Source organism: Struthio camelus, chromosome Z (assembly GCF_040807025.1).
Source record: "Struthio camelus isolate bStrCam1 chromosome Z, bStrCam1.hap1, whole genome shotgun sequence".
In the NCBI taxonomy this organism is placed as follows: Eukaryota; Metazoa; Chordata; class Aves; order Struthioniformes; family Struthionidae; genus Struthio; species Struthio camelus.
Genome location: NC_090982.1, coordinates 21,494,222 through 21,566,310, shown reverse-complemented (window position 1 = coordinate 21,566,310; position 72,089 = coordinate 21,494,222). Strand labels below are relative to the sequence as shown.

The following is a 72,089-nucleotide window of genomic DNA, read 5'->3' as shown; positions in this document are numbered from 1 at the left end:
GGGGCGCGGCGCGGCCCGCCTACCGTAATGCCTGGTGAAGAGGCGCGGCCGCCGCCCCGCCCCGCCCCGCCGCCGCCGCGCCCGGGAGGCCGGCGGGGGCTTTCCCGCTCAGAAACTGGGCTTTCCTAGGGGAAAAAGGAGCGGGGGGGGGGGGGGGGGGAGGAAGAGCCTCCAAAACTCCCTGACTGCACATCCCCCGCAGACAGCCATATGAGCGTATGCCTAGCATGTCTGTTATTCCCACGCGTGCCACAGGCAGGCAGCTCCCCCCGCCTCCCCTCCCCCCCTTTAATATTATTTTTACACCCCTTCCCCAAATAACAGCAAAATTTGCTAGCCGAGCAGGCAGGTCCAGGCTGTGCGGTCGGCAGCGCAGGACGTACCTCGTTGTGCCTTAGCCCGGGGTGTAGCAGCACGTGGCGTGGTGATAAAACACCCGTTAGGCAGAAAACTGTAGGTATGAGCAGTCCCACGCCTGGAGGTACCGCTGGCACATTTTGGGGGCAAGGGGATGTCAGAGCAAGGCCAGCCCCTCCGCTCTGGTGTAATGTCCCGCGGAGCAACCAGAAGCACGAAAGCGGTGAGCTTGGGAAAATGAAATACTTTGTTATAGCAAAGTGGATGCACGCCCTCAAATTATTTCATCAGTACATATAACAGCTATTGATTGGAGAGCTTTGAGAGGGTTTAGTCCAGTCTCAAGCAAGCATCTCACAGACATGGGTGAGAATTTTATAGTGCCTTGGTTTGAGTCCAGGACTTTCATTGTGTCAATATAAAATCAGACCGATTTCATGGGTCAAGCTTAATAAAACCAGTCTGGAAATGCTTTGCTTGAGACATACACAAGCATCATATTGGAGTACTTCCTGTGTGAACTATGAACATACTGTTAAATAGAAGCTTTAGGTTTATTTCACCTTTGCTACAATATATATAGTTATAAAAAAAAATCTTATAAAAGAGGTCAGACTCTGTTTGAACTTTCTTTTGGAAGAGATTTTTTAAAAACAAAATATGAAAGAATACTTCTTTAAGATGTCAGGTTACCTTTTTTTTTTTTTTAATAGCAGAGTAAATGGTCCAAAATTTCAAAACTGAGTTTTATAAAAATGTTCCTATAAATAAAAAGTTTACCAAATTCTACTGAAAACAATCTGAAAATAATGAAAAAAAGTTCTTTGCTAAAGTGGTGCAACATTCAGAAAGTGAACTACATAATGTACCCTGTACATTCATGAATTTACGGTTTGTTAATCTGATGGTCTGATTCTCATCACCCACAGACTTTGCATCAGTATAGTGGCATGCAAATCAATGGCATTGCTCTTGAACTGCAAAGATAAAAATGATATGTCTCTGTTAAATCCACCCTCAAATCCTCAGAGTTACCAGATTTAGAAGACTAATCTGTTTCAAGGAAATAGGTTTCTCTTTAAATAAACAAAAAAGCATGTACAACAAAGAGTATCTAAATTGTAGTTTCATCCTGCAGGACAGATCCTCTACCTTCATTTTAATACAATTGTTCTCTTCTGACCTGTGCTGTCCACAGTTTGGGTCAGATTCAAAGCCTGCTGTGAACCTCTTACAGTTTGAGTTAGGCCATTTAGACCAGTCTTTGCCAGTCCTGTCCTTCCTTCCTTCCGTTCTTCCTTCTTCATCCTTCCTTCCTTTCTTTCCTTTCTTTTTCCTTTTCTTTTTCTTCTTTTCTTTTTCCTTTTTTCTTTTCTTTTCCTTTTTTCTTTTTTCTTTTCTTTTTCTTTCCCCTTTTTCCCTTTTTCTTTTTCCTTTTTCTTTTTTCCTTTTCTTCCTTCATCTTATTTTCATTCTTCCTTTCTTTCTTCCTTTCCCTTTCTTCTTTTTTCTTTTTCTTTTTTCTCTTTTTCCTATTTTTTTTTCTTTTTCTTTCCTCTCTCTGTTTCTTTCTATTCTCTTTCTCCAGCTAGACATTTTCAGTGGTTTTAGCTCCCTGTTAAATTCTTCTCCTAACCAGGGCCAACTTCCTCTATCAAGAAATCTTGATAGTTCAGTCCAGCATGGTGTGGATACTGATGAGGACAAAAAATGAGGGCACGCAGCCTCTCGCTGGACAGGCATTCAACGCCACTCCATTTCTTCTGTGTCTCCTGCTGAGCATAAGGGCTGGGGACCAGAAGTTTTTTACATGTGGCTATACAGAGCATTACCTTAGATAGGTGGAATCATGATTATACGCTTCCTAAAATTAGAAACTGGAGAATAGATCTCATGTTAAAACATTTGACAGTAAATTGGTAAGGCTTAAATTATTGTCATCTGTAGTTTTTCTTGACACCTTAGAAATTTATGAGGTCTGCAACATGATACTGTCTTTGTCAGGAAGGGTGAAAACGTTATAAGCAAAAGCCTAGTGCCATCATGCAACACACCTGTGTCTTCCAAGGATCACATCGTGAGCTAGATTTTAGGGGCTTCAGGCACATAGGTTAGCCAAGTCACAGCTCTTCAGCCTGTAAGGTAAGATCCTAATTTAAATGGTAGTTCTTTGCAGTTTTAGCTGTTGAATGATTGCTGAGGCTAATTACAGAGGAGATACAAGGACACAGGTCATTAAACAGGACAAAAGTGGGTGGCTTAAGGAGGAAGAGACTTTTTCTCTGTTTATATAAGCCTTCCTTTGCCTTCGATAGAAAGTGGAGCTTGTCACCACCACTGGTAGGAGTCAATATGGAAAGGAACAGCACAAAAAAAAAAAATTGTTTACAGGGATGCTGTATTTTAAGGACGAGATGCAGGAGCTCAGGTTATTTGTACCATCAATTTTAATAGTAAAATATGTCTTTATAATGAAGTCTCCAGGTTGTCTTAGAGGTCAAAAGTATTAGAGTATGATCCTGCAAAGTGGCAGTCTCACTGAAGCTGTATCCAAAGCGTGGGCATGTGTAGTCAGGCCCTTCTTCGGTTGGAGCGCTGTCCAAGATGAGCATGACTCACTGTTGTAGTGACTGTAGGCCCAACCCAGTCATTGTTCAGAGCTCCCAGTTCACTCAGGGGGCTTTCAATCAGATGGATCTGGACCCTAGATTATATAAAAAGCTTAGCCATACTGGGCCAAGTGCTCAGCTGAGATTATCGTCGGATTTCCTGTACGCAAATTATGCTGGAAGAATATCTTGGGAAGTAGCCAGAAGTACCTAGCTGCACACAGGTTTTCTATTTCCTTAATCTGTTGACAGTGGCAGTGCAGTGCAGTCAAAGTCTGGTTGATATTTAACCTGGAGTTACGTCATACCAAACTCTGGATGAGTAAGGATTGGAGGAAAAAAAAAAAAAGTTTAGTGGAGGACAGCCGGTTTTCTGGAGTTTATATTTCATGATGTAAGAAAACAGCCTTTTTTATGAGGAAACTATTTCTGATAATAAAGCACATCTTTGTTATATGTTAGAAAATTGCAATACTATATATAATGAGGGCAAGATAGTCTTAGCATTGTTTATACCAAGTAGCTTTAGGCTGTGGACTCTGACAAGTGCACTCTCACAGATAAGGTTTTAACAATCTGGGCCCCGAATGAATCCCACAGTCCCACTGAAGGAAGTAGGCCTGGCGTAAATAATTGCGGTAAACGGACCTTCCCTTGGAAGCGAGGGCCACAGAAGTGGGACGTTAGTCCTCCCTTCAGAGGTTGCAGAAGTGTTAGAAGAGTTCCAGATGCATGACAACACAGGTGTGGTACCACACAGGTGTGGTAGGCAGGCGTCTGGCCTTACCTGCTTTCAAGTAGCTACCTCAGAAATGCTGAAATCCTTTGTCATAAGCTTCGAGGAAGCAATCCTATTTGTTTATTCAAACCAACACCCCGAGCAGGGTGAGGCACCTGGTGCTGGATGTTCATTGGCCATGTTTTGGTGTCATGTTGCGTGACTCCTGCTCGGGCAGGGTAACGCTGAACTTCGGAGGTAGGTCCATGGGAAGGCATGAAGATACTCTAGAACGGAGGAAAGGCTACACAGGAGCGAGGGCGGGTAGGCAGAAAGAGGTCATTAATAATCATCACCAAGGCAACTGTTACTCATGTCCATCAACAAAATAAAACCTGAGGCTTGCTTATGGGGTGGGAGAAGGAGTGCTATTCAAATCTGGAGTCACATCAATGGCACAACTTTTATTGGGGTGGGAAGAGGTGTGTAAGTAGTTCAGCCCAAAACAGGCTTTCTCTCAGTCTAAGATATTTCCAGGTTTATATACATACATGTATATAAAAGGAACTGTGAAAGTCTTAAATGGTCATTAAAAGGCATCTTGTACTCACAGTTGTCATCTCAGCAGCGCAGTAATGTGTTTTTCTACACTGGTGCATTTCTTTGCAACACACCAGTGCAATGCATTTGTCTGTGCCCAAAGGCCTGAGAACAGGGGAACACAAACATGGAGGTGGAGTTTCAGTGAGAAACGGTGTTTCCTTCTGGAAGTGGTTGCTCCCTTTTCCTGAGCTGCTTGCCATAGCTTAGAAAAAGAGAACACCACCACTCCATCTCCCTCTGCCACCCTAAAAAAAGGACATTTGGCAACATAGATTGGTGTTTTGTTGGCTTTGTGCTCTGGGAAGGTGGGACTACTGCCCGGGCTATTGGGCAGCTTTTTCCAAAAGTCAGATGATTCAGAAGTGAAGGCACCTGGAAAAGGCCCAGTTCTGTGGTGCTATCATAGCAACTGGCTTCAGAGGTGTTATTCGTTGCACAGAGAGAATACAGAAGCATATGTAATGCATCATTATTTTCTCTCTGCTGCTTTGTCCAGGTATACGCATGATTTTGTTAGCCATAAGTCATTGAGAAAGATTGGAGATGCCAGCTTATAGTCCAGCCTTTGCCTTAAAAAATATATTGAACAATGAACTTCACCTATGGGTCAAGCTTAATAAAAATGCCTTAAAGGTTATGGCACACATCTATCTGAGCATTGCAGTGGTAACTACACTGATTTATATAAGCCTCTAAGCAACACTTAAGTCTGTCTGTAGAATTTTGGGCAACACCCAGGAGTGTGCAGCTATCCCAGTGACCTCCCAATGCAGTGGTCTAATCTTTTCATCCAATGGCAAGCTACGTAACATTTTCCTGCAGAGGCATCGATCACTGTACTAGCGCTTTAAATCTATTGACAATACTTTTTGTGGTCTCCTTAGCAAAACAACCCTAATGAAGAAACAGTCCAAAGATTCCCCAGGGTTCATGAACTGCAGATTGAAAAACTACTGCAATAAGCTGTGTTCCCACTGTATCAACAAAAGAGTCCTTTGGCGGGCATGCACTTCATTATTTGTACCAGTTTTACAAATAAAATAAACAACAAAACTCTAGTCAATGCAACCATCTAAATTAAAGCCCCCTCCTCCTTTTTTTCCAGGAACAGAACAAAACAAAACAAAAACTTACCCTAGGATTGTGCCAAAAATCTCATATGGATGCATTAGGCCCAAGCATTGGGCATTACATTACGTTACATCTAGAGCAGAAAGCAAACTCAATTTCTAGGAGCAGTCAGGAAACAATGATACATAAGGAAAGAGTGGAATAACAACATCCTATGAATCATGCTCATCCTTTGCTGTTTTGACATGTTACAGGAGGAAATGTGAGAATTGCCTAGGGGAATTTCTAGCTTCTTCAGTTCTCTTCCCTTCTAATATCAGAGTCTTCAGTTCTCTTCCCTTCTAATATCAGAGAGGTATCATAATGCAAAGCTTGAGCGTGAGGGTTGCTTCTGCTATGAAATTGAATGTTACCATTTTATTGCAATGCCATTTCAAGACACTATCAATTTGGAACCATTTTCATTTTTACTTTTCACTGAGTTGGACACACATAGAAGCACCAGTAGTTTTACTTTGTTAAAAGTCCCAGCCTGCGGGGTGTGTTGAGAGAACAGCATTCAGGGTCCACAGCGGAGCCATCAGGTGAAACATACCTAACACACAAGCTGGAAGAAATCTGTGGGGTCAGTTTTCGTTCTGGGCCATACTACGATAGAAACGTTACCTGAAGATCTCCCCTTCTTCTGAAGAGGCAAAAACCCGGGGGAACAACCTAAGTGCATCAGCATAGCTCAGTCAGCCTCAAAATACTGAATAACGTTCAAAAGATGTTAGTTCAGTGTTCAGGCCTTGTGAGGACTTTCGAAAAAGCCCTTCAGGCCTGTGTGACCCACATCTATGTCTGAAAAGTGAATTAAACAGGGCCTTACAATTAGAAACTTTTCAAATAAAATAGTGAAAGTTAAGGACATAAATAAAGCCTCCACAAGAAAGAAGTGTTTCCAGCAAGCTTTATTCTAGTTATGACAAACACATCTTGTTTATCCAGATGTGGAATAATAAAGTATCCATCAGAAATCATCACAGCTTCAGTTTCTGGTGTTTCACTTCCAAAACATAATGGGACTTTTCTGCTTCTGTCGAAAAATAGAAGGCAACTCTTCCTTCCCTGTTACTGAAAACTCAGCCACCTTTGAGAAACTCAGAACTCTAAGGTCTTTCCTCACATATGCTCATGTATCCTCACCAGAAGCATCAGGTATTTCTCATCCAGGTACCAAGACTACACTTCTATACAGCAAGAAGTTTTCTTTTTTCTTCCTCTTCTCTTCTTCTTCTTCTTCTTCTTCTTCTTCTTCTTCTTCTTCTTCTTTTTTTAAATATATGTATACAATGTGAGTGCAACTTTCAAAACATGAAGCTGATTTTCCAGTGTTTACCACTTCTGGTAAGTTTTACTGAAGGAATAAATTCCATCAGGATCTCATAAATCTTGTTAGCAGCATACAAAGAAGAGAAATAGCTGAGAGGGCTGACAGTAGACTAGGATAGTCTCAGAAACCATACGTTTTTTCATTTAGTGCTTATTCTAAAACCCAAAACAGCCAAAGCAAAAAGGGTATTGGGAGAACTTGCCCTGAGCACTTAGCATTTATGCTGCTTATGTTACCTTTTTGTCGCTTTTAGCCCTTTTCTTGCTTCCCCTCTTGATAGAGATGCATCAGCAACATTGCACACCCATAAGCAGTCTTGGCCATGTTTGAGTGTATGCCACATGCAGTATGTCACAGTGCTTTAACATATTGTGAAGAATAGCCGCTTAGCTTTAACTTCAGTTTCTACTTTATCTATTTTATCATGGCCCACAAAATACTACAATCACATCTGTTCCTAGTATATGAGAAATATTTTTGTATAATAAGACTTGGCAAGGTAAGTCATAGGATAAACATATTCTTGCAATGAATCCTTCAAGCTATGTATTGGCATTTCTGTTACTCACTGTCTCCAGGACTGAAACACTTGACCCTAACAGCACATGACAAAAGCATTCAAACCACCCATATTGTACAACTGGAACTCAGTGACTTTAAATCTTATTTCAAGTTTTTTGGAGAAAACATACGTATTCTGCTATAACAACTGCAGTTAAAGGGCAGTGACTAGACAGCATGAGCTTTCAGTCAAGATTTAGCCTTGCTCTTTATTTTGCTACTGAAAATTGTATGTTCCATCACACAGCATGCAAGCACTCCCGTAGTGATCCCAGAAATCAAGCACTCAGAAGTTTGAAAAGCATTGTGAAAATTCATATAATTCTACTCTTCCTATATACTCTCAATATCATCTTTAATTATGGGATTATTTTCACCCACATCTAACTGTTTCCCATTCAACTACTTCTTGACTCAGCCTCATTTCTCTCACTTATATCTTTAAGTTCCTGGCTGCTTCTCAGCTCTCCTATTCCAGTCTTACTCTTCCTATGCTGTTAGTCCTAAACTCACTGCTGAATATCTAATCCTTTTGCATACCAGGTCCGAGGTCAAATCCAGCAATACCCCATTTTTCCTTCTTCATCCTCTTGCAGTTACAGCTCAGACAGCTGATGTCTTCCCCATTATTCCTCCCTACCATTAACAACCAATTATAGAAGATCAGGGACCCCTTCTTCATTTTCTATCTTCTTTTCTTTTTGCTCCAGCTCCTTGTCAGATCAATTTCCAGCACTTGTTTTCTTTAGAATCTCCTTCACTTTTCTTCTGATTGATAACGTTTTTTCTGACTTTTCCACTCACCTGCTTCCCGTCCACTCAGTCTCTCCCAGTTCTTAATCCACACCTGACTTCTAGGTTTTCACTGCTTCTGCAGCATGCAACATATTTTTTGTTTCCACACTCCCTGAAGGTCTGCATGATCAGCTAAGTAAAAATGCAGGCGAGAGTAATTTTCTACTTTCAAAACTGGCGACTGACTTTCAGACTAGCTGAAAGCAAGAGTCCCAGCAGCCAGGGACTGACCCGTTCACCACATAATGCGGTATGCATCTTCAGTTGCACATGGCTGCAAGGGGATAGGAAAAGCCCATTTGCTCAGTGATGGGGCATGCTTATATGAGAGAACATAAGTCATGGAGGATTTTAGATGTTTAGGAGTGGAGAAAACCTACTGAGCATACGTGAGCTACGCTTTCCAAAGATTTCCAAAGCTTATGGGGATGTTGTGCCCATGTTAATTGGAAAGTACTGAGTTACTAAAAGATGAGAAATGAAGGGGAAAAATTAATGCACTTTTCCCAAACTTAAAAAAAGGACTTTTTTTTCCCCCTACTCCTCCCCTAATTTATTTTGCCTGGTGCAAAGTGTTGGATTGTTTCTTACATCTTTAGATTCAGTTCCCCACTTACTTTTCCCTCTCCCCCACCAGACAAGGAGAAAAAAGTGTCTTCCGGTATCTCATTTCAGTAGTGGCCATGAAAATCTACCCTTTTACTGGATGACAAACTACACAAGCTTGCCTGAGGCTGCTGCAGGTGGAATGTGCTAAGCAGGCCAAAATGGCATTTTAATGCCATGACCGACTCAGCGTGGCCAGCCTAGAAGACCCATCCTACTACATCCTTGCAGCATGCCTCCTCTTTTATGCCAGCTCTCAGCTTTGCTCTTGGAAATTGCCAGACTGTCTGGTGAGCTCATTGTTTTAGTACTGTGAAACAGTTTAGTGTTTATAATAGGTTTATAGAATCAAGAACCCAGCTGTGGCTTTAGAATTCATGGTTTGACCCTGGAAAGTATTAAGAAAAAGACTGAAATTATGCCTCTGAGATATAGACCATTACTGTTTCCAGCTGGCCCAGTCGATCTTCTTAAGAATCGACCGTTTTGGCCAAATTAAAGTGTTTTCAGGTTTATATTGGATGTTGCAGATCACGTGCAGATATTTGTCCAAGATGCAGGGGGGTTAAAAGGAAAGGCTGTATTTTAAGAAAGAGGCATCACTATTCTTAGGCACAAGACTGGATCACAGACAATGCAAAGCTCCTCAAGGCTTCCCAAATTGCTAAAAGGGGCTCATACGCTCACTGAGCTGCTCCTGGAAGGACAGCCATTTATATAGCTGTGTGAGATGCTAAAAGACCAGAGTCAGGTTCAAGCAGAGGTCAGTTAGAAACAACTCAATAGGTAAGGTATAAAAAACACACTCTGCTTTCCACCTGAAATGGAAGCATCTGTTCATATTATATTGAAATGAAGCATCTTTACTTGAAAAACGGTAGCCAAATAGTTAAATCCTGCCTGGAGCGAGAGATGAATAGAGAAAGCATGGGAAACAAGATCATTAATGCAAAGAATGACCACAATAATAGCACATACAGTTGTGCTGGTCCAACCAATAAACAGAGTAATGTATGATTCTCTTTATTAGACTGATTCATAAAGAATGCATGATTTACTTGCAAAGCTATTCAAATTTTGGTTCAGCTTGGCCTTGACAGAGAAAATGATATGGCTTTGAAAGCCAGTCGTGGTGTTTTACTACTCTTTGGCACCACAAGGATATCCAGCATTCTTGAAACTTTTGTATCACATGAAACTGAGTCATGGGAAAGTGCATATTTTCAGTTCCAGTTAAAGCACAGGGAACAAACTGCTCATTCTCTATTTTTGTTGTCCCAGAGGTATTCCACAGGTTTGTCATGTTAAGAAGCAGAAGACAGGCTTATTCTTGTTCATAATATCACCAGCATTGTACTCATTTCTAGATTTCTAACTAAGAAGATTCAAACAACCTACATAAGAGGAGGAGGTTGCCAGATCTTTAAGGGAAAAATGTCTCTCAATGCCTCCATTCAAAAACAAAACAAAACAAAACAACAACAACAGGGATACTGGACAAAACTTTTTCACCAGAGAGAGCTTACATGGTCTCAACCGTTAAGGTGTGTTATTCCCAGCTTACATCAGCTCAATTTCTAGAGAAGTTCAATTTCTCAAGAAAACAATGTATCTTATGTTGTTTTAATATTCAGGTACTGTTGAGGTCCACATAGCAAGATTCCTCTTTGCATAGAAAATCTTAGTGCAGAGAAACCAAGAGAATGCAGCTTGTCACCTAGATGCTAATTATGACTGTCTACATACTTACAGCGTTGTTTCCCATCATGCAAAAATCCAGGCTACTATCTGCTGAGATTATGCCCCAAACAGACCAGTTCATCACTGAATCAGTATCTCCTTATTCCCTTTGCCTCTCCCTTTTCCCCAGGAAACTGCTGACCACCTGCAATACTATTTCCCTCTCATGGCTCAGACCTCCCTCCATAATGCCTATCTGCAGTTCAATAGGTCTCCATGTTCTTGGTTGTTTTTCTGCCTTCAGAAACTTTTATTGCTTTTTCAGGGCCAGTTCTCCTAGATAATACCTGAAGAACTTAAAAGATTGTTCTGTTTCTTGTTTCATTTAATTTAAAATGAATATTAGTTTATACTTGGCCATCAGCAAGAAACAGTTTTGCAGGTCAAATCTGCAAAAAGAACATTCTTGCATCCATCCACTGTTGGGGGTGGGATGGGGGGGGAGGGAGACTCACAAGGCACAACATGCTTTTCATGGTATCAGAATTTGTACGGCTCTTAAAGGTGTGTTTATTTTCTTGTCTGTCTCCATAAATTTAAATGCAAGTACAAAAGATTCCTCCCGCCTCCTTACATTAGAAATAAAAGTGAGTGAAGCTGTTTAATTTTTGGGACACTGAATTGGGGACTTCTTTGTTTAAAACCTCTGGATTCTGATATTATTTAAATTCACTTTAGTGGATATTGGTATTGGCCAGTAAGCTAAAATAGTCTCTTGAATTTACAGGATTTAATAATTTCTATTAACCTACGTGGCTGTCTGCTATACAAATCTACATTCCTTAGGAGTTTCAAGATGGTAGCAGGAGACTTGTCTTCTGAATTAGGAAAGCAGTAATCTTACTGAGAGCACATTACTAGCTCTTCTGCCAGCTCTGAGTTTTGCAAAGATGCAAGTCCTTTAGGGTCCCCCAGCCAGATGACAGCAATGTAAACCTCCTAGCATGATCCCCAGGCAAGGCACAAATCTTCTGGGCTTTCCTAGCAAAGATACCACAGTCAGCATTCAAAGTATAATGATTTTCACTCTCCCCAAGCAGACAGTGGAAAAGCATGGGAAGTTAGGAAGTGCATGCAAAGGAGGTCATGGATGCTGTCCTACTTTTTATCTTGATGTTGAAAGATGCACTTTTGACGTTTTGTTAAAGAGGATCTTCATGCAACTGCTCCCTTTCTTCCTTTGCTCACCACTCGATGTCAGCTAATCTTTATTTACTAGATAAAGTGGGCAAAAATGAGATGTTTGTTCACTACAGTAGCAGCTGTGCAGACAGGTTCAAGACCTGTCATAAACACAGTAAGGTCTATGTTTAGCCTTGCACTGATAGGACACATAGCATTACAAGATAAATGTCAGTAAAAGTAGGGCTGAACGCTGATACTATTTATTATAGGAGGTGAACAGTGTTATCAAAGCTGCCAGGTGTAGAAGACTCATTTATTACAGACAGCTTCAATATCTTTGAAAGGAATAAAATAAAGAAAACCCATTCAATTATTGCCAGGAATGGCTCTTCAACCTCCCCCGAGACAATTATTTTAAGTGCTGGAAGGAGAGGAAATACCTCATTATTTTAAGTGCCTTGAATTGCTTTCCATCCTTCCCTGTTCTACTGGGAAAATATTACACATGGAACAAATACTGTGGAATCAATACTCTTCCTGTTGTCAGCTTTTAAGAGTACCTTCACTAACATTTATGGACAGGGATCAAGGGGAACCAAATCCCTAGGCTGATTTATTTCCTGCATCTCTGGATAAAGAACATCAAAACTCTGGCACATTCCTAACTTGGTTACCCACAATTTTCAGCTGAATATTTTCACTTTATACCCTTGTTAAGTATATGCGAACTAACAGCACACACCAGTGCCCATTGACATTAACTAAAATGTTCTTCTTTGTCAGTGGAGTTGTTGTTTAGAAGTGCAGATTTATTGCAACTATATGAAATATGCATTGCACCTCCAGCTTCGTTTCAAGCCTTAGCTCAATGGCTGCATGCCACCATCCAGCCACAAAGTTCACTCGGCCTCAACTGTAGGTCTGTCCCAGTGGTCCCATCCCCTTAGCCTTACCTGTTGGTCTGAACCTCAGGCTTTGATTGATTCCTAGCCCCAAAAGTCATCCTAATCCTGCCATAGCTATTCATTTTGTACCCAGGCCTGACAGGCTTATTTGCCCCAAACTCAAACCCACCTAAGATGCAGATTTATCCTGTGGAATTCTACAGCTGCTCACCTAGATTCTGCTAATCTAGATTCTGGTTGTCAAGTCAGCAGATCAGTCCTCGCTGGTTTGAACCCTAATCTCATGATAAACCAGTGGTGCCTGTCAGTTCCTATGGCCTCTCTCCTGTTAATACTTTCTTTAACCTAGTGTACACTTTCCTGTCCAAATTTCTTTACCTCAGCTAGTGACACTTGCATGACCTAGACCTAGAATTGTCTAATTAACACAAGCCACTGTCAGCAACAAACTTATCTGGGCAGTCTCTACAAAACCTAACTGTACTATATAAAAAAATATACGTGTGTGTGTGTGTGTGCACGCGTGTGCGCGTGTACGTGTGTACAGGTATGTATACACACACACACACACACACACACACTTATATACACAAAGCTATTTAGTCCTCTTCTGCTGGCTTGAACTCTAATCTAAAGCCTGCCCTAGGCATATATGAAGCCCCATAGCTCCTGATGGCAGCAGTCGCCTAGTACAGACCATAGCATAAGTCATGTCTGATGTTCCCTGGTCATAATTAAACTTACCTCCCTCAGGAATAGAATAAGCTCATAGCCTGACTGGGTGACTAAGCAAAAGGATCAAGTTTAGGTTTGGTTTTAGGCTAAGGCTAATTGCAGCCCACTGATTGTCAGCACTGCAGATCTAAATTTTGCAATGTGGCCCTGGGTGGATCCATGATAGTCCTAAATACAGTCAAACATCTGCCAGAACAATCCTCAAGCCTACTTTTAAGACCTTTTTTCGTGAACCCCAAACTCTGCTCTCAGAGGTCTAGCGTTTCCTGGCACTAGCCTTTCTCCTAGCTGATCAGTGTGCTCTCTCATAAGCTTGGTCTTCTGGCAGCCTCAGTCTAGCAAGGTGACGTCTGAAAGCACCAGTTTTGAACAGCTATAGTTGAAGAATGCGCTAGCCCAAATTCTCGTCCTCAAGTTAAGAGTTTGTTTAAATTCTCTTCCAGCTTTCAATGGAATTTACCCTCTGTGCTTCATGAAAAGGGATCCAGAATGAGTTAATGAATGAGCTAATCAGTCTGCAGTACAGAGATGTGGAAGGTTTACAGGATGTCTCTATGAGCTGTCTGTACATCAAGTTTCTTCAACCAGGCATTCTTCATTTCTTGGTAAATTCATTCAAAACTCTAAAGCATTGCTGAAGAATCCCTTCACTTAAAAATACGTGGTGTTGTCAAGTCAATAGTCATGTAAACATTTGGTTTGCTGGACCACAAAGTGTTATTCTGAATTTCTGTTTTATTTTTAAAACACAGTCTTCCACCTACAAATTCTTTTCTCGGAAGTAAGTATAAATCCAGAAGGAAATACAATACTTCATTGACTGGTTTTATGGGGTCAAAGATATCCTTTCAGACCCTTGTACCTATGAAGGAAGTAAGGCTGAAGTCAAAATGCAGTCATAATCTCTCCTTTTTCCTAACATCTTGATTTCACTCCCCAGGTATCAAAGGAGTCATCTATATACACATGGTGTATAATGTACCCATCTCTCAGGGACTATCAGCGGGGTATCCCCAACATAGGATTAAAGGAAAATTCAACCAGCATCTGGTTGCAGACAATAAAAATTTCCCATTTTCTCTTCCAGACTGTGCATACCTAGGACAGCAACATGATTTTCTTTATTTAAGAGATATTGGACTCCGCTTGCTTCTCTGGAGTGGAAACACAATGTTAAGTTAATTGAGAAACCAGAACTTGTGCCTAGAAGTGCCTGAGCATAGAAGCTGGACTCAAATATCCTGTTAAAAGTAGCACATAAAATATGCTAGAGAAAGGACTGGAGAGCTGGAGTGGAGAAAGGACAGGCTCATGTATTTACAAAAAGTGATATGTAACATAAATAAAACAAAGCCGTTCCCCAAGATATCACAGAGTGCAAGTTGAGAGCGCCTTCACATCCTGCAGTAATGCTCTGAAATATTGCCATCTTGTGGCAAGCCGGGGACAAGGCATTGGCGCTGGCCCTGGTCTTGGGCCCCTTCAGCACCAACTGGAGCCCAGGAGGCACCATCGCTTGGGTGCTGGTGAATCAAAAGTCCTAACCTAAAAGGTAGCTACTCTAACTGCTAAATCCAGCTTCTAGTGAAGGTCGTGAAAAACCAGTGTCACACCGTTTTTCTTCTGAGATTTTAGAAGAGGCTGTTTTCTGTAGAAAGGGACTACAAGGAGAGGCTGTTTACAGTTTGGGCTTGGAGATTTTGGGAAAGTTTTTCATGCAAAACACATAGCAGTAAAACAATAAACAAGTCTCTTTGCTCTCCTAAAATGAAGACTGTGTTAGAGTTATAGAGAAATAGCTACTTGAACAGAAAGGCAGATATAGGAGGGAAACTACAGCTGTGTAAATATAGGCAAATGTTTCCATGATGGAATACTCATTACTCCTTTTTGAAACTTTTCCCCAAATCTTGATTAAAGCAAACAGAACTTCTTTAAATTTTAGCTCTCTTTTCTGCTCCTTCTCTCCATCCCCTCAATCTTCTTTTTCTTCTTTTTCTTCTTCTTCTTTTTTTTTAATTTCTTAGACTTCTTAGCTAATCCTACTTTAGATGGAATTTTTGAAGTGAAAATGTACCTTCAGATGAAAATATTTTTCCAAAAGACAAAGTTTTCCATCAAGTAAGTGAAGGTCACCCATGTCAAGAGGGCCTGCTTTCAGCAAGGCATGATGCAGGTCATCATAAGTCCTTTGAAAACTCAGGTTGTGAACAGAAGTTACATACACAGATGAATTTATCCCTAAATGAGCCACCAATAGTTACTTAACGTTCCTCTTGCTCACTGAGCGCTCCTGTCCTGTCCAGCTCTCCAAGGTTTATTCAGGCACAGCCAGTATCTCATCATAACTTTCCAAACTATAGGTTGATGTCATATCTGAAGAGCAAACTCACCTTTTACCTGTGGTCTGATATATTAGCCTCAGAACTACTGGGCTACATCTGATATAAGGGTTGAGAGAGGAGCCAGAGCAAGAGGGGTCTTGTTACATCAAGGAAGGCAGATCTCAGGACACCAAACAATCTTGGTGCACTCACATGACACAAGCAAATATCAGAGGAAAGTTATGTTGTGATCCTTGACTTTTCTTGTCATTAGGGAACCAGGCAGCCTCAGCAGGTGCTGCTGAGGTACTGAGGCTGCTACTCCGTGGGAACTCCAGGATGCAGAAAGCAACCCACGAAAACGATACAGGACACAATCTTGAGATGTCAGGCTTCACAGCCTTTATGCTAGATATCTACCAGGATTACCAAGAACAGGGTTAGAACTTTGCTTTCTATGCCATTATCATTCATTGACCTGCATTTTACCTCATCCCATCTTCCATAACGAAGAGGACAGGCTTTATAGTTCTTACCACTAACATCTAAAGGGTAAGAGCTATAATTAACATTCATGGCTATTGGCCTCTAGTTCAGAAACAGTTATGAGGTCATTTTGTGCAGAAACAGTGCTTGGTGGCTACGATAAAACTAAAATGTGAAGTACTTTACTGTCTGCCCCTAAATCTTCACTCCCTTAAAAGACATTTTTAAGAACCCATTAAACATAGCTCTGACAGGCCTCAGACTGATGGCAAAACACATGGAAAAGTTTTTTGGATGGAAAGACCATCAGTGAAATAGTGTTCCTGGCTCTTTTCTGTAGTTCATGGCCTAATTTAACTTCTTTCCAAAACTTTGCTGATTAGCAGTTACCATACAGTTGCCATGCTCTCTGCTGCAGCGTAACTAAGAATGGGGTAACAGGTCTCCCAAGCTGGGAGATGGCAATCCCTTTTGCTCACCCTTGCAGAGAGCACTGCAATGGGAAAGACATGTGGCAACAAAGCTGCATCGTGTGCTGCAGGGAGCCTCAGGGAGCATTGAGGGTGCTCTGGGTTACCTCCAGCACTGTCCATACCCAGCTGGGAGAAAAATCCAGACTGGGGCTGCCTCTGAGTGGTGGTCTACAGTTGAGAAATATAACAGGCCACTCTGATGTCAGTCTGACCTACATCAACATTACTTATCTGAATTCTTTCTGGAAGAAAGGATTCTCTTTCTTGAAGGCCTTGCTGCTGTCACTGCAGATTTGTCTTCCAAGACTGCCAGAAGAAGAGCATCAGAAGTTGTAAAAAGACAAATTCAAATAATAAATTGCTAATAAGTGTGTTTGGCAGACCCACATTTTCTTCTTGCTTGTAAATGCAAGGATAAAAAGGAAAATATTGCAGTTTTTTTCCCTACTTCTGTTAAAAAGGATTAAAAAATCAAATTTACTTTCCCGATAGATCATGTTTGCTTCCTGTGCTGGAACATTAATTGCAGGACTGTGAAAGTATCTATCATGAGATAGCTGAGCATATATTATTTCCATTAAGGATTGTTTTTAAAATAGTGAGCCAAGAACAATTTAAATAGAAAAGGAAGATCGAATCCTCTTGGAGTGGAAAGCTGGGGGACACAAGTTACAATAACTTATTAGAAAGTTGTATTTAGAGTTTGAAGTGATTTTTAGTTGGCTAGGAGAGGAGATTTCAGTTCTATGCTAGCAAGCAACTGGAGCTGTTCTCAGAGATGCCACCCTGTGGCAAGCCATAAACCCGAGTGTGGCGGAAATCCTTTTATCCTGCAGTCCTGGGGTGGGTGAGTGTGCACACAGCAGGAGGGAGTTTAATTGCAAGCGGTCCTGAAGCCTTGGTACAAATAAAAATTCCATTGTTAGGGAGAAGTAAAATGCAAATTTCACCTTATTTCAAAGATGAGATTTTTGCTTTATGCTCACATTAAACCTAAGTGATCAGCAGGTTTAAGCAAGAGTGACATTTTTTGTCATATAAACAAATAAGTACTGATGATTCCTTATCACCCAAAGTCTAGCTGAAATCAGCACCCTTACTTTTGATTAATGCGTTACATAATTGTTCAGGCACTTGGTACTGTTTCACTTTATCTTATTCTTTATCTATGCTGCTCATGCTGAGAATCATTCCTACTTATTGATTTGTGGAAAGTGTTACAGAGACACTAAATTCCACTCGGAGGCCTTAGGTGCCATGATACTGTTTAGAGTTTTTTTCAGATATATGATGTGGTGTTCTAGAGAGAAATATTGTTTTTCCTGCCAACTTCAAGCTTTACAGCCTGAGACCATTTCAGCTACAACACAACTTTCATCTACTAGACAAGCATTTTCTCTGCCTTCCCTTTTCTCCCTCTAGGTTCTTCTGTTGGAATAATCTTTTTTGGCACAAAGCCTTTTGTCTGTATCAGTAATTTTCTCTCAACCTTCCTGAACTGGTGCAAAATGAAATTCAACATTAATAGTAAATAAAGAGGTTGTTTGGACAGCTTGAAAACCTCTTAAGCAATCTTTCTATAACAAGTTCAGCCTCATATTAATGATATTTAATTTCATGATATTGCAGAGAGCTGCTATGCAGCTTCTTGTTTTGTGCAAAGTACCAGGAGTGCTTCCCTACTGAATAGGAGCATGGGCAGGAAGAGGATATAGGTCCTATTTCCTGAGGAAATTTTTATTGAAAAAAAAATGTAAAATCGACATCCATACTTGGCTATTTACTAGGGGTCTTACACTCGGTAAGTGTATGCACACAAACCTACCTTACTGTAGTAAACTACTAGTTGGATCCCCTCCCTCGCCCCAGCATTTGAGGGGCAAAGCGGGGGAAGAGATGCATGCAGTTGGAACTGGCAGTCGATTACTGTAGATCCTCTAGACATCAAGGACAGATTTTGCGGGATGGGACAAAACAACACACAAAATGCTGTACATTTGGAAATCTACAGAGAAATCAATGCAAGATTTATTCTATTGGAATTCTCCTAATTTAATTCTCTGTAATGAGTACTGAAAAGCAGATATTGTGAATGCCATTTCCTTTTACTGTTTTCATAGAACAGCACCTAAACAAAAGCATCTGTTAAGGCCAGCAATTTCATTCTAAATTGGAATCAAAATGAAATTTCAAGTTAAAAATCAATTTTGCAAGAGGAGATCCACACATTTTGCTTAATTTTTCTTTTGAAATTAAACATGCCAGTTTTAATCAAGCTTCCTTGCCAAATTATTCTTTTGATAGTCACATTTTTAGCTGGGAAACATTTTTTGGACAACAGAAAAACATTAAGTTGACAAACTGAATACATTTCAACATTGAATCTCATTTTGGGAGTCATTCCAATTGTATGTTAACATAAAGCCATTATTAACCAGCATTGCTTACCCCTTCCACACGTAGGCAAGGACACATTTTAAATGCTTTTCTAGGTTACAGAAGTGATTCATCTCTGTGTCCAAAACAGCTGCTTGTGCAAGTTTTGATTTTATTACTGTTAAAAGGAAGTTAACTGGACTGCCTGATCTCCCACCAAGTTCCTCAGTCTGTCTTTGAAAGTTGTCCCTTTATTTATTTCATGTAGGAATACCAGTTCATAAGGGAACTTCTTATGCTCCTTTATTACAGGTGACTAAATCATGCTCCTTTATTGTAGATAAACAGCTTACACAACCCTTTAAACTTCACGGATATGTATTTATTGAACAAACTTTACTACATTGTATGACCAGCTGCCTTTGCTGTTTTCACAACAGTAATCACATTGATAGCATAAGGTTTTCTACAATAAACTAAATTGCAGAGTTTTTTTTATTCCTTACCAGAAAATGTTGCTGTAGGAGTAGAAATTCATGTTACTGGAGATGCAGGGAAAGAGCAGGCAGTACTGCAGTGTAATTCTACCTTCCTCACCTTTCTTAAAGTGTTAAAGTTCATAAATCATAAGTTGCTTCCACATTTTCCTTACCTTGTCTGTATGTTCCCTTGCAGTGTGGATAATGACTGTCTATGCATTGCTATTTTGTTTATTGACATCTCTCGTGAAAGAACTGAGTAAGCCCGATTCAGCCCTTGTAAATCTGCCAGTAAAACTCCCTCCCACCCTGGTACTTCCTTCAGTACTGTATCATCATCTCTTGTCTAGTTAGCTCCCTACCCAATTCACAGTCCCTGTTCTGATGCCTATCTTTTCAGGCTTACACAGCTGGCACTTTATCAAGGGCTTCAGGGTCAAGACAATTTCTAAATAAAATCTTTAATTATCTTACTAAATAAAGATATCAAGCTAGCTGGCATGGTCTACCTGTGATAAATCCATGCGATGTGTGACTGCAATCCTTCTTTTGCAGTTTATTCTGGAGACTGTCGTGCTATTGGCTTGTAAATTAATTAGCCTGGAGTTGTACAGACCATTTTTACTTTCCTTTCTCTTCCCCGTAAAATATTGTTGCTTTCAATTATATGATACTTCAACTGACCTGATAGAGTTTTTCAATCCTCTTACAGATGGGCTTACAGGTCCCTATGTAATTTTTAAAGTTCTAGGACAGAAATCACCTACTTTTTTCATACAGATAAATTTGTAGCTTCTATCTCAAAAGGCATACACTATACTCTCATTCCAATAATCTGTTATCTCTTTCTGTCCGAGATTAGCATAGTTCATCCTATGGAAAATGGATGATGACTGTTTCTGACTTAGAAAAACATACCTCAATCATGCTAATCTCGACTCTTCTTTTATTTAATTTTCATTAATATGGTCAAAGACTATTTCCTTTTGAAGGTCAAATGCACAGTGGTTTTGGCAATTCTCACTTTATTCCTAAATTTCCTGACCATATCTTCCTTTTTTTGTTGTTTTTGTGACCTTAAAACCTTTACTTGTTTAGCACTGTCTGGAGAGGATCTGAATTACTGTTTTCTTATTTGAGGTTTGTGGTCTACTCATCTGTTTTTTATAAAGAAAACGGATCACTAGAGTTCATGATTTCAAAAGCCAAAGCTTAGCTATTGTTAGGTAACTAAAAAGGCAAATAAACTCAAAAACTCAGTAACATCCTCACTTGTAGAGGAGATGTAGAAGGCCTAGAGAATAGTTACTTAAGATACAGTCATTGCCAACTAAGTCAAGACAATAACAATATGGCCTTTTTATTAGGCCGATAAGTACTGGAGGAAGTAAAAAAAAGTCTATCACCTATTGCATCCGCGGCTTTCAAGGCTCTTAGCATCATTATCTATGTTTATTCAGTAATTTACATGTTTTACATAAATTATACAGTTCGATTTATGGGAGAGTTTCTGTCTGACTATGTCACAGATATCACTGCTTATGCACAAATTTGAGCTTCCTTTCAGTTTTTCCTTGATTGTACACTTTGCTTCCTGTGTCCTAGCTATTTTTGGCATGCATCTGAAGGTCTTCAGGTCAATATGAAGTTAGTTTTATCCTCTCTCTCATTATTTCCAGCTATTCTTTAGAGGTGCATATATTACAACTTTTATATGAATAAATCTTCTCACCGCTGCTGCATCTAGGAGTTTGCAGTTACTGTGTTCTCCAATTTTTCACTTTCCTTCTTCTCTCAGTGACTTCTGTTCCCTGTCCTTGCCTTCATGTAACAAGAAAAAGCCTATACTCATCATCTCATGTATCATTTTTCTGCTTAATTTTGTCATGTGCTGGAGTTTAGACATTTCAGGCCTAAATGAGTTTTGCCCCTTCAGATTAGTTCAGGAACAAAAGTCAGCCAGCCTGAGTGAAAGACAGGAAGCTTTTCACCACACCAAGACTTAGCTCAGAGTTAGTTCTGCAAAAGTGACCAAAGAAAGAAGGATTTCTTAGATGCTTATCACGGATGGGTCACAAACACAGTTCTCTGCTTTCCTTTCCCCCCTAATTCCTGTACCTGCCGTTCCTTTTCTTTTTAAGCCTTTATCAAAATCTACCTTGCCTCCTTCATTTATGTGTGGCAGCTGTAACTGGCAGGCCAGTCCCCTCCTTTCCTGAGCTACAAGACTTATGGCCTGCTCAGAACAGGAGCAGACCTTTTGCTGTCGGGATTAAAACACCCCTTTAATGGTTAAAATCCCCTTTGCAAGATCTGATTTTGCTATGCCATTTTCCTTCTGCTCTCAAGCTTCTGTATATCTTCTTATCCACAGAAGTCAAAGCACTTTACAAAGGAAGCTCTATTATTTCCATTTTATAAATGAATAAAATGAGTCACAGAGGTGAAAATATATTGGCTAAGGACGTTCAGCAGGTCAGCAACAGAGCTGAGAATAAAATCCAGGTCTCCTGACCCCAATCCAAAGTACATTGGATCACTGTGCTTTAATCCATTGAAATCACTAAAGTGCACAATTTGTTAGGTTACTACTCAGTACAAGCAAGCGTGGCAGAAACAGGCATTTAAGTTGAAGTCCAAGCTGCTGCAGTACTAATTGGTTAGGCTGCAAGTAAATTCAAAAGTACAATCTGAAAGTCATTGAATTTACTTTTGTGCCCTACCTGTCACAGGTGAAAGTTTTCTGGCTAAACGTAGTTTATATATTTTAAGTTTTACTGCTTCTTGCTCCAGCTGGGATAAGTTCAGTGTTGAGTACCTGCCTTCCTGTTTACATCAGTCTCAGTGCATAAATTTTGAATTGCCTTGCGAATGAGCAAGTGTGTTTTGAGCACACCCGGGACTAGCTGAAACCGCTGGGGGCAGCACAGCATGAGGAAGGCATGGCTGGCAGGATGAGACAGGTAGCTCTTGCTTTTTCATAGCGGTACCTAGAAGAGCTGCCTCAGGCTGAAGGATCTGAGTACAAATTGCTTGCTGTTTCTGTTGAAGCTGGAGTGAGAGAGAAAGAGAGCAGAAGGGAGCTCAACTTTGTAGTCTGGCAAGTGGAGCAGGGAAGATGCAGCATGGGTCCAGTGGTCTGGCCTGAAGAACATCCCTGCATGTCAGCTAATGACTGTTAATTTGCAGTCGATAAGGAAGGAGACCTTCTGCTCTTCACATCTTCTTATCCACAGAAGCACTTTACAAAGGTGCTATTATCTCTCATTATTTTATAAATGAATAAAATGACTCACAAAGGTGAAAATATATTGGCTAAAGACATTCAGGAGGTGATTTATTGGTACCTAGTTATGAGGAGAGATTGGAGGTGAGGCTTTCAGCCAGAGGTCCTCGGGCCCTGGGTAAGGCTATAAAGGCAGGTTTCAGATTATTGCTCTCTTACTGGCTTATGACTCTTGAGACCTGGGCAGCACAGATTTAACAGCAGTTGCATGTGACTGTTTTCCTGGGTCTGTCCTACAACCCGATGCCTAGGGCCTTCTCTCAAAGCACAAGCGAGATGGATATAAATTCCCTCAGGAACAGAGAAGGGAATTAAGGTCTCTCATTGCTGGGGACACTGGAGTGGTGCAGAGGGAAGAACCAAACAAAAATAAAAAAAGAAGAAAAAGCAAGCTGCTGCCAGCAGTCCTTTCAAAGAGATGTGCCCTTCAGGCAGCTGCATTTGAATGCACAGCTGAAGTGTCCAGATGCAGGCGTGGGTTCTCGGTGGTGAATCTCAGTTCACAGACACCTAAAAGCAGTGACGATGTTCCCTGAGTAAAGCAGGATTTCAAAGACATCGTTCTCCTCAGCATTCCCTTGTAGCTCCCTGCCTGGCACACTGGTTGTTTTGATACACCCCTCCAGTCAGCCAGCTTCGATGTCTGACTTATATTTTGGATTCTGCTTCTGAATCGAGGTGGCTAACCTTTAGGATCTTTGCTGCTCAGTGGCGCAACAGCTTTGTCCTGTTTTAGATTTGACCTTATTTTTTCCAGAGGCATACTTTCAAAGAGAACGCTAGGGTATAAAGGCTAGGTAAAGTCAAATGTCACTGGTTATCATCAAGTTACTAAGTTTTCCCTGGTTTTACAGGAATATGAATGAATAATGCTTGGAGATGAGCCCTGAAGAGTTAATGAAATTCTATTAAAATAGACACAGAGTTAGCATTTCAAAAGGTGATTTACTGGTACCTAGGTGTGGTGAGAGAAAAGATGAAGCCTGAAGTAAATATATCAAGAGAGCTCACAGTTTATACTCTTTATTTTAAAGCAGATGGATGACCACCATTTATAAAATACAGCAAAATAAACAGTTTCAGTCAGATGGAAAAAAGTGCCATCTCTTCAAACAACCGACTGGCTTGGTGTGGGTATGCCATCATAATCATCTGAATAGTGTTGATATTGGTCAGTGAGAAGAGGCTGATGCAACTCATCTTTATTTTTCTTCACACGTACAATACATACAGCAGCAGCAAAAATTATTGCAACGAGAACTAGTGCGGTCACTATTGCGATAGTTATCATCTCTGTGACACGGAGAGCCCGACCTATAGGAGAGAAAACACGAGGAAAACATTAAAAGTGAATGTCAAGTCTACAGAGAAACAGTGGAGGAACAAACCAAAGCTCAATATCTGTCAGTATTCAGTGAGTCAATGAAGTAGAACTAGACAAAATTTTTGGTTGATAATATTTGTTCCAAAACAGGAGAAAATTTCAGAAATGGGCCCAGACCTTTCCTGGTTTGTGAGGGATTTGCATTCTCTCTAATGACTTAATTAAGATGCATGATACATGAGCAAGGATCTGGTGCAAAGTGTAGATCCAAATGAAAATGTTTCCAAAATGTGAGGAGGATATTGGGAGCTTCATGCAGAAACAGTTTGTACTACGAATCTGAGCTAAATCCCAAATACAAGCGATTTGGAAAGCCAACCAAGAAAAGAGAAAAATACCTTAAAAAAGGTATCAAATGTTGTTAGTGTTATTTGAACCAACTGTGGCGAATGAAATGCAGCCTAGAAGGAGAAAGACATCATGAGAAAACAAGAAATATCTAGGTTTGACAGTTTACCTGGCCACTCAACTTCATAGCTGTATCCCAGGTTTTCTGGTGCAGTAACAAACATTTCATTGTTGGTAACTGGAGGCCAAAAAGGCACCATATTATACTGCCGGTTATGTCCGATAGGGGCATTCTCCAGTGGGTATGTTGAAATATCTAAATTGGAAAGTAAAATCACACTTCTGTAAATAAATAAAATCAACATCATTTGTGCTTTTTAAGCTTTCTTTCCCAATAGTCACTCAGGGTTTTTAGTACCTCCACTTTTATGTTTCTAACCTACTCAGAAAGGATCCTTCAAAAATCTTTCAAAGAGAAGGACTGGTTCTCCAGCGTGGAAGAATCTAGAACTGAGGGTTCAGCTCCTTCTGAAAGCTGGACCCACTAATGATACCTCTATTTTTCAAAAAAAAAAAAAAGGACAAGTAAATTTTAAAAATGTTGGCCTGTGCTTCACTTTGCGTGTGTGCGTGTGCGTGCGCGTGCACGCGTGTGTGTGTGCAGAAAAGGAAAAATACACATATGGAGGACTCTGTAAACTTGTTTACAATCATCTGGCTTTGTTCATTTACAGCAGTGATGAAAACATCTATCCTGCCACTCAGAAGGGCAGCTGATATGAACTTCAGTGGAAGCTTTTTGCAATTTTATGGTGAATCAGAAGAAAGTCAGCTGAAGAAAAAGAAAAATCCTTTTTGCAAAGATGACGCAAAAGCCTGTGACAGGTCACGTAAATACCACAGGAGGATACAATTGCTTCTCTGATAGCTTGTGTGAGAAAAGTCCATGCTGCAGGTTATGGAAGCTATGCAAAGAAGTTGTTGTGCAACAACAACCGCTGTCTGTAGGAGAAGGAGGGGTGGGCTGGATTATCCTAAAAGGAACACAATCTGTGCTTTGTGCAGATCAGGAAAAAGACTTCTCTCCCCATGCCATTCTCCCTTCCACCCCTTCCTTCTTCCTTTCCTTCCTTCCTTCTTAGTCAAAAAGGCAAGGACAGAAACAGTGACTGTCCTTTGAATGGCTGTGGAAATGGAGAATGGCAGTAGCAGAACACAAAGATGGTCAAAACGAGTTGTGAGGGTGTGCATTTAATCTCATTAGACAAGAATAAACATAGATATTTAGTCCACACAGTGACTGAATGATCATGAAGTATTATGGAGCTTCCATGCCTACTCTGTGTGATCTACAGAGGACAATGAATTTGCAGACTTTGTTTTCTTGAATCGTACCTGGCACCCCCAGCTGAGTCTCTTCCCAGACAGCTACTTGGAAATGGATGTCAGTTTTTGTGGGGTGAGGAAGGGAGGTTGCTTGTTATTATTCACCCTTTAGTAACTTTACTAACTTTTAAAATTCCAGTCTTCCCTCCTAACCTTAGGGGAATCTTGCTGTCCCACAAGAAGTAGCTGAGTTCTTGTGGCTACAAACACCAAGAGCTGCCTGTCCCTCCTCTGTCCACGAGCACGTCTTACCAGCAGAATGCCTTCTCAGCCACTCATCAAAAAGAGCATCTGTAAATGTGTGCAGAAGGACGAAAATGGGATCATTTGGTGATAAATGAGTTTGCCCTCCTGTCCCATTCAGAAATAGATGAGCCAAGTTGTGAAGACTGCGAACTGCTGGGTCATATTTCCCTGAAGGATCACTATACCCTGTATATGGAAACAAAGAGGAACACAGAAAATCCCAGTGAAGATTTTGTTGAGAAGCTGAAATCCCAGCTGGATATTTTGTTCTCTGAAAGTCTGCCATGTTTTTCTGTTACCTTGCTTAACATAACCGAGTGGCTAATTCTCTGCTCCTGGCATTTGAGAAATGCGGCTGCTATGTCCCTAGCACACATAATTTGCAGATTAAAAAAAGCTTTTATGGAAGAATGCTAAGAATGTGAAGTGCAAGGCTGCTGGGATCTAACACAATGCTGGCCAAAATATATTGCCTTATAACATGAAAGTAAAGGTATATACTATGTATATATATCTCTCTGAGCATAACTGAAATAGCTGCCTGAATTTTCCAGCTGCTGGCATAAATGTGAAGATGTTGCCATCTATCCTTATGGGCCAGCTGTTATGTTTCCACACATCATTTCCGTTTCTACTGCCAACACACTTAAGAAAGCTTCACATGCCCTGCTTTCTCATTGCACATTACCTCCGTAACTGTGCTAGCACTCACCAGCTAGATATCCTGATGTCAGGAGATCATGTTCTGAAGCATCATGAAAAGTCCTCCTATTTTCAAGCTCTGGCCAAACTTTTCAGGGAGGGGTCCATACAGTAAGGTGGCTAAAGGTGAAGCTAAAGCCATAATATCTAGATATTGATAGCCCATTTGTCAAAAGTGCTAAGCATCCCAAATTTTCGTATGTTCTTAAAAGCTGGTCCAGATTCTTAATTTTGTTATCCAAGAGAGAGAAAATGGAGCAGATCCTCTCCTGTTATATGACTAATGTTACTTCAGAAGGACCAGTGGATCTACAGGAGGTCTGATGGGGATCTGAACTGTCATTTGGTAATCTCTTCTTACAGTTCCTTGTCTTGCCTGGAAGTAAGTTTGGCGTACTTAAAGGCAGAAACAGTCAGGAGGATACTGGCTGGACACTGTGAAAGTTCAGGTTGATTTCTGTGTTTGGATATGCATGTTAGATGCCAGTGACTGGCATTATTTTAAATGTGTAAAGCTTAAAGAAGGGGAATAGAGTTATATGGTCCATTAGAAAAGAACCCACTTGCCTAGTAGTAAACCTTATTCACAGAGCTCAACTACTACTTCAGTACAATTTCAATGAGCACTACCTATGTTTACTTTTTTTTTTTTTTTGCTTTCTTTTGTTTGCTTTAATCCAGATATAAGATTAAATGCAATGAACACTTGCTTACCTGGCTTAAGGATGAAAACACATCTGCATCATTCCACAGGCAAGGGCTGCTCGTTCTCAGCAACAGCTACCTATTACTAGCAGACCTGTATTCAGGGCTTGATCTCAGCTGCACCAACCTTCTACTTAGCATGGCAATAACAGAATTTTGAGCCTTTAAGGAATTTTAAGGACAGACATAAGCTATTAAATAAAGAGTATTTTATGCAAATTAGGAAAGCTCTTTTCCACTTAATACTAAGCTAACAAGGACAGTGCATTGTTAGTGTTGAATAGATTGTCCCCAAGTTCATCCTTCTCCACAGAAAAGAATGGCTAGCCTGCTCCCCGGCTTATCTGGAGTTTTATCCTGGTACTTTTGTTTCTGATGCCTACCTTCTACTGTGTTACGGAAACTGTCTGTTGAATTGGAGTAGAAAGGAGGAGTGTCAAATACGCCGACTTCCAAACACAGAGCAACGTCCTCGGGCTCTGGGAGACGCTGTACCATAGGCCGGGCAACGTTTCCAGCAGGATTTCTCCGGATGGGACCACCTTCAGTGCCTGGAGGTAGAGAGAAGAGAAAACAGCAGTGATGCAGTGTAATGGGCCACAGAAGGCATCCTTCTAATGATTTCATGATGAATGAAAACCTCTCGCAGATGACACTTAAACTGAAAAAACAGATCAGATCCTTGTGTCAGGGAAAGAATCTGAATCTTGGAAGTGTCTTGTGTGCTGGATCCACTGAAGCAGTGATTTAAAAAAGCATCTGGATGCTTCTCACTGAGACTTGGGACTCTGTTTCATGTAAGTCCTCTGGGAAATTTTCCTGTAGTTCCTCAGTGTGACTTTTCGATGAGATCGAGGACAAAAGTTTTGATGTAGCTCAATACAGGAATACAGTTGATTATGTATGCCACTAACTCAATACTGTGCTTTTTGCCTTATCTCCGTGGAGATGATGAATTACAGCTTGATGAATATGTGAGAATATTCTCAGGAATTTTAGTTCTTAGAGCTGAAGTACCTTTGCTAGGATTCAGTGCTCTTCCTATTCAAAACCCGTCCCTCATAGTTAACACAGCGAGTGTTACATCTTCTCCCTTCTGGAGCAGATATCGTGAAGGTGATAAACGGAGAAGTTGGAAGAAAACTAAAGCTTCAATTAAGAATGGACACTACCAGATTTAAATATTTATGACAGAAGAGACTTTTAGATGCTGCATAAGAAGGAAAGTCAAAGTGTTTAATTTTTCCTTTGCTACAAGCTTGTGATCAGATATTTTAACTGCATGCTGCCTCAGTGCAAGACAGATCAAAGTCTGTCCTGTCTCAGAAGACTGAAGTATGAAATTTGGATTAGGAATATTCAAAAACCACCTTAAGACTTTTTGACTGGGAAGAGCCATTGCGATGTAATATACTATACTTTTTTATTATTAGAAACATTTTTTCCTCAAATATCTGCAAGCAGTCATACTTACTGTTGCAGATGGTTCCCAGCGTATCGTAGTCGTCTATGTTTTCACACAGTACTCGCCACTGCGAGAAAATGGAGTTCTGACTGATAAGAGAGACATCAAAATTGCTTCTAGCTCCCATCAAGTCATCTGAGCAGATATCACAAGTATTTTGCCCTGTTGCAAAGTTCCAGTAGGGCAGTCCAAAAGTGGGGTCCTGCAGCATATTCTAAACCACACAAACATGGTGTTAGCAAAGCTCTTCCCCAGACGAGTATACGATTTACTGCTGGATTAAAAAATCCTCTGATTTCCAATATTTATAAACCAGGACTTGCTGGCCAACCAAATTAGCTTAACTATTGATCTAGTTTACTAACGTAAACAGGAATATTTATTAAGTCACAAAGAGCTAGAACTTCTTAGGGCTTCCACATAGGGAAATGCTACTGATGCCCAGGGAAATTTTGATTTCAAAAGCAATTTGCCCTGTCTGAGCCTGATTTAGTGCCAGTGAGTGTAATGGAAATACTTCAAGTGATTTCAAGGAACATTTAATCTCAACCTTCCAAACTTACTCTTCTGCTTTTAAGAATGACAGCTGATAAAATAATTCATTCCTTTTATGAATAGATCCACACAAGGAAAGGGTAGGGGGAAGAACTGCTGGTTTATGGAATAAAATTTCACAGATCACTCATTTTTCTGAACAGTTACACTAATTATACAAGCAAAATGTATAATTATATTATTTATAATATAATTATATTATATTATAATAATAATACAATATTATAATTATATATATTATATATCACATATATATTTCATATATAATATATATAATTATATTTTATATATTATATATAATTATATATTATATATAAATTATATTATGTATATTATGCATAATATATTATGTATATGTATTGCATTATGTATAATGCAAAATTCGGAAATTATTCCGAATTTGTGCTGGTTTGATTGGTCTAACCTAGACAAGAGTCAGGGCCTCAATATTAAAAATAACACTAGCAATAACTTGTATTGGTCCAATTAAATGTTTTCTGTGAAAATATCTAGAATTTGTACCAGCTTTTAAAGGTGGCTTAGATAAGGTTTATGTTTTCAATTACTCTGATTAAAATGTTATTTTTATCATCTCTATATTAATGACTGTCTAAGTCTTAAACCCACTCTATTAAGTCTATTATAGCTGAGATACTGAAATGGAAGAAGAATTATTTCAACATGTAAAAAGAGCTGAAATAAATAATTTTCCTCTATTGGGATACGAGGAGAAAAAGTGTTTTAATTGTACAAAGCACAACATGAACACATGGCTCAACGTTAATGCAAACCTTACCTGCATGTCTCTTTCCAACTGCAATAGATGGTACCTATGCCAAGTGACAAAAGCTGGTCCTTCATGAGAGAAATCAACTCCTCCAAAACTCTGCTGCCCTGTACCAAGAAAAGTCTTCCTCACAGAATAGTAATGGGACCACACAAAGTAGTTATAAATGGAAACATTCTCAAATTGTGGTGTGTTGCCATCTGGTCCAAATATTTCCTCACGTCTCCTTGTGGCTATAACAATGTCAGGGTGGATTGTCACCTTGGCTTGGTGTAAGGCATTCACAAAACGCCTCCTTTCTTCCGCGCTTAGGTCCAAAAGATTCCTCCTGACTGTGAGGATACAGAAGAACCAAGTTAACAAAGCAGTAGATGCTCTGGTGTATTTTTCCCTATTAATTCCGACTGAGTCTCTTTTTCTTCAGGCACGTCTCCAGTTTTTACTGTGACAATTCACAGAGTACTGAGTCTGAACAGAAAATGTTATTTATTATCAGAAAGGCTGGGCAGGGTAAAAACAAAACTGTACACCCTGAGTGTTTTTAAAGCCTTTGGAAGTATTGCTATAGATTATCCTTCCTTCCTTTCCGAGATATCACTAAAAGGGACAGCTCTCTGTCACACGAACCTTGCAGACAATTATGCAGACAATTAATGCTTCCTGTGGTAACACTTTAAGAAGAAAAGAATACACAATATCAATTTATATTTAATAAAAAGCTCTATCTCTTGACATTTTAGTGAAGACATTTTATAAAATGCACTGTTAGCGCTTGATCCTTGTACGGAAATGGTGAGTTCACCAGTGAATTGTGAATTGTGTAATTCATTGTGTACCACATCTCTCCTGAAAGTCATGACCCGCTATTAACAGTAGCCACATCTTACTCCTTTTTAGCAGTAAAGCGCAAAAGAGCCTTAAAATATCAATATCCATAATTTACAGATGGAGAAAGTGATGAACAAGGAAGGAAACTGACTTGCTGAAATACCAGTATACCAGGAAGAAGAGCAGAGTCCATGGGACCTCAATCCCAGTCCAGTACTCTTGTCACCTGGCCTGAGATTTCAGCCTAAATTTAGACTGAGGCGTAGATAAAAACCCTCGTAGTTGTTCTTCAACATACACTCACTTTCGTTACCAAAAATATTGTCAAACCCATAATCTCCCAAATCAGTGATGGATTCTATTGACATGAGAAAGAAGGATCGGTCTCTAGCATGAATTAGCATGAAGAATAAAAGCAAATTCTACTTCACTATATAAAGTAAAGTTGATCGAGTGGGTGATATTTTAGCTTACTGAAGTTTATAGAAATACTTCCCCAAAGCCTGAATTTCACCCAGGAATTCTATACTGTGATACACATGATTTTCTGATGTTGCAGAACTTGATATGCTAGCTCTGATCACTGTGGCTTGCTGTTGTTACTGTCGTTGTTGATAAGATGTGCACTGAAAATAGCCATCTGATTTGACTTGCACAGACATCTTAAACTTTTTAATTTTTCAAAATATTTGCCTCAACAACAAAAACAAAATTGGAACTATTAGTAAAGTTAGGTGTGAATTTAGAAGGATTGAAGACACTAAACTACATTTTACAGCTATTTTATTTGTATACCAACAGTAATCCAATAATTATTTTTAAAGTCTAAGCAGCTGGGGCCACCTTTTTCGATGGGCAGTGGAGGTGACCTACTTGTGGAAATATAAGGCAAATTAAGAAGTTAACTTCCCATATTTAAAGTCACATTGTCATACATGATGAATCTAATTTCGTTAGCATTTTAGTGAGAGGGATTTAGTAAGTGAGAATAGTAAAAGGACTCTTATGTGCCCCAGACAACTGGCTAAAGATTTACTTTACTACATTTCTGTATGTTCAAATTTCTTTCTTAGTTGTTTTTCAGAGTTCACTGTTAATCAGAATGGGTCAGATCGGAAGAGTGAAACCCGAGAGTGAAACCTGGCATGGCTGATCCAATTCATAAGCAGTACTTTCTGTTTCCTTGTCTGCTTCTGAGAGTTGAGAAGATGAATAAGTTATCAAGGTCTTTCCCCACACCCTAGATCAGGTTTTTTTTTTTTTTTTTTAAGGAATATAACTGTAAAGATGTTAAATTGTTAAGTCTTACTTTGCTAACCCTTGCTGGAATATGTACTTAACATTAAATAATGACAGTGCTGATTTTTGTTTCTGTGAGAGCCACTGCATATTCATGCTAGATACCTGTTGCTTCTCACGACAACAGAATCCATCATTCATTTAGGAGACTATGAGTTTTACAGGATTTCAATAACATATTTAAATTTTCCCTAATAAACACTGAAATCTTGTTCGTTCAAATGACTGTGGCAAAAGAACTAGGATATACTCTCAAGCCTGTCTTTTTCAATTTACTGACAATATTCAGTATTTTTCCTGGTCCTGCAGATACTTCATGACCATTTCAAGTATTTCTAGATATTTGTATACTGGTATTATGGACTAAAGTGAAAGTGAAGAGCTCTCAGAAAGGCCCAAGGATCCCTGCACTGATTAATCTGAATAGTTCATGAGTTAAGTCTTTCGACGACATTGACAGCAATTAGGCAAGTAAAAATTTACAAGGCCAGGTGCATAGGCTGGAAATGTATTAAAGGATTTTGAATCAAAAGAACTGCTGTCATTCTTAAAGTGTTTATAAGCTGTTTATTATGGTATCTAGGTGTAGGTTCTCACATATACTCACAAGTACACATTTGTATCTATATAAATCATTTTACTCATAAATAATGCCAAAGAATATAAATTGTTAACTTACGTTCTGTTCTTCAAAGGACTTGGACTCAAACCTGCACTGACTACAGGCTCTTCTTCTCTCTTTTATTTGGTGGTAAATGTAGGTGCTTGGTAAACAAGCTCAACAGTTCAGCTAATAAACTTAATGCCCCCTATTGCAACATGCATTTTCCCCCTAGCACATAAGGGGTATTTTATCTTTTAAAGAAAACAGACATTCTAAGTACACTTACAACCAAACATTGCTGAGAGTCAATTTTCATGTCATATTTCCAATGTTCTTACCTATATTGGTTGGTTGGCTGCAGGTAGGTCCACTCCAGCCAGGGCGACATGAGCCACAGTTGTAGCCGGAGAAGTTACCGCTACACCGGCAGGTCTGGTTGAAGAAGCTCAGGGGCCACTGCTCGCGGTCATCCCGCCCGTCGTGTATGTACTGGGGGCCATGGGGCCGTGAGTCGGCAGTCACCGGCACGCACCGGCCTCTCCCCGTGGACACGCCACACCGGTCCGTGCCCGGCCCGAACACTGGGAAATAGTCTGGGCAGCACATGCCGCTCCTCAGGGCCTCAACCGTGGCACACTGGCGGGGGAACTGGGCTCCTGCAGGGCTCAGGAATGGTGGCAAGAGGAGGAGCAGGAGCACAGGCAACTGCATAGTCACTGCACCTGGGAGCCAGGGCCGTCGAAGAGCCAAGGGGCAGCACGCCACGTCTCCTGCCTCGGGACAGGAAGCAGCTTCAGCTAGCCTTGAGGAAAAAGAGAGAGGGAGAGGAATAACAGCGAGTGATACAAACCACCACCCCACCTCACTTCTGTCATGGTCTAACTAGAAAAGCGAGCAACTCTGATGACGGACTCCCATGTTCTTCTCTTCTCTCATCATCAAGATAGTAACCACCTGCAACTGTATCTGCTCTGACCTCTAAGTACTTCCCAGATGATTTTTCCTGTTGTACTGCTGCCAGGCAGGTTTACTTCACTATCACAAAATGGTAAAACTTGTCTAAGGCACGAGTATTTCAGTCTAAGTTTTTCTTCAATTTATGCCTTTCTTTTCTACATTTATCTACCGGGTCTTGCTCTGTACTTAGCATTCCCCGCTCTGTGTCCCCTTACTCTTCTGAATATCAGCTCCATTGAGAAGTTAAGCTACAAATCCTCATAAACTGTACCTCTTCACTATTTCTGATACCTCTGCTCTGCTAAGATCCTGTTCTATCTCTGCATGTTCTTCAGCTCTGTCTACCCCCAGATAAGCAGTGCTAATTTCTTTCCTGTTTCAGTCTGCTCACTAATCCTTGTTCTACCTACACAGTACGCCTTGGCCTCACCCTCCGTCTCCTCCTAATCCCCTTTCTACTTCAGTGCATTTCTCTGGACTTTAAGTACTCCAACAGCACATGATTGCTTTCATGCTTATCTCCTTGTGATTTTACAAGTTTTAGCAAAGGTCAGAGACAAGTACTTGAATTCAAAACAGAACAACTGTGAAGGTTTTTTTTAAATTATTTTCAAAGAAAGGTTAATTTGAAAACAGACAAAGAACACTGAGGAAGTTCACATTTAACAGACTTTTTTAATCAAATGATATTTCCAAGAACAGGCCAAATCAGGAAACGCATATATATTATTCAGAAAATGAAACACTCCAATCTTAAACTTACAGTGTTCTGCTTAACTATTTGTTTTGATAAACAAATAAAAGACAAGAATCATATTAGATTGTCCTGAAATGCTAAATTCTGTGCAGGTCCTGAAATGAAAAAACAGAAAAAAAAGTCTCCAGGTTGAATGAAATGCTTCTCTGTTCTTTCCAGAAACCAATAGCACTGAGTAAAACTGACCTGATTCAAGCACTTGTGTTCTCCTTCAGATCCCCATATTTGTCAGCAAGAATGGCTTTCAATAAGAGGAGGATGTTTTATCAAGAAAGCTTGAAACATCCTACCTGGTACCAAGACAACGCATTAACACAATTTCTGGGAAATTTTGCACATGTCAGTCAGGACACATGCAACATAAATTTGCTGTTATCACACCAGAAGGTAAACCAGAGCTATTAAAGAACCGCTTGAGATTTCACCTGAAACCAACTCCCGCTTCAAAGAAGTGTACAGGTTTGAACTGTGAATATTGAGCACAGCACAGCAAAATCAGAATAACCTTTGTTGGGAAAAATCCTGTTCCTTAGACAAGGCACCAGTAAAACAAACAAGCACACCAACAAATATTGCTTGGAATTGCCTGACATCAGAAAACTTTTCATAGTAAAATTTTTGTGTAATGGCAGACATAATGTCAGCCTTCTGTAAAGCCTTCTCCATTGCACCGCCTGAGGATTTTGTTCAGCAGACTCCTAGAGCCTTGTAGCTGAGCATTATTTCTGTTCTGTGCCCCCAGCTGTTCCCTTGGAATTTCTCTGCAAATCTGGTTGCACAGTTTGGGTGTATGCAGTTCCTTTTATAGTCTTTCTTCTGCCCTATATTCCTGCCCTGAGAGCCTCCTACTACACTGCTGTGCTGGAAAAGATGAACTTTGGAGTTTTTCCGACTGTGATGCCTCTGTGTTTCACTGGCTGAGTTGCACAGGAAGTTGCTTAGTGTCATTGCTGTTATTTGTGCATCACCTCTGCTGTGATGATGTTTTTAAGGACGCCACAGCTGTAAATGCTCATGAAAACTGCACATTGGAGCAGTCAAGTGGATGAATTTGGAAATGGGTGAAATGGCAATTTGCAAGCATGAGCCTCAGAAATGCAAGTACAACCGCGCTTGTCAATACAGTCTTGAAATTCTGAGAGTTTGGAAACCAACGGCCACATCTTTGGCTTTGCTTCAGTGATCCATGATTTACATCACCTGTGAATCTAGGCTAGCTCTTAAATATCATCGCTTCTCCTCCTCCCCCCCCCCCCCCCCCTGCTTTTGCTGGCTGTTGTTTTTGTTGTTGTTGTTTTTTCCCTTCTAAAAACCCTCATATGTCTTCCTCCTTCCCCGCCACCCTGCAAATAAGCCAGTTTACACAGGCAGCTTTGAATTATTTTGTATTTCATTTGATTTTCTTATTCCTTCCTACTAGAAGCAAATCATGCTGCTTTTGTTAAAAATGAACTAAGTGTCACTTATGTTAAAAGTGAGGACACGGGAAATGAGTTAGAACCAACTTCTGCTTCGTGTAAGTAGACACCTCACTCAGAACACAGATGTTTAGGAAATCTGGGTCTGTGTATGAATCCAGTTGTTGCTTGTGATCTGTATTTGTAAAAACCAGTTTGTCGGAACATATTCAATCCTGAACTATGTCAGAATCTAAAAAGTGAAAATATTTTTTTTCCCGAATGAAAATATATACATTATGTAATAAAATACAAGTATTGTCAGTCTTAATTTATTACATTCTAAAAATACTAAAAAAGAGTGTGAAAAGCTATTTTTTTTTTCATTTGCGTTGGGAAAAAGTATCTTGACAGATAACGATATAAAATTGATATTTCTTTTCTCTGAACACGATATATAGATATATAGCATTTAATAAAGAGATTGGTATTACTGTTAACAATAATTCACTTTTACTTTGCTCAATAGCTACAATTAAGCTACATTTCACTAACAGTCAATTAAAGGAAGGTTTCTAGAAAGTACAGTCAAATTGTCAGGAGAAAAATACTGAAAAAAAGATAATTTTGCTGGTTACCTTTTAAACTATACTAGCATTTTCCGTGAAAAGGAATTTCCAGAACTGGCAGGTGCGTTAGATTTTGCCACGGGATCATCTCTGTCCTGTAGGACCTTTACCTCAGCTTGCAATTGCCTGTTTTTTGGAGCTGTGTCATTACCTGTGACATACATTCTGCAACGTATGAAAAGACATTTTTTTTTTCGTAGTAAATGAGGCTTTCACGTTCCAAGTTAAACAAACAGGCTCGTTTACAACACCCCCCACACCCCACCAGAAGAAAGCAATCGAGGCTGCAGAACTTCCCCGGGAGGATGTTAGAGGGCAGGCATGTAAGAACAGCTCCTCCAAGAACGCCGGCATACCCCTCCTCTTGATATGTTCCTTGGCAAACCAGTGAGCGCCAGCCGCGCTCCGGCAGCGTCCCCAGCGCGTGCCCCTCCCGGGGGTCTGTGGGCTGAGCCACGGTGCTTGCCTGGGGGAGTTAAGGCACTCAGAGGGCTGTCTTAAGGTGTTTAGAGGGCTGAATTAAGGCACTTGGGAGCTCCTTTGTGGATACGGGTGCCAGCATGAGGACTGCCCCCTCTCCCATGGCGGCTGATTTTCGTGATGGCTCTCACTGCACCCCTGCCAGTTGCATCTGCGCCTGGCTCGCACCACCCACATCCTCACGCTCGCACGGACCTGGGACGTGGCTTCCCTGCCTGGCCTGGCCCCACCTGGCCCCGATGGACTTGCTGGGCCATCACTGCACCTCACAGCAGCAGGACTACAAGAAGTGGAACATCATAAGCAAGAGCATGCCACAGGATAACAAATCCATTTTTTTAACTTAAAATTTTGGTTCAGTAGGTTAAAGAAATCTAGAATTTTATGTGAAATGATCCAGGCAATCTTGGAGCCACTTGACCATATCTCATGTCTGAAAACTACCTTATTTAATGGCAAAGCTATTGTAGAAAAAATGAAACATCTTTTGTAAACAATTCCTCTTTCAAGTATCCATTGGAGGAGGGTGGTCTTAAATGAGCACAGAGACTGATGCCATGGATAAGGTGGTAACAGCACTAACAGCACATTTTCAAATGACTCACATGCATTTATAAATAAATGTCAAGGTCCTGGGTTTGACAATCCAAATATTTTAAAGTTTGTTTCTCTTCTTTTTTTATTTCCTCAGCTTCCACTTTTTCATTTGATACTTTTGAAGAAATATCTCTTTACGTGTGAGAATCAAGAAGGAAAAATGAAGTTTTGCTTCTCAAAGCACAGAGTGAAGTTTTCCCACGCTTTGTGTTGGTTAGTATCTATTGATGAATGTGTACCGAACCAAAATTAATGACTTCATCACATGCTCCCACATCATTAAGAAGAAACTATCAGGTATAGTAGTGATACCGAAGCCTATGATTTGGGTCTTTCTGGATCACAGGCACTTATTTTTCTTTTTTCTCCCTTAATGCCAGCTACTCCCTAGGAAAGTATTGTTTTTCAGTCTTCTAGACCTGCTCTTTCTCCTTTATCCTTTCAAGTGTACCACCCTTCTTTTTCAATTTCCAGACATTCGTTTTTATATTCGAGAGTTGTGTTGCAAAAATCTGTCCTGGGGCCTTGGGTCATTCCTTACTGCCTGTTCCTCCAAGGGTCCTGAATAATATCTTACCTCTGCTGAATTATTTCACATTTAAGGTCTTTCTGACCTCTCTTTCTTGGTCCCCACTGAACGCTGCTGAGCTAGTTGCAGCTCTAAGCAGGGTATGATTCACCACATGTTAACACCAGAATGTTAACACCGTGTGTGACTGCAGTGGTCATTTAGCCACATGTGCTGAATGCAATCGTTCTGCATTACCTAGACCCAGGGCCAATTTTATCAGTTGTTTATAAAGCACAATACCAAGCATAACAAAAATCAGGCTTTTATCTTCATTTCTCTTTTTGTCCTTTTCTGAATAAGTTGTGCCTCTTCCTCAGGTCTTGTCTTCATCTGCATTTCTTTCAAACACCTGCTTCATCCTTATTGCTTCTCTAATATTCTTGTTCTTCTAGCTCTTGAACTAATGACATATATGCAGAGCCACTAAAGATAGTTGAAATGAAGTTTCAGTACATAAAATTTCGCCACATGTTGGCTTTATTCAACTGCTTGAATTGAATAGCTTCAGAACTTTGAACTACAACGTTTGTGAGAGGAATTATGAGAGAAACAGAAGCAGTTGTCTAGACTTTAGGTGTCAAAGTCCAAGCGAGCAGAGTCACAGAATGATACGGTCACTCTGGCTGGAAGGCAGCTGAGCTCATCAGTCCAACTCTGCTGCTCAGAGAAGGGTTGACGTTGAGTTCAGACCAGGTAGCTCAGGCCTTTATCCAATGGGGTCTTGGAAACCTCTAAGGATGTAGACAGCACAATCTCTCAGGGCCTAGCTCCGCTGCTGGGCTGTCCTCATGGTGATTTTGTTTTTTCTTATGCTAAGTTAGTACCTCTCCTTTTTCAGTTTATAAGCGCTGTCCCTTATCTGCTTGCTGCCACCAGCCCTGGCGCTGCTGTGCAGAGCTGCCTCCAGCTCCCAGCTTTAGCCTGTGGTGCTGCTGGGCTCTGCTGGGCTCTGCCTACCTGTCTGCCTGTGCAGGGCTCACCCTGGTTCTCGCTGGATCTCACTGGGGTCCTGCCCAGCTCCTTCCCCCTCCCATATGGTCCTCCGGATGGCAGCTCTGCCCTCCAAGGCATTGACTGCTCCCCCAGCTCTGTAATATTTGAAAACATGATGAAGTTCATTTGATCTGCTCATTTGCATCACTGATTAGAGAAGTTAAACAGGATAGGTCCTGGAGTAGACCCCTCCGATACCCACTTATTACCAGCCACCCGGCAGAGTATGATATAATAAATATGATCCTCTGAGCCCAGCCATCAACTGTTCTTTCACCCATCTAGTTGTTCACCCATCCACATGGTAATATCTGGACCTCAATACAAGGATACTGTGAAAACTGCGTCAAAAGCCTTGATTATGTCAAAGTAGAAAACATTCACTGCTCTTTCCTTATCCACAGATCTAGTCATTTTATTATAGAAAGAAATCTGGTGGGTCAGCTGATGTCATGTGGAAAAAAAAGGAATATCAGACAATGTGACACTGCTATGCTCAGTTTATTAAGTGGACCAAGTGAGGGAAGGGTTGTGCCAGGAAAAGCTTTACACACACACGCACACACATACAGTTAACCGAGACCTGCTAACTGCCTGAGGAATCACACCAGTGAGCTAGCACAGTTGAGCCCGGAGGAAAAGGCACTCTTTCCAGCTGCTCTTTATGTCAGGCACTGGCAGGAGGCTTGGCACTAATGTGTTAATGGTTGGACCTAAGGTCTCTGCTTCTAGTAACGTTCTGTCACTTGTTGATCTGTGGCTGATAGCAAGGCTCATCATACTCTGTTCTTGTTTGCATTGTCCTGTCAGCCTTGGCTCATTATGCTCTGTTAGTCACTCTTGATCAGGGTAAGGTCATGACGATCCCATCACATCTATGTTCCATCCTTGACAAATCCATGCTGACTATTCCCAATCATCTTCATGTGCTGGCAAATGTCTCCCCACGGGACTTGCTCTCTAATTCTCCTTTGGACCCAAGAAAGGATTTTCTTTCTCTGAGTAATCCTTCTTCCATATATATTGCCCTTTTTTCAGTGACTGGAAACTTCCTCTGATCTCCGTGACCTTTCCAAGATGAAAGGTTGTGACCTTGCAGTGATGTCAGCCCACACTTTCGGGACCCCTGGATGGAGCCTGTTGAGTTGCACATATTAATAGGAGATCTTCTCAAAAGATCCTAGAATCAATCCTCTTGGAGTATTAGAGTTCATCTCATCCTTGAATACTTTCTCTAGATACAGAGGACTGAAAGACCTTGTCATGGAAGACCAAAGCAAAGAAGGTAATTTTCTTGGTGTTCACTGCCATTACTTCACCCACCTCAGCCTTTTCCTGCCAGTGGGAGGACAGAAACTCTTCTCATTTCCTTTGATGTCCCTTGCTAGTTTCAAACCTAGTTGACCTTCGTTTTCCTAACACTGTTCCTGGAAGCCCAGGTGATGTTTGTATATTTGTGCTTTGTCACCTGCCCCTGCCTCAGCCTCCTGCATATGCTCTTTTGCATATACAAGCAGCCACGCTTGTCTCTTGATACGTCTGTCCTTTTCCATCCACATGGACTGGTCTTGTGCCTGGAAGATGCTGTTGTTAAAGACCTGCCAGCTTCTTTATCCTTCAGAACTGCTTCCCATGGGATCCCCCATTTCAGCTTTGGGTAAGTTGAAATCTGATCCCCTGAAGCCCAGAGTCTATATGCTGCTACTCATCTCCTTCAGGATCTCACGCTTCACTATTTCATGGTCATTATAACCATTGATTACACCTCTACAACCAGTTGTCCCTTTTCAGTGAATATCAGATCAAGCTGTATACCATCCCTGTTTGTCCCACCCAGTAATTTTATCAAAACATTATCCCTAACTTCTTCCAGAAATCTTTTTGACTGTTACATCTCAGCATGCTGTAATGACAGAGTATGTCAGGGTGGTTAAAGTCCCCCTTGAAAACCAGGGTTTCTGAAACAGATGCTTCCTCTGGTGGGATAGACTTCCCCACACTGACTGGGTGGATACACTTCCACTGTAGTGTTACCCTTACTGGCCTGATCTTGACTCACAAGCTTCCTACATGGCCTTCCATGCATCCCTTTGAAAAACATACATTTGAACTCTTCCTTCACATAGGGGGCAACTTCCTCATCTTTTTCTGCCCTGCCTATATTTTCTAAACAGCCTGTATTCAGACATCAGAGAACTCCTGTCGTGAGAGCTGTCCCATCACGTCTCAGCTGTCTCAGGGGTGACACAGGTTTGTGACCGCATGCCGAGTTCTAGCTCCTCTTGCTTTTCTGCAAGGTAAGCCTCCTTTCAACGTGTTTTTTTTTATTTTTCCATGGACTGTTTTGCTCTCACAGCTGTTCCCTATGCCTGTTCCCTCTGACCTCTGCTTCTTCAGTTAATTGCAAGCAGCTTTTATCAGTCCCCAGGTACCTATTTTGGAGGTCTCCTCACCAGACTGGAAAGCCTGTTTGTTGACAAAAGACATTCTTACTCCACTTTGTCAAACAGACCCCTGCTCTTGAGAGCAGTCTTCTTTCCTAAAGAGGGATCCATGATCATAAAGCCAAAGTGCAGAAAGAAATGTCCAACCAGTATCACCTCCTACTTCCTTCTGGTGCCTAGAAGCAGCTGGCTCTGAAGCCAGCTGTGGTAGAGTTTGCTCCCCTTCCCCAATTGTTAAGATACTATACTAGTTATGCAAACTAAGACTTTAAGGCAGAGAAGTAATATATCTCTTGCTACCCAACATCACAAGCTTTCAACCTTCCCTGTCTTGGGAAACTCTAATCACCACTTGCTCAAGTGTAGCCTTTTTAATAAATAAGAAGCATCATCCCTCCCTCTCCTCTCCAATTACTTAGGTTCGTAGATTTTACTGTAAAACATAGGTAGGTCTTGAAGAGTCTGCTCTTGTTTGTATTCTGATATGATTTCATCTTGGTAAGACAAAAATTGTCTTATATGTCTGAGACACACAAATTAGGCAATTTGCATCAACATTTCTTGAAGAAAGAACGGCACTGAATGCAGCTCATGGCCAGTTAACCAGAGTCACTTTCCCTTTTAACTAAGGTTATATTTGGAATAGAAGATATTGCTCAAAAGAAATGTTGATCTTTTCTACAGTAGCCTACTGATAAGAGCTCTTAAACATATTTTCAAAGTAGCCAGAAAATTTGAATGGAGCTGCAATACACACATCTATTTGTTTAGAGCATTAGAACACACTATTCATTCATTAGCTCGATTCCCAAACACGTGAAAAGGCATATGATTGTAATGATATTGTTTCACATATTTTTGTTGCTGTGAAAGACTACCTTAAAGAATCGTTAAAGGTCAATGCCAGGACATAGAACTTTATCAAGCCATCTCATATAGAATATAGAGTGGAAGAAGTTTTTCTATCCAAGTAAACCATCTTTTCATACTTCTTCAGTTCCAGTAGGCTTGTTTAGCTCTGCATATGTGAATAAGCATATTTCATTTTGAGGTTTATTGATGTTTGAGGCTTATATTTTGAGGTTATTGCTTCATATGTTATCTGGTACGTCCTGACAGTACAAAGCAAGACTAATATGAAGAAAAGCAGAATTCTCCTGATTTCTCTTTCCTGAAAAGCAGTGAAATAGGGGATGGGGGGAAGCAGCCTGACAAGTTTTTGTGTTTCTAGTATACAATAAGCAATGTACAGTCAAAACAGCTATCTCAGGGTATCAATAGGCAGATTTCGAGAAGTGGTGCTGGAATTTTATTAGGAGAACATGTGAATGCAGAAGAGCATGAATTTATAATCCAGTGACGAAATAACGCGGCAACAAAGACTACACTGTCATTAGTTGACATTATGCAGATAAATTTCTGTTTACCAGTGGAAACATAACCAATGGGAAATTCTTTAATACAAATATGTTACTCAGTTCAGCATCTGCAGGGGAGCTGATACAAGATGGTTTTAGTGATATTTAACATCCAACATATAGAAATATATAATCATAAACAGCACATAAAAATTTCTTTTCTCCTGGCTGCACAGTTCCAAACTTCAAGCTTTAGCAAATTGCTTCCAGCTAAAAGTGGGGAGGGTCACTATAAACATTTATACCTTAGTGGTCTGTAAAATATTCGATTTGCTGCAGAATTAAGGATAGTGGACCAGTCTCAGATAAGCTAAATCAGCTAACTCTATTGGTTGCAATAAGAGATAGAATTACAAGAAGCCCAAGGGAGCTTTGGCAATTTACAAAGAAGACTTGGCTCATTTAGCTGGGTTAACCTTTTGGATAGTTCTCATTTAAATAATAAGTTCATTTGCTGAAGAGAATACCACAAAAGCAATATTTACTGTTCTAAAAAACCACAGTGACTTCCAGTTCTATTATATATCACCATCATTTATATTCTCTTTTTCTGCTAGAGAGTTTAAAGTCAAACACATGGATGAAACCAAACTCTGTTTAGTGCTGCCTTACAGAACTGGAAATACTGTTGTGAACGAATAAAAGTAAAAGGACTGTTCTGCATAATTGGGGTTATACCTGAAGTTTTGATGCAATTTGAATTATCCAGCATGCTCCCTATATCTTGTCTTGTTGTGCCAGATTTTGGAAATTCCACTCATTTTAAGATGTACCTCAGGATGTAGAGCAAACATTTATTTTACTAGAAAATCATGTAGTTATTTTACTACATTTATGGGCTTGAAATCTGCGTTCATGATAGGTAATTAAAATAGTGTTAACCAGTCATCTGGGTAATAATTTTCTCGTCTTCATCCAGTACACTGAATAATGTTTTTCTCAGATTTTCACTAACCATTCTGCTTTTCAGGTAAGTCTCATTCTGTCTTCACTGGCAGAAAATTCGTGTTGGGTTTAGTGGGAGCAGGACCAACTATAACATCATAAGTAGGAAAAAAAAAGAGAGAAAGGACAAGATTTTTCTGTGAAGTCTTAGATAGCCCGATGAAGTAAAAAAAAAAAAAAATCAAGTACATTCTTAGTTTAGACTAATCAGTATTGTTTTACTTACAGTATTGAATTTACATAATTTATCTCACAGAGGCTATAAAGATTTTGAAGCAGAGTAAGTAATTTCAGTCCTATCTGCTTCACAAAATGTGTTAAATACTGTGCCATTGGACTAAATGAGAGTTTTGGCTGCTGTATTTAAATGTCTGTTATAATAATGATAATAATTTCTGGGCATATTTTCCCAATTGGCTCCTATTTGTCATTCTCGAACAGTATCAATGAGCCTAAGTATGATCTGAAAAATGAAAATGCCTTGCAGTGACTTCTGCAAAGTGGAAAAGTTGAGAAAATTTGGTCTGTGTGGTTCAGGAGTTCACCTTCAGCAGAGAAACTTATATAACTGATTGGAAACTTTATTAATTTCGCAAAACAGTCTAGAGTGCCTAGAGAGAGATCTACAGTTTCAAAATGATGCAGTAGAGGTGACAAATGACTGCCTACAGAGGAATGAGTGAGACCTGGAAGAGTGCAGCAGATGGGTATAAAATGAAAATAAGTAGCAGTTGTCTAAGAGTTTGAAATAGCTCCAAAATAACACACATCACCATTGCCTCTTGAGGATATATACAAGACTTGAGAGCAGTATTTCAGAGAAAACAGTTGACTGACAAAGGCATAAGATTGGCTAGAGCTTCCAGAGCGTAAAGAAAAGCATTTTTTTCCCCTCGGTTTACAGAAAGATTCATACAATGAGCCTGGAGTTAGGAATTTTATTTGTAAGTAACCGCTGATGAAAGCTGACTGTTTTAGCAGCCTAAGACAAAGGAAGTAAACGTGGTTATAGACCCAGCGACAACTGGTATTAAACCTGGCTTTGTGCTGTGAGAGTATACAGAGAAAATAATGTTTTCATCGGCGTATCACAGTGGCAGCCAGGAAGCGTCAAACCCTAAACTTTTTTAGAGTGATAAAAAAGGAAGTTGTCTAACACAATTTCATAGGGTCACTGAATTCGGGGAGGTGATGGATCAGGCCGTGGGGGTCTCTGCACAGAGAGAGTGAGCTTGGAGGAATTCAGATGACCGCCACTGACAGCACCGTGCACCTGCCACCTCGTTGCCTGCTCGCCTGCGGGCGGCTGCTGAGTAAATAAGACTTTTGCTACTGACTCAAAACAACAACAGCAACCCCATAATCCAAACAAACCTGGAATAAAACAAGCCTAAATAATCCGTCTGATTCTGTTGATTTATTTATGAGTTCCTCTTTCCTGACCTTTCAGACTGAATCATCTTCAGGGACGAAGACAGTGTTTGTCTAACACATTTTATCCATTGTAAAGCACCATGAAATTGAAGGCACAAGAGGTCAGATTGTAGTTTGGAGTAAACTGTCATAGCTCCAACAAATTATGCTGTTCAGAATGTAGCCACTGATGTCCAGGGAGCTACAGTGATTTATATTTAGTAAGGATCTAGTCCTGTGTGCTTGAAATAACTGTATACATATTTTTCTCTTTACTGAAATGAGTTTTATTCTCCACTTGAAAAGTAATCTTAAAATGTTATGAGGTGAAAGACCTGTTGGATAACACTTATTGTCATTTCATATTTTATGCCAGGCTTTGAAAATGCAAAAAATACTAACAGAAAATACTGACATTTTTTGCACAAATATGTATTCTTCCATTGATAACCACATAGCATCTGGTCTGCAGCAAATAATTACTGCACTGAGAAATAATGAGCAGTAATTAAGCTTGCCAGATAAAATATTTTGTGGATAATTATTTTGCCAAGGTAATATAATCTCACTTTATAAATTATCTGTGAAGAACAATTACTGACAGATGTCAGTACAGATGAGGTGGGAAACAAAAAGCTCTATGTAAGGAAAGCCTACTATTTATAGAGAAGACACAACTAACTAATAGCTCCTGGCTACAGGGTGAAAGTTTCTCAGAGGCCACTAAAATTAATGGCTGTCTTTCCTTTGCTGAATTGTGGGCAAGGTCCATCACGAATGATAAAAAATTTTAATATGCAGCCACAGAAGGTTTACTCTAAGAAACCTTAAATCCCCTAAGCGTTAAATCCCCCTCCATACCAAAACTTTATGAGTTAGCTAAGTGACTTCAATGAAAAAACATAATTTTTATGTGTTTGGTGGATAGAGATTTTTGCACTCTAACTTAACTTTGTGGTATTTTTTGTCACGTCAGTAGCTTCGGCAGTGTTCTCAGTTGCTGAGTAAGAAGTGACTCCAGACATGTGAGGGACAAGAAGGTGGTTAGGAGTAGTCAGAAAGGATTTAGGAAAGGAAAATATTGCTTAAACAGCCTGACTGATAGCCTTCTGAGTTGACTTGCCTGGTGGATGAGGGGAGAGCAGTGGATGTTATCTACCTTGACTTTAGGAAGGCTTTTGACACTGACTCCCCTAGCATCCTCATAGACAAGCTGATGAAGCACTGGCTAGAGAAGGGGTCAGTAAGATAGGCTGAAAACTTGCTGTACTGCCAGGCTCAGGGTTGGGATCAGTGGCATAAAGCCTGGCTGGAGGCCAGGCATTAGTGTTCCCCCTGGGATCGATACTGGAGCTGTTTAACATCTTCATTAATGACCTGGAAGATGGGAAATTAATGCACTCTCAGCAAGTCTGAAGCCCAGCCAGGAGGAGTGACTACCATGAAGGTAGATCTTGACAGGCTGGGGAAATGGGCTGACAGGAGCCTCGTGAAGGTCAGCAAACCAGGCAAAGGATAACCCCATGGTGGTACATGAGAACTGGTACGCTGCAGGCTGACTGCCTGGATTGCAGCTCGGCACAGAGGGACCTGGGGTCCTGGTGGACAACAAGCTGACCATGAGCCAGCAATGTGCCCTTGTGGCAAAGAAGGCCAATGGTATCTGGGGCTGCATTAGGCAGAGCATTGCCAGCAGCTGGAGGGAGGTGATCCTTTGCCTCTGCTCAGCACTCGAGTGCTGTGTCCAGTGTTGGGCTGCCCAGCACAAGAATGGCATAGATGTCCTGGAGTGAGTATGGCAAAGGGCCACAATGATGAGGAAGGGCCTGGAGCAGTCTGTCATATGAGGAGAGGCTGAGAGAGTTGGGGCTGTTTCGCCGGGGGATCTTACCCATGTGTATAAACCCATGATGAAGGGACTAAAGAAGATGAAGCCAGTCTCTTCTCAGTGGTGCCTCATGACAGGACAAGAGTCAACGGGCACCGGTTGAAAGACAGGAAATTCCACTTATACACAAGAAGACCCTTCTTCACCGTGAGGGTGACTGAGCACTGGGACAGGTTGCCTAGAGCTGTTGTGGCGCCTCCGTCCTTGGAGATATTCACAGCCTGAACAAACATGGTCCTGAGCTGCAGCTGACCATGCATGAGCATGGCATTGGACCAGATGATGTGCAGAGTGTCTGCCAGCCTCAGCGATCTGTGATTCTGTGATTCCGAGAATAGAAACTCCCTCTGAAGCTTAACAACGATCAAGCACCAGGTTTGAGATTCATAACATCTAGCTGCAGTTGTCAACATCTAAACTAGTTACTATAGGCTCATTTTATAGTCAACTGAAAGAAGCAGATCTTTTCAGAAAGCAAGGTATTATGTTCTAATAAATATACCAAACAAGTCAGATGAGTCCTGTTCCGTCAGCACCTATTTCCCACCATTTTCTACAAAGGTAACCAAAGAAAAGTAATGTGAATGTAAAAAAGAAAAGTCAGTTGACATGAATCTATCCTTGAGCTCCTAACTACTAGTTTTATTCAACAAATCCTATTGACATTATTTCTGTTGTACATTAGAAATCAGTTTTTTAAGTGCAAAAGTTTTACTGTTTCAATTAGACTGTAAAAAGATCAAAAAAAGTCTCTTCAAGACATTTAAAATATTTTTCTTCAAATTATTCATAAGAATCAATTAGTGTATTACTTTGAATAAAAGCATATGATCGTAGTCATGTTCTTTGGGAGGCTGTAAACCCAGACATACTCTTAGCATTTTTGTTAAAGTAAAATATCAGGCTCCTTTATTATTAGGCACGATGGTGATATATGTAAGATTTGCATGACAACAGCAATGTGATAGTTTGCATTATCATTTTCAAATCAAACCTTAAATGAAGTTTGTTTGTAAATTTGCTTTACAAAGCCCTAAAAACATACTTTTTGAAGAATATGATGATGAATAATAGCAAAATACAATGATTTTTTAACTTAGGAATCTCTCCAGTTATTTTCTCTCCAAAGACATTTATTGCTATGATAATGATTGATAATGCCAACAATTTATTTTTAAAAATATATACTCTAAAACATGGAAATATGGATATTGTCATGAGTAATATTTGAGCTCCTGCAGTTTGTACTGCCTTACTTCAGAGATAGATGGCAGCCAACGTTCGGATAGTATTCTAGTATTTACCCAAAATTCTATACTAGGTTAGTTATTTTGCAGGTATTAGACGTGTTGAATATGATTCAGCAAGACTTGGTTCCGAGGATTACTAAATAGCAGACACTAGTATTAATTTGCGATGGCACTACAGTGTGAATTATAGTGCCCAGAAGGGCACTCTGTCTTGAATGTTAGATGATGACAGACATCTAATGCTGGAGAAAGCTGCCTGGATGCCATAAAAAGAAGGAACAACTAGATACAAGAGGTTTCAGAAAGCAGGTAGGTTTGTAGGATGAGTTTTCAGTGTTAAGTCATTCTGGTAGCACACAGGCTACTGTCCTGGATTGGGGTCTCAATACAGAGCATGGGCCAAAATAAGCCCTTATCTGGGACTGACCCAGCTGCAAGAAGCTTCCTTGGGAGACAGGGACCCAATTTTCTGTGGCAAATTCCTGTACGGGGTTTGTAACTTGAGTAAAGGTGGAGCTGATTTACTCATAACCAGATAAAAAATATGTACACTCCAAACCGGTAACAAATCTCTTTCACTATTTCCCAGTTTTGTTCCGAGTCATATGAAAAACATTACAAATTAGGAATATTTGAATTAAAAGAAAAAAGGAGGAACTACTTTGGCCTTTTTCCCGTACCTCTGACATAAGTGACACTTTTACCATCTTCTCCTCTGGGTTATATACAAGCAGTGTCTCGGACAAGAGTGCTAGCCTTCATTGGACTTGTATCATTAAAGAATTTATTAGACTGTTCTTTTCAGTGTATCTAAATTCCTTTGGGCAGCAATGATATGGTAGAGTCGTATTTTATGTAGCTGTGAAATTCTAGGAAAGTTATTTCTGTTTTATACAACATGAAGTAAGATTAAATTCATATGTCCCTAGCCCAAAGCAATCCCATCTTAAAAAACAGTTTAAGCAAAGATTTCCTTTACCAATTTAATTCATTATCATTCTGCAAAATCCACAAAATTCTCAATAATTAAATACCAGGAATTATGGCTATGTATCTGAAATAATTGAAATATGTTTCATTACCTGAGTTTCAGTTAAAGCACATTGTAATAAGGGAAAGCTTATAGGCAGATAGACAGAAAACAGACTCAAAACAGTAGACACAGTATATTTCTAAAAAATGTCAAGTGTCAGTGAATGATGTGGATAACATGAATGTGAAAAAATACTGTCAGGGTAGCAAAATCTTATAAGAACATTTAAAATAAGCATAAAGAGTGTACTAAGATAGCATGTACTTTATTAAAGCAGCGTGATAAAATCAACACTGGTAGGTTAGTGCTGGTACAAATTAAGAACCCTGAGGCAAATCTAATTTAAGTGAGAGACTAAACTGGTCCTTTGCTGGTCCTAGTATCAGCAAGAAGAGCAAAATAACATAATACTACTATTTCTACTTAATCCTCCATAAAATGTCCTACATTGTGTTACTGAGTAAACCCTGTATAGCTGGAAAACAAATCTCAATCATTAATTAATGTGCTCAGACCCTCCTTCACAATTTGTTATTGATGCAAACACTCAGGAAAGTGAGCAAGCAAACAAGTGAGCTATCCGTATTTTCACATCCAGGCGTAAGAAAGAACTCAGGCTGGCTTTATCTTGGACAGGAGAAGGGCATCAGCTCAGCTGCATCAGAAGCTTCTTTGCATCCAGCTTGCTACTGTGCAAGTGATCTCTTCTCGTAGCCACTGTGACTCCCAGAGGTGAGAGCAGAAAAAGAGAGAAGTTGTTTAAAGAAACCACTGGCATCCATACACACCTCAATGCCTTTCAATTAAACCACAAAGAATGAGAAGAAAAAGGTAGAACAATTACTTTGTTTTATATTGGTGCAATTGGTTTGACTATTTTCACCAAACAGGAGGAGAACAAACTTTAAAAATGACTAAGATTTAAAGTAAGATAAAAGACATTTGATTTTTCTCTAATAACACATATAGATTCTATACAAATTAAGTCAGACTAATACTACATAGCAACAGAATGTCAGCCAAGCTAAAATTACTGGTAATTATTCAACATCTTGTTTTAAAGAATTTAGAACATATTTGAATTGGAAAAGGCAATAGAGACTTTGTGTAATGGCTTTAAGCTCTGTCTTACTCTTCATGAAGAATTTAAGATGTTTTTAAAATTAAAATTGCCGATTCCTCCCTTAGTTTTTTCCCCCTATATTTTGTATAAATATCCCATTAGATCTTAAACTACTGAGCACTGGCAGAAATTATATGTGTTCACTGGAGAAAATAAATGTTTAGAGGCTTTTTTTTTTTTTTGGGGGGGGGGGGGGAGGTCATGTGAGGGCTGGAGTAGAAGATTGGAATTCTTACAGGTATTAAGACAAATATGGGCAGGCCTTGACACCAGTCATGAGTTTATCTCATGGAAGAGGTTTATTACAGAATACCAAACAGGAAATATGTGAAATAAAAAGGAGGAAAGTTAGACACTGCCAAATTTCTACTCTTATGAAAGGGCATTTGAAACAAAGATCTTTATTTCATGTCCTATGGTAAGATCTGACATCTTTGTCATAAAAGAGGTTTCTGTACTAATCATTCACACTAAGGTCATCTCAAGGATGGAAAACGAGTACTGATTTCCATGTGATAAAATTGAACCTTGCTAAATTAAGATTATAGATTACTTGTTTGCTGGGGCTACTTCAATCCACTTCAATCCCTAAAGTACACTACTGTTCCCTGAAAGACACTAAGAGCCTGACTTTTAGAGACACTGGGCACTCTGAACTCAAGCTTTTCTTTGGTTCGGAGCTCGGTTTGCTCTCTCATTCTAAAGCAACATTTGAAGAAAGCTGTGGTGCATGATGCAACATATTATGGACACAGAAGCTGTATTTGTTTTAGACAAGAACCAAAGCAATGAATGAAAGTGCTCCCAACCATCAAATAAAAATAATCCTATTCTGTTCCCAGGTGAAATGGGGCTGCTTGGAGCTATTTTTAGAATGCATTCAGGAATCATATTATAAGATGTCAAATGTATAAACGCCACAATCAGCTTTCAAAAACACTTCAAAGTAGTAAAGAAAAATGAAAGGAAGAATAATTTCACTGTTGTTTACAGTTGTTATACTGTGAAAAATACAGTGAAAAAATAATCCTTTCTATTTGATCAGTTAATACAAAAGTTTTCAGAGGAAGTGTAATGAGATTGCTCTTAAACAAGAAAACTGAGCACTTGGGTTGCTATCAATATATTATTCCTCTAATCGTACCATGCTGGATTTGTCATTGCGCCCAAGAATACTTCAACATCATGAGTTCAGTAGGAAACAGAGTAATGAACTGTGCTCATCCTACTCAAGGACGTCATCCCTCATAGAAGCGTGCAATTGGATTTATTGTTAGGAATACCAGAAGCAAAAATACATTTATTTCTTATGGGACCTCCTGTGAAAAAGGAAGATAAAAATCAGCCAAAAAAAGACCCGAAACAAAAAGATGTTGAACATTTATGCAAATCAGTAATTCTTGCACAGACAATGACACTATATGAACAAAAAATAGTTATGTGACTATGAACCTGAATAGTCAGCACTAAAAGTCTCTCACTATTTATAAAACAAATAGAAACGTAACTGGAATGCATTTTCCAAATTAGACGGAAAACATTAACTTAGCTTTTTGCAAATATAATATAACTGTAATCAAAAGTTGCACTTACACAAATTATGAAATATCCTGTGGATTTTGTTCTTTCTCCAGCACAGACGTTTATAAAATTGAAACAACATTCTTGTAGTCCTGTACTGAGTGGACTGAATTCATTGTACAAATAAGATTTTGCCAAAAAAAAACAAAAACAAAAAACTTTAATTGTGTTATTGCTGAATACATCCTAGTGTATACTTGCATCAGAGTAATTTCCTACTCAAACTCTTCCTCCATCTAAAGCTATGAAGTGAAGAGAAATGTACTACATTAGAGGACATGGAGGACAGCTTTGTGTCCAGCAATTCAAAGATTCCAGTCTAAATAAATCTTTAATCTTTACTAGTGAAAAAAATCTGTCTAATCTTTAGATTTTTAACACTTTGAGGCTTTAGTGCAATTATCTACATATAATCTGGGATGCAGCATACTCATGTGCAAGTATAGCGTATTTACTTTACTGTGGGAATTTTAGAAGTGGCCAAATTATAACGTAATCTACAAATTAATCAATTATAGTTTCTCGGAATGAGACTTAGTGTGACGTGCCACTAGAGGGGCGTCCGGGATTCTTTCGTATTCTGGGGTTAGTTGCACTGAACTCGAGAGATCCTTCTTTGTCAGATGTAAGAATTTATTAGATCTAAGCGGTTCTACACATACGACGGACACTGGACAACACTAAACCATCAACGGCAGACAATCTACAAGTATAACAAAGCTAAGGAGTATAGTAAAGAATTAAAAACACACACATATCAGAGCTCTATGGTTAAGCCACAGAAGCACAGTACAAGGACTGCTCTCGGATGCACGGTATAATGACTGCTCTCGCCCTTTCCTTGTCCTTATGGGCCACCCCTCCGGTAGAGTTTTCCCCGGATTGTTCTCACCACGCTCGAGCTGCGCCAAGAGGATTCAGGTTCTCTCTGGCAGTTGGCATCAGGGGCGTCCCCGCTGATGGGTGGGTTGTCGGGTCCGCAGGCCAGCTGACGGTGAGTCCGAGTCCACACAGAGGTATGTGGCTTACTGTCTTTTATCCTTCCCGGGCTTAGTTCATTAATCAGTGCCAGACCATAGCTGGACAATGGAACAGATGGTCTCAGGTGATAACAGTGTGGATGCCGACAGGATGGTCAACAGGATGCTTGTCAGTACATTCAGCAGCTATCAGTGCGCATGTTTAACAGTTGCACGTTTAACAGCTGTCAGTGCGCACAGTCAGCAGCTATCAGTACGCAATTCCAAGGTACCTAGATGCTTACAGTGTGAGTCTGCAGTGTCACTTCTCCTTTGCTGACTCAGTTTGCTCTGCACTCATGAGGCTACGGCAACCCCACAGTGTGGTGGCTCTGGCCGTGGTGCACCCGGGGTTCCTAAACTCTTGGGGAGCACCCCAGAGCAAACCCCTCTTCTACGGGCTGCACCATCCTGAGTCCCACGCTTGCCTATGTGGCGCCTATCACTTAGCTATGTAAGTTTTCTTTGATTAAGCTCTCTTCTTGCATGCAAGCATTTATTCCTTTGAGCTACATAATCAGAAAAAAATAACACAACAATTTTTGATTTTATATTTTAACTATATACTCTAAACACAGGACAAAATTATCAAATAACATATGTACAAACCGATATCTTTCATCTAATAAAGAGGTCAAGACTTTTTACAGTATTCTGTCAAACATTTTCTGAAATGCTCCAATAGTTGGCAAGGGTCTCATCACTCCCTGTTCTCCCATTGTATAGATATTTAAGCATATCAGTTAGTCTGATTAATAAATGGATTATTTCTAACTTGTCTATGTGTTTCCCTAATTCCAAGTTTTTACGCAGATTTCTTCATACAAGTTATTCCTAATGGAAGTCCCTATTTTGCTCCCCAGATTTTTATGTTTGCTTTGGGTTTAGCTCTGTCTGAACAAGGTTTTGTACTGGATTTTTCTTTACCTGAAGAAGTACATTCTTAATTAGAAGGAGAAGTAAATTTTAAATAGCCAAACAGAAAAAAGTTGCATTTTCATTTTTTTACTCTTTCATATTTGTCTTATGAAATGCTGTTTCAAAATAGCTATTTCAAAAGCACTGTAATAACGTGGTCTGTCTTATGTAGTTACAGTGCATAACACACATTATGGTCAAGTGAAGCCAAGCGAGGTCAAGTGAATAATCAATAAATGGCTCCTTTATCTGTTTTGATGTGGTTACTAAATAATTTGCCTAGTGCTCATTAATTGGTCTTAACATAGCAGTCCAGTATTTTTTCTTTACATCATCCAGATTGGCTTCTCTCTTAATATCTTGTGCGTGTTGCTAACAGTGTCTGTGGCTGAAAATATTTTTCCACACTCCTATTTTTGTGGCAAAAAAGAAGACGGATTATTTACATCTTGTGCATAGCAGTCAACACTGCATTTAATTTAAACAAAACTTTAAACTCACGAAGAGAAAACGAAAATCCATATCATGTGCTTCTGATTTCATCTGAAGGGAGTAATCCTTGCTGTTAAAATAATAATTATTAAAAATCCAACACACACATGCGCACATGCAGGACAAGAAAGGAGACCTGCTGTTGCAGTACCATATAGCTGCCAGATTTTTCATGTGACTGTTGTAAGCGAAGGAATCCTACTTCCAAGCTGTACTTCTTTTTCTGATTCACTCTTCTAAATCCTATGTGATTCTCAGGAAAACTTAAGAACAGTGACCTTAGTGCATTATTCTAATTATGTAATCATTTGGTAACTTAAGAGTAAAAAGGTCTGCTTTCTTCACAGACACATACCCTTGCTCTCTTTGTTGTGGCACTGCCATGGCTTTCTGGAAGACTACATGGTTTAGATCCAACTTCATAACCAGCTGAAGACTATCTAGCACCATGCTGCTGCCTACAAGAGAAGTTCTAATCCCCCCACATTATCTCTACTTGTGTGTCCCTCCTTTGTAGTGTCTGTATTTCACAAGATCACAGCACAGTTCAGGCTGGCAGGACCTCAGGAGGTCCCCAGTGCACCCCATGCCGAAAGCAGGCCTAGCTATGGGGACAGACTAGGTCCCTCAGAGCTTTACTCCATAAGGGCTTGACAACCCCTCCAGGTTACTGACAGGTCCCTGCAGTATGCTATTGTCTATAATCTTTATCAGTAAAAAATTTCATGAGTAGCTTTTTACTTTTACTGCTTTGGTAGGACATCACCTTGCTTTTGGCATCCCTCAAATCCAGCCGGGTATTTTAATGCCATCCCTGTATGACCAAGCAGTGTTCCTGTATTCCTGCTTTGTTGCCTGCTCCTGCCTCCACCTCCTGTATGCTCCCTTTTTTCAGTTGGAGTTTCATAATGTGTATCCAGTTGGTCTGCTGATACGCCTGGAGGAGGCTATTCTTACAGAATTGCCAGTTATCCTGAGCTGCTTGAGCTTTCAGAGCTGCCTCCCATGGTATCCCCTGTACCAGATCCTTGGGTGAGTTCAAATGTGACCACTTGAAGCCCCGCATCTGTACTCTGCTACCGGCCTCGCTCGCACCCTTCAGGAGTTTGAACTCCACTATACTACCATCACTACTGCCAAGCCAACCGTTGATTATCGCACCCACAACCACTTCCCCCTTCTCGCAGGTCCAGCTGTGTGTCAACCCCTGGCTGGCCCGCCCAGCACCTGTATCACGTGGTTATCCCCAACACCCTCCAGAAATCACCTTGGCTGCTGGCAGCCCAACCCCCCTGCCCTGACAGCAGATGTCAGGGAGGTTGGAGTCAGCCATGAGAATGAAGGTTTGTGACACAGCGCCTTCCTCCGGTGGGCTAAAGAAGGTTTCATCCGCTTCCTCGCCCTGCCCAGGGGCTCACGCTCCCACCGTGGGGTCAACTTTCCTGACCTGACCCTCTGACCTGCACCCACAGGCTCCCACAGACCCAGCCCATACAGCAGCCCCACACATTCAGGACGCTCCTTCACCCTGAGGGCAGCCTCACCCCTCACCTTCCACGTCTGTCTCTCTTGAAGAACTTGTGCCCGTCCATCACTCACTCCGGTTGTGCCAGCTGTCCTACAACCTCTCCCTTACTCCAACAGCATCATAGTTTGGTGATTGGAGGTCTCGTCCCTCCTGCTTGTTTCCCGGGCTGTGTGCATTTGTGTACGTGCACTTGAAGTGGGTCCTCTTCACCCTGTTTCATGATTCCTGAGGTCTCTCTTGCTCCCATTGTCCTGCACCCTTTCCTTTCTACTCCATCCACCAATCATTTCTTCACTTGACTGTGGTTTGTAATCTCTCTCCTCCACTGTTGCTCGTTTAAAAGTCTCCTCACCAAGTCAGTCTGCATCTTAGCAAAGGTGCTCTTGCCACACTTTGCCAGGTGGACCACATCTCTCCCAGCAGTTCTTCATTCTCAGAGAAGTATCTGTGGTCCTAAAAGGCATATTCCTGAAAAAATGGATGATCCAAAGTTGGATGAAATGCTATGCAACAGGAAGAGGTCACTGATATTGCTTTACTATGGAAACTAGGAGTAATTGCATTTTAATGAAGTTGGTATTGGCCAGCCATTTGAAGAAGCTGATATTCTGTTAGGGGCAAAAATGGCGCTAAGAATGCCTTAAATATATAACTTTGCTCTGGATGCAGCTTTGTATGACAAAGGCTGATGGTGATACATGGAAGAAATGAGAGGAATGTTAAGGAATGTCAGCTAGATAATACTAGCTGACAACGCAAGATTGAAAAAGCTATTCTTAATACTATTGTCAGATTTCATAAAGTATGTTGAAACATTAAGAAACAGTTATAGAAAAGCTGTGAGAATGGCCTGGAAAAGACTGTGTGCTTTATTATGGCAAACTAAATAGCTTTTATTAGTTAGTTTTTCGGGGGGGGACCAATTTATTGGAAGGTGTTTACAACCTAAAATTAGCTACACAGACTCCTTAATCTAGCACATGAAGACATATATGGACCTATGGTTGAAATTTCAATATAAAGTTTGAATCAGAAATAACATGTACAGATGTCATTAATACTAACCACCTTCTCAAATGGTTTCTTAATTATACCCGATAAAGCCTTCAGCACTCAGCATCTTTAATAATCCTTACCGTTTCTAAGAGATACCCTCAATTTCAGCTTCCGAAGAGGTAGGATTTATTGAATGAAAGATATCTTCTGTATTATTTAAGAACGTTCTATATGAGAATAGACTTATGGACACACAGACCCTCTGTCCTTAACATCTATCAGTCTGTAAACCTTGCACCTGTGTGTTCTTCCAGCTCTTGAAGTTGCACTAGTTTAAGGTCTCTTATGCATTAGTACAATTTGCTCCAAAAGACTGCAACAGTAATGCAGATGGAGGGAGAGGAGGGACCAAAAAAAAAGATCATATTTAGAATCACCTCTGAATTTGGCCCGATAAATCTGTAAATTCTATCTGCTCTTGTACACCATGTTAAAATTGTGCATGCATCTCTTCTTTTTAATATGTTAATGACATTTTGTAGACAATAGAAAATATTTTGTTAAGCACTGAAACAATGAGAGACAAAGAAAGGAAAGCAGTGGGGCTACAGACACAAAATTTATCTTGGGATCTGAATTTTGAGGATCCTATGTGCTTTCAAATGTAAAAGATTTTGGGGGTAAAACAAATATAACTTTGTTCACTGATTCAAAAAGAAAACTATCAATTCATTATGCCTTCTTTAAGCTACAGAAAGTGCTTGATGAACAGCTCTCTCCCATTTACTTCAGTCATTTAAACATGGAGACGTTGTCTATCACTCAGGTCTTTTCCTTTCTGATTGAAAGATCCCTGGAAAGTTTCCTGACAAAATTCCATTGATATTGATGTGTCCCAATGTACTATTTCCACCTTAACAAAGCAGTAATTTTTCAACAAAACCTGCTATTGTTAAAAGTGATCCAAGCCAGACATAGTTATGCGTGCACATCCCCTCCGTAAAACAAGTTCACAGTCCTACATGTCGGGGAGCACAGGTTACAGAAAAAAAGCAGTGATGTGTCTTAGCTGACATTTGCCAAATAGAAAACCTCCTATTGAAGGCCACGATGCTGAAAATACATAGCTCTGTTTTATTTAAAATAAGATTCTTGCCAATGTAGAGCAACTGATTCATACTTCAGTTGTCTAGAGAGGCCAAAAAAATGAAGATAAGAAACAAAAAGAGACAGATAAGAACTTTGGCACGATAGGCTGGAGCTGATAAACAGCAGTGAAAGGTCCCTGCTGATGGCTCTGGCAACCCAGCTTTGCTGGGTGACTGATCAAGTGACATAAAGTAATACAGAGTCACTCTGTGAAAATATATCATGAGTTGCTATGTGAATAAAGGACATATTGTGTTTGTCTCATATGATATGAAGATCATCAGCTTAAGATTTTAGAGGTTTCACTTTTGTAAATGACTGTAAGTGAATAAATAATAATAGTTTACATAATAAAGATATTCTGCTACAGAAAATAGGTGCAGTTATGCAGAAAGTTAAAAGGAAAGCCAGCTAGCCTTTATTACTTGCTCTAGTATGATCTTACAAGACTTAAAAGGATTACCAATTCTGTTTAGGTATAAAATAATTTCCTCACTATTTTTTTTTTAATTTAAGGAGTAGATTTTACATAATGAAAATAGTTTACAGTATATTGTTAATGCATGCAGACCTTGACATAACCACAATTTATTTAAATTATAACTGTTCTTAATAGGAATCTTTGGAAAAAGATGACTAGATTGTTAGGAAGTGGAAATAGTTTCTAACATAGAATATCTAACTTGAAAGTATGCTGGTTTTTTATACTAAATATTGATAAGTAAATTAAAGAATAACAAAAGCCTGGACTGTATATAAACTCTTATGCCTTTCTGTGTAAAGGTACAGGTCAAAATGTAATTGATAAAAGTTAGGGAGTACTGTGAAACATTACTGCATCACTTTTTTCTGAAGCTTTGCTTTCCTTAAGAGGTACTTATGTATGCTTTGGTGCCACTGAGTGTGACACTGTGTCTTTGCTCTTTTCAGTCCCTTATTTCTGTGTGGCTTATTCACAGAAGTAAATCACCCACAGTGGATCTACGCTGGATCTTCTACCTGAGTGCTTGTTTGCAGGATTTGTTGCCTGTGGTAGCTGCTTTACCACAGGAAGGTAGGAAAGCAAGGAAAGGAAGGAAGGGAAGGAGGAAAGACAGTGGGGGAAAGAAGAAAGACAGGGAGGGAGGAAGAGAGGAAAGAAAGGTGGAAGGGAGGGAGGAAGGAAGAAAGCAAGTACAGTGCTTTTTTTATTGTTCCAGTCCTCTTTTTAAGTCTTCATTGCAATTAGTATATTTTCCTAAGACCATGCACTACAAAGAGTGCCTCAATGTTTGGACCGCTGCTTAATACTCTGGCTTTTGTATGTTGATTTTTTTTTTTTATTATTTATTAGCAGGGCTATTGCTTTTTTTTTCCTAACAATAGTCCTTTTCTCTTTTAAGGCATCACTGCATGCAAGAAGTCTACATGAGAAACTAAGCTCCTTAAGGTTTTGCAGTTTACAGGAGATTTGCAAATGAGATTTTGAATTGGTACTTTGTTTCCTGGTTTTAAGTCTATAGATTGAAAGAGTACAAAATAAATAACCTTCAGATATGTCCATTAAACATGCTCAGCTGATTACCTCCTCAGGTAAAGAAGAAGGAACCAAAGACTGCGTATTTCTTGCTCAATTATGAACTTAGTTGATTTGCAGATCAGTGATTGGGAATGAAAAAGGGTGAAGCACTTACATATTAGCCATCCTCTGGAGTGGAATTAAGGAGTGGAAAAATCTGTAATAAAAAACTAGGTTGGTGCATGTCTTACCCCATACCACGGAATTGAAGCAGATACCCACATGGGGGGAGGTTCCCAGGTCTCACAGTCCCAGTGGCACCAACATGACTAAAACTTGCAAGATTGAGGCAGTAATCATCTATATCATACTCCACCCTGCAGCAACAAGACACTGCACTCAGAGAGTGAGTTCTGTACTGAAAAGTCCGGTGGAGTAATGTGGTTCCCATGTCAATGTATTTCAGAGAAAAAGGGCTAATGTTAAAACTTCAGCAGTTACCTCTTCAAAGAGGAATCCACTATTTTTTTTTAATAGTTCTCATCTATTCTTTCACAGCTTCTAGAGTCTGCGTAGCACAGTGCCTTTGAAACCCACTACAGGAAAGGAAAGGAAATTAAGACATTGTAGATGGTCCCTTAACACTGCAGCAGTGGCCAGTGTGACTGTCAGAGCCTTTTCAAACACCTGCAAGCACCAAACCAGCAAATGCCAGAAAATTAGCAATAAGCTTGTCTGGCAGTTGTCCTCTCCATAGTTGGAGATATGGGGCAAACATGTCCCCTCTTCTTCTTTTTCCTAAGTATAAATTTCAAAAGCTTCCTCTTTGTCACTCTAAGACACTGGCTTTCCAGCTAATTAAAGCGTACATAAGCTTGTGCACACAGTTGTTGAAATGCCAGACCTTTGCTTCCACCATTAGCCTGACAAACATCAAAGTAAGCAAAGTAAGTGTTTTCCTGTAGGACTTAAAGGGGATAACAACCCTAGAACTCTGAATGTCTTCTAAGACCAGGGGTCTGATCTTACCATCTCTTTCTCTCTTGCTCCCGCTTAGCCCTGGCAACTCTTAGGTGAGGCACTGGCAGCCATTCCCCACCAGTGGCAGGACAGGGTGGTGATAACAGGATGCAGAAGGAGGGTGACCTCTACTGGATCAGCAGCTTCTGGCCAGATCCTGATGGTGTTCAGCTAGCTGAGTGGTGGAGTAATCAACTTAAATTCATGCTCTTATTTTCCAGCAGTGTCTGAAACATTAACTACAGTTACAGCAGCCTGGTCTTAAGTTTTAAGCAACTTTGCTCCTGGTTCTGTATCAGGAAACCAGTCTGCCAGACCATAATTATCTTCACTGGCAGTTTCAGTAAGTTCCTACTAAAGATAGCTTGGGAGGCAAAAGAATAGTGAGTGGAAAGTGGAGGGGAAAAAAAAAAAAAGCTTTCACTTCACTGACTTCATCTGCTAGTAAAGGAGAAAATTCATCCTGCCCAGGGCAGAATCTCAACATCCAGTCCAACTCTAATTACAGGGAGATGAGCTGTTGATCTTGGCTGCTGAGCAGCTATGTGGGCAGAAAGGGAAGTTATAAAATTTCCATTGGAAGCCAGTCAACTTCCTTCACTTCTCTGCAACACATCAGTCCTATCAAGTCCCCGACCATTCAGGGGTAGAAATGAAGGAATAAAAAGTATGAGGAAATCTCTAAGAGAACTGGAAAGGTTTATAAACATATGCAAGATAAATGTTCTCTACCTTACGAGCCAGTGCAGGGAGAGCTAGGTACTGCCTGCACCTGTTTCTGAAGATCATTTGCTTAATTTTCACTAAAATATGATTCAGAAACTAATTACTGTTGATTTTGGCCCAGTAATACTCTACAAAATAGAAACTTTCTTTTTTTCAAGGAGAAGATGAGAACTTAGAGTCCTTTAACACTTTCAATCATATAGAAAGTCTTTTTCTGTCAACATCTCAAAAAAAATTGTAATTTGAATCTCTTCCTTTTAATGGAGAATTAGCTCCTTGTCATGTAAAATTACTATATTGAATCTGTGGAGTGTGCAGATTCCTGGAAACAAAACAGCATCTTCAGTGTGCAGCACAGGGTACTCATTCATCCTAAAGATTTCAATTCTATCTAAAATTACAGTATGAATTTAAATGGAAAGGCACCTACAGACAGTTCACACTGTCATTATTTAAATATAAATAGTTAAAGATGTGCATCATTTTGTTGCTATATGCTATATGTGGCCTTAATTTACACTTTCATAGAAACAGAATACATATTTCTGAGGCATGATGTTAGAACAGAGAAGAAATACGTACTTGAATAATGCTGACACTGAAATGCACACTTATGCTAATTCTGACTCAGATTATGGGATACTGCACATGTACTACCATCTTAAGTCCTGTTTTAAAACATCTGTATATCTTGAGCTATGCATTTTCCAGGCGAGTTCTTCAAGAGACACGAAACGTATTTCAGGAACAATAAGAATGTTCTTATGTGTTCACAACACAAATGAACTTGAAGAGCTCAATTCCATATCAAAAACAAAAACAAAAACACCCACAGATCTGATCTAATTACTGCATGTAAATTCTCAGAGGAGAAAATACTGGATATTGAACAGTTCTCTCATTCAGAGGAGGTAATCTGAACCAAACAAGTTGCTTTTGAAAATAAGGTATTCTTCCAAGACCATGATCTTCTTGGAAAATGCGTTTTATCAGATGCAAAATAAAAGGCTTTATACATAGGAAACTGTATACAAGCAAAAAGTGTCCAAAAGGTCCATTAGGACCTGCAGTAACTACTGCTAATTCCTAACTTAAACAAAATTTTAACAAAATGTTGAAAACTCGAAAGTTGTAAAATGTCTAGGTGAGGAATCAGGTGAGAAAACAGGACTTTTGTCCTTTGACAGTCCTAATTCTCCAATGGTTCTTGCCTCTCTCTATCACTCCTCTTTTGCTTACTGCTCACCAGAAAGGGTTATTCCTACTAAAACATTTCAGATTAAATACATATACAGACAGTATATCTCAAACTCAGACAAAACCACAGGTTTAGCAGAAGTGAAACTATGGAAAATTATGTGCTAAAATAGTATTATTCACCTCTCTAGGTACTTCATCTTATCCGACCCTGAGATAACTCCCAGACTGTCAGGCTCACACCATAACTAGAGAATTTAGAAATAAGTGAGATGAGGAAGCAGTGCTTTGAACGGAGAGGCTCAAAAGGAGGGGGAAGTATTTCGTAAGGTATGTGCAGTGAGAGTGCTGGATATTTTTAGCAAGAGTGAGAGCCAGGCCTCTGAGGGTCTCTGAGGCTTGTTCAAACTCCAGGTTTCACCTCATTCCTAGAGAGGAAAGGGAGGAGAGGAAGAGACCTTTGTTTTCTCTCTAGTAGTTCCAGTGGCAGAAGGACTTGGAGGCTTGCAATACAGGGGTCTGAAGGAGGAGTGTCAAAATGAAAAATGCCTGAACTCAGGGGAGAGGCGTGGGGTCCGAGTGTCACAGCTGAGGTGTCACAAACTGGTAAACATTAGCAAGGATGGAAGGGGAAGCTGTGGCAGGGCATAGGTTCAACAAGATGTTTAGGAAAGGCTGAAGCAACATGGACTGAGGGGACAAAGGTGGGCCTGAGCAGGAAAACGTTGAGGAGATGGCTTAGACATGAATGATGAAAGAGGAAAATACAAGAGCAAAAACTGAAGCAGGAAGGTCTGAAGTGACAGTTTCAGGAGCAGGAGATTGAGGCTGAGCGTGTCACTGCTGGGGGGACTCGTGAGCTGAGAACTGAAGTGACTTGCAGGAAGTAATGGAAGCAGAGGAAACTGTGGAAGAAATTGTTAGAGGGGAGTGCTAGAATGACCTTTGAGCAGCAGAAGGTAAGAAGTGCCTGAGCTGAGTTAGGCAAGGACAATGGGAGCAAGAGAGACCTCAGGAATCATGAAACAGGGTGAAGAGGACCCACTTCAAGTGCACGTACACAAATGCACACAGCCCGGGAAACAAGCAGGAGGGACGAGACCTCCAATCACCAAACTATGATGCTGTTGGAGTAAGGGAGAGGTTGTAGGACAGCTGGCACAACCGGAGTGAGTGATGGACGGGCACAAGTTCTTCAAGAGAGACAGACGTGGAAGGTGAGGGGTGAGGCTGCCCTCAGGGTGAAGGAGCGTCCTGAATGTGTGGGGCTGCTGTATGGGCTGGGTCTGTGGGAGCCTGTGGGTGCAGGTCAGAGGGTCAGGTCAGGAAAGTTGACCCCACGGTGGGAGCGTGAGCCCCTGGGCAGGGCGAGGAAGCGGATGAAACCTTCTTTAGCCCACCGGAGGAAGGCGCTGTGTCACAAACCTTCATTCTCATGGCTGACTCCAACCTCCCTGACATCTGCTGTCAGGGCAGGGGGGTTGGGCTGCCAGCAGCCAAGGTGATTTCTGGAGGGTGTTGGGGATAACCACGTGATACAGGTGCTGGGCGGGCCAGCCAGGGGTTGACACACAGCTGGACCTGCGAGAAGGGGGAAGTGGTTGTGGGTGCGATAATCAACGGTTGCCTTGGCAGTAGTGATGGTAGTATAGTGGAGTTCAAACTCCTGAAGGGTGCGAGCGAGGCCGGTAGCAGAGTACAGATGCGGGGCTTCAAGTGGTCACATTTGAACTCACCCAAGGATCTGGTACAGGGGATACCATGGGAGGCAGCTCTGAAGGACAAAGAGAAGGTGGCAATTCTGTAAGAATGGCATCCTTCCAGCACGAGAACTGTCCATCTTGATAGAAAAGACATCAGCGTGGCTAAATACAAAGCTCACAACAGCTCCAACAGAAAATAATTTATACAGGAGGTGGAGGCAGGAGCAGGCAACAAAGCAAGAATGTAGAAACATTGCTTGGGCGTGCAGGAATGACATTAGGAAACACAAGTTTGGCTAGGTTCAAGGCTGGCAAGAGACATCAAGGGCAACAAGAAGAGCTTCTATTGCTACCTTAGTGTTAAAAGGCTGAAGAAGGGAAATGTGGATACGCTGTTGAATGGGAGATTTAGTGATGGTGGATGCAGATACACTTCAGTACTCAGTTCCTTCTTTGCCTCTGTTCTGTGATAAAGTGATTGGATTTGTCAAAGAGGGCCATTGACCTCAGCTGTAGCAAGGCTTTGGCGACGTCTTCTACAATGTTCTTGCATCCAAGTCAGGACAGTAAGGCTGGGTCGACAACCAGATGATCACAAAAACCTGATTGGACTGCTGGGCTCGGAGGGCAGCAGTTAATGGGTCGTATTCTACCAGGAGGCCACTGACACAGTGGGTACCACAGGGGTCCGTCCTGGGGCCTGTCCTGTTAAACACTGTACCAGTGATGTGGAGGAAGAGACTGAATGACACTTCATCTTTTGTTCAGATGACACCAAACTAGGAGGAGCAGTTGATGTGCTGGAGGGCAGAGCAACTGTCCCAGGGCTGGGCAAGGAGGAAGGGCCCAGCAGGACCCTGGTGAAACTCAGCTGAGACAAAGATGCCCTTGGGACCGGGCCAGGCTCGGCCAGGAAAAGCACGGGTGAGGTGGCAGAGAAGGGACCGGCTGGCTGGGAGCAGCGGTGGCCTCAGGACAGCCGTGGGCAGGGCCAAGGAGATGCTGGCAGGCTGAGGGCAGGGCCAAGACAGCCAGTGTCAGGGAGCACCGGGGCTCCGGTGGGGCAACGAGAAACTTCATCATGATCAGAACAGTCAAAGAGTCGAAATGGGGCTCAGAGATACTGTTAAAGGATTAAAGATCCTTTAAGGTTTCCTAGTCCAGACTGGAGAAATCCCTAAGGAAACTCCTGCTTTGAGTTAGAGGCTGGATAAGACACCCCCCAGTCTGAATTATCCCATGATCCTATCGTTAGGACTGTGGTGCTGAGAATAGAAAAGGAAGTGGTCAGGTAACATGTATGGGAAATTGGATGTTGGGCAGGAAAGGATGAATTGCCATGCCTAGGAACTTGACCTTTAGTTCAATAAGTCCTGAAGAGGCTGGTGAAGAAAAGGGACTTACAGAGGAACTTTCCAGGAAAGGATAAGAAAACTGGATGATTGGAGTGTAAATTGTAGAAAATACTCATTTTGTAGGAAAAATTAAGGAATGCACGGAATGAACGGCACTAACAAGCTTGAAGCAGCACTATTTTAAGCAGACAGTGTATAGTAATAAAAGCTCAGGGCTGGATCTGTGGATTCATAACCAGTGGCAGTCTAGACTATGAAAACTGTATAACAAAGATCTTGGCAACCAGTAGTCTACTGCCAGAATGTAGGACTCTGTTTGCTTCTTTTAACTGCTTAAGCACTGTGCAATGAGGCAGGGTGAGCAACTGTTCCCAGTTCTTCATCCCCTGAGGACAGGACTCAGGACTGTACAACGGTGTAATGAAGATGTCTGTAACCAGGATGCATTTCTGGCACTAATGGAAATGCTTGGTTCTCCCAGTTGGCTTTAAGTCGTAGTGTGCTCACATTTATTACACATTGTATATATTTCCCCAGATAAAGGGACGTATTCTGAACAGTAAGGTGTTTTGATTAATAGCCGTGTCAGCAAATGCACTTCCTGCAGAAGGACTATTTTCTTTTTGTATAAGCAGTAGGCAACTCGCAGATGTTTGCTGGACTACAGAAAGGCCTGGGGAAAGACTCTGCCTCTTTACCTCTGGCCAGGAGCCCAGGAGTAGGATGTGTTTCAGGGACGCAATTCACCTTCAGGACTGTGCTTGCACTGCTATACCTATGTGGCTTAAAGCAAAGTCACAATTTACCTGTTAACGGAAAAGAATTGGTTTGCTTTATAACATCTCACTCAAATTGTGAAGTGCTACATAAAACAGAATATATATACATTCCTTCTTCAAATGAACACAGCAATTTTCTTCAGTAAAGTACCTAATAAAGCCTGGCAAATGCTCGATCACTTGGAACTAGCTAGTTGAAAAATATGATTCAGTTTGCTGGCAAAGTCAATGTTGTATTTCCAAGTTAAAAATCTGTAGTATTAAAAAATGTCTATATATCATAGTTCTAACCTGCCTAATAAAAATTCCTGAGTAAAAGAATATTCTTATAAGAATACTTCTTATTTTTGCTGTTAGAGTTCTCTGTACTGCAAGCCAGAGGATCCAAGAAAATACTATGGTAGGAAATCAAATGTCATTCAGTGTAACACTGAATACTTTATCTATTCATTTACTTATTATGATATGGATGAGCATGTCTATTGCAAAGCTATGACAGCTTTTTCCCACAAATCTTTAAGAAAATTCATGGATGTGAACTAATAAAGCATCATAACAGCTCCATGAAGCAAATAATGAAAGTCATCTGACTACACACTGATAGAGTACTAAAATAACTTTAAATAAGTTCTTTCAAAATGTACAGTTTTCAAGATGGGTGATGTACAGTGGCTCCAGGGACTGAAGTTTTTTTTTTTTTTTTTTAAACATTCATTAATGACACATGTGTCTAAAAACCAGAAACATTTCAATCCAAACTGTGATATTTTAGGCCCCTCTGGTTATCTATCTTTATGGAACAGATCGATTTATGTTGGGCTTTTTTTCCTTTCAATTACATTGAATACCATCTGCTATTGTGTTCTGAGAGTGACAAACCATGTTTGTTCACATGTCAAGTGAAAGCTTGTGACACATAGGTTCCTAAGGAGAATTTTATATGTCATCGTGTATTTGGCCTTTTGCAGTGTATATTCATGCTAATGCCTCTTCTCCATTTCATTGCTCTTTTCCACCTACTGTGTTATACTTGGCCTTTGCATTACAAGTCTGGAACATAAAATTAAATTCCATATGTGCATTTAAAATATGTCCTTCCTGTATGCAGTAATGGGGTTGCTACTTAAAAGGCCACTGACAGCAAAGTGTTGAGGAATGTTACTGCTTCCCAGGCATTTGCTTTTGCATACAGGGAGAAATAGAAACTCTGTAATTTCGGGTTGACTGTACTAGGCCATAAGGTCATCAGCAAACATTTTGCTCATTGTTTTATGCGTTTATTACAGTTGCAGAAGAACACAGTAACATGAGTTCTGAATAGTAGATATTGCATAGATTATGTCTCTCCCTTGGTATTATAGTTATGCTATTCCCCAGGAAGTTTGGCTCCCATCTTAAACACATGCTCCGTATCTAGTGAAGGTTGAAGCCATTCATCCTTAAGGACAGTGAAACAACTAATGAAGAGGTGTAAGAGCGCAGTGAATAGACTTGCACAAGTTGCAAAAGATTTTAGAAAGGTTGCCTTTATTTTGACACGAACAACTCTCAGCCTTACCCACTATCTGAACGTGTTTGATCTCTGAGGGACTAACTGCAGCGGATCACGGGCAACTGCAATGGTAAACATTTGTAACTGCACTGGCTCTAGATAAACTTTGTAAATTCACTCTCTTTGTCTGTTTTGTTACACATCATTTGCTATACAGCCAACAGATAACTCCCCTGGCTATGTCTACGTCCAAATGACTAACGTTCTGTGTAGAAATTACAGTTGCAAAGCTGAATCCAAGTTCAGTTTTAAAAGTAATATTTGAGGATGTGGAAGTAAACAATAAAGGAAATGGAATAAGTTTATCCTCTTGCCTGAGGATTGCTTCATTATTTGTCTTTTTTTTTTTTTTTTTTTTTACCTCTGTTCAATTTTGATAAAGTTGGGGTGATTTTATTTCATGGAGAATGAATTATGTTTGTGCCTCAGGTCCTAGGGTGCTTTTCCAGTGTTGACTGTACTACACGGAAAATTATCATGTGTGTTAACAACATACGGTTCTACATCTAAAATACAATATTGCAATAGCAGTCTACTTGATCTAATCTGAATATCAAGTAATTTAAAGACTTTAGCCAGTAGTAATCTAAGTATTTCCTTTCTTGTGTGATTGACAGCTAGCATTACATTATTTTCCTTAGACACCTACAGAGAGAAAGAGAGAAATATATATTACTGCGTGTTTCCATGCTCATTTTCTCAGCAGTAGGGCCTGCTTAAATAGCCTTCTGGAATCAATTCTCTGTTGTGAACACTCATTCCTGCTTTCTTTTCATCTGTGCTAGCACAGTTATTTGGCGGCTACAGTACAAATCAGATTATGGAAGTGAGCTGGATAAAAAATAAAATAAAACAAAACAAAAAAAAGCCACCATAACTTTTTTATTTTTCATCTAGCTCCATTTCTTGATACAACTCACAGTGTGGAACTATGTTGGCTCAGCTTGGGGAGAAAGCTGCTGAGATGTGAGCATGAGAGGTGGAAGTACCTTGAACTGACCAGGTGTCTGAATTTGTAAATGTATCTACACTATCAAATTAAAATATATTTAATTTAAAAAATTAATTTCAATTGCAACATGTCCACAGCTGCATTAGCTGATGTTGCATTTTGAAGATATACTTCCATTTTTAAAAAGTTCTCTCTGGTCATGTAAGCATATACTTTATTTAGTTTGTCAACCTCATGTATATTTATACATGTGTGTATGTTTGCATGTGTATGTGTGTAATAGTCTTTAATAAAGGAACACTCTTGACTGGTAAGAAGTAGAGATTCAGGGGAGTTAAAGTGAACTTTGATAAACAGGCAGGGCAAAAAAAGCAGTAGAAGTCAAGCTGAGAAAGAATAGATGATATTTTTTCTATGTTGCAGATATATAAGTTAAGTTACCAGTAGAAGTATTAGTCAGCTTCCTATTAATTGGAACTTTTAATGATAAATAAAATTTAGTGTACAGCATGAGGATGTAGGCACTGAACTCTTATGGGACAGATGCAGTTTATTTCTTGTTTTCAAAACCCAATGGTAAACTACTTCTGTTCTCTATGAGAACAATTTTTTGGTTAGTAGCAACTACAGCTGTTTCGTAGCTGTCATATTTTCACTCCAGACAACAAGTAAGCCAAAATCTACAAGTCTACAGACTCATACACCCTAAATTCCGCCTAAGGCTTTTTGCTTAGTGTTTGGTATAGGCTAGCTGCCTTCAGAAGCTTAGAGGCAATCTATTGGAAACATGACACACAGCAACTTATGTCATCTGAATGCGATCGCTCTCTTTAGGCCATAGTCCTTTTTACCACATTGTGGAGTTTGTTGTTTGTTTTTTGATTGTTTGTTTATTTGGTTTTTTTTTTGTTCAGAGAGAAATTTTACAGTTGTTCTCTTTCTCTAATACTTCTCTACAGGTCTGCCCTACCATAAATAACTCAAAAAGTTTTGTCTGAAGCTTGGAAAAACATGACTTTTTTATTGATAAGGATTTCAATATTTTTCATGTCTTTAGTTGAAACAAAGTAAAACAGAAACTGTAGCTAGCTCTCTTTTTCATAGTTAGTACTTTTTTTACAGATACTGTATTGCTGTGACTTACCGAAGAACTTTATGACCCATTTTCACCCATGACCATTTCATTCCACCTGATTTTGGGGGATGCTCAATTTTTCCCCATTCTCTCTTTCCTTGGTCCCTGTATACCCAGGTTTCTCTTTGGAGGTGGATCTTTGTGGTTGTTCTTTCTCTTCTAGTTACCAGAACTTTCATTTCTTTCATAAAAGTCAGGGTCTTCATCCTTTGGTTGTGTGATACTATTCACATCCAATACTCTTTCTGCTTTCCCAAAAACATTTAACCCTGACGCAGCATAATCTGGGCTGAATTCTTTTCTGCTTGTAATGAAAACTGATCATAGAGATGAGAAGTTAAGCCAAAAATGAAAGGAGGAAGAAAAGGCTGCTCAGAGCCAAGTTACTGGGAGCTTTGAAGCAGTCAATATTATATTTTCCAGCTGGGCATGACAGCAGCGCCCACTCTGTGCTGCAATCACACTTCTTTGAAGTGGATAGGCATTTCCTCAGTTCTCTTTTTCCCTGAATTTTTGTGATTTGCAGCTCAGAAATGCTCCAAAGCTATCCTATTTTTTGCGTATCTTGCCCTGACCCTTTAGCCATGTATCTGTCAAGGAGTTTCCTATATACTCCAGGAATTCATGTACTTCTGCAGTTTGCTAATTCACTTCCTTTCCCTTGGCCACTCTAGTGTTCTGCTTATCCCAAATTTTATTGTTCAATTGGTACTCAAGATCTTCCATTTTAGATGCAACAAGGAGGATGAGAAGTAAAATGAACAGGAAGCTAACACTTAGTGCTTTGAAATTTTTTTTTCTTTTTTTAGATTCATTTTAACACGGAGTTTCATCAATATTTAGGCATTATGAATTGTAAGAAGCACAGATTACCAGTTCAGCATACTTTTTTTTTTTTTTTGTAGTGGGCTCCACTTGCTTATGTTGTAGGAAAAGTGTGAGCCTTGATGAATGCAACAGCTTTTGTTTCACTATTACAAGACAAATATATTGACAAAATATAATTTTGGGGAAAAAATATGAAGAATTTTGCGAAGTACCATTGAACTGTATTTCATTTGTTTTTATGAGATTGGCAAGAAAGAAAAACATTGGCTCCTAAGAGAGATGTTATAGAGACTGCCCTGCATTTACACTCTGCAGTGATTTGCCTGATGTTTGTCTGTAGCTTATATAGCCTTGATGAAGCATCTATCACAAGTTTGCAAATCAATAAACATATTTCAAAAACATAATGAAAAAACAATCACGTATAAAAGTCACTAGGCCCCATTTGGCTTCAACTTCCCATTGAAATTTATCTCACAGTTTATACAAAAATGCAGAAATTGGAATAAAGTCTTACAATGTCTTTTTTTTTTTCATAAATCTCACAGTTAAGAGGTATACAGGGATTAATTACAGTTTCTGTATTTATTTGCTTCCTCTGTTGCATATCCAAGAAGAGCCAACATCTGGATCCAGAGTTTTTAACAGCCTGCCTTTGACTGGCAGCAGGTTTAAGGTATGAATGTAAAAAAGCCCCAGTGGATCTGGCCTATATGGATGATGCCTACCACAGCGTCACAGAATTGCAGAATCACTGAGACTGGCAGGCACCTCTGGAAATCACTTGGTCCCACCCCCCTGCTGGAGGGCTTTCTCCCTCCACATTGAGTCATGGGGTTTAGGGTGGAATCCCTTGCTTTCTGAACTCCGACCCAGTCCCAGACTTAGTCAAT

The 72,089-nt window shown here is 40.2% G+C and overlaps 1 protein-coding gene across 1 annotated transcript; it reads right to left on the bottom strand.

Moving 5' to 3' along the window:
* Nucleotides 1-23,625: 23,625 nt before the first annotated feature.
* TYRP1 (tyrosinase related protein 1) lies at nucleotides 23,626-34,199 on the bottom strand. The gene is made up of 8 exons (XM_009672522.2): nucleotides 34,102-34,199; nucleotides 33,212-33,675; nucleotides 30,152-30,474; nucleotides 28,810-29,014; nucleotides 27,719-27,886; nucleotides 25,935-26,114; nucleotides 24,466-24,612; nucleotides 23,626-23,938 (listed from the first exon to the last, which is right to left on the bottom strand). The coding sequence occupies exons 2-8, from the start codon at nucleotides 33,582-33,584 to the stop codon at nucleotides 23,733-23,735; spliced, it is 1,602 nt and encodes a 533-aa protein (XP_009670817.2). The 5' UTR covers nucleotides 33,585-33,675; nucleotides 34,102-34,199; the 3' UTR covers nucleotides 23,626-23,732.
* Between the last annotated feature and the right edge of the window lie 37,890 nt (nucleotides 34,200-72,089).

What these genes read in the sequence shown, in the direction of transcription:
- TYRP1 (XM_009672522.2), bottom strand. Translation starts at nt 33,584, where the DNA reads ATGCAGTTGCCTGTGCTCCTGCTCCTCCTCTTGCCACCATTCCTGAGC. An exon ending in GCTGAGAAGGCATTCTGCTG is followed by an intron (nt 24,613 to 25,934) that starts GTAAGACGTGCT and finishes TTTCCAATTTAG; the next exon opens with ATATTTCAACATACCCACTG. An exon ending in CTATGAAGTTGAGTGGCCAG is followed by an intron (nt 23,939 to 24,465) that starts GTAAACTGTCAA and finishes TCTCTCCTATAG; the next exon opens with GTCGGGCTCTCCGTGTCACA.